General features: G+C 38.6%; 2 protein-coding genes across 5 annotated transcripts in view; both read right to left on the reverse strand.

Moving 5' to 3' along the window:
* Positions 1 to 2,627: 2,627 nt before the first annotated feature.
* On the reverse strand, positions 2,628 to 31,314 carry LOC143029723 (putative RNA-binding protein 18). 3 transcript variants are annotated; one of them, XM_076192589.1, is made up of 6 exons: positions 31,224 to 31,314; positions 30,378 to 30,498; positions 28,470 to 28,569; positions 27,019 to 27,230; positions 22,570 to 22,655; positions 2,628 to 12,329 (listed from the first exon to the last, which is right to left on the reverse strand). In XM_076192589.1, exons 4-6 carry the CDS (start codon positions 27,214 to 27,216, stop codon positions 12,083 to 12,085), a joined length of 531 nt encoding a protein of 176 aa, XP_076048704.1. In that variant the 5' UTR covers positions 27,217 to 27,230; positions 28,470 to 28,569; positions 30,378 to 30,498; positions 31,224 to 31,314; the 3' UTR covers positions 2,628 to 12,082. The 3 variants fall into 3 exon arrangements, with proteins under 3 accessions (XP_076048704.1, XP_076048703.1, XP_076048702.1); XM_076192588.1 differs by lacking the exon at positions 30,378 to 30,498 and having other exon boundaries at positions 31,224 to 31,305; XM_076192587.1 differs by lacking the exons at positions 30,378 to 30,498; positions 31,224 to 31,314 and adding an exon at positions 30,898 to 30,987.
* A 38,061-nt stretch (positions 31,315 to 69,375) lies between these two features.
* LOC143029724 (troponin C-like) overlaps positions 69,376 to 70,000 on the reverse strand; it is a 17,343-nt gene continuing 16,718 nt past the window's right edge. For both annotated transcript variants that reach the window (XM_076192592.1, XM_076192590.1), the window contains one exon: positions 69,376 to 69,831. In XM_076192592.1, coding sequence (XP_076048707.1) covers positions 69,806 to 69,831 — 26 coding nt within the window. In that variant the 3' untranslated portion in view covers positions 69,376 to 69,805. The remainder of the gene's footprint in view (positions 69,832 to 70,000) is intronic.

Below are 70,000 nucleotides of genomic sequence, written 5' to 3' on the forward strand. Positions count from 1 at the left end.
CAGCGACTGGCATCCAGACACATCAATACCCTTGCACAGGCGCATTAAAGAGTCAACTCCTCTCCCTCTTCCTCCTCCTCCTCCTCCTTTCTCCTCCGGCCTCGCTCTCCTTTCCACACCCTCTCTCCTCCTCTCTTCCTGCCGCCTCACCACCTTCCTCCTCTTCCGTACCTCATACGGTCAACAATTACCTTTTTTTCTCTAGAGAAACATTTTTTTTTTACACTAACTACATCCCCCGGGCCGTCTTTTCGATTGCTGTCAGGAAATAAGGACAAAGATAGTGGGGAGGAGGAAAAGGGGGAGGGGAACACCGAGGGTGGGGAGGGAGATTTAAGGAAGGAGATTTGGAGGAGAGAGGGTGGAGAGCTTGTCCAACTCACTGTACCCGGGTGTACATATCAATGTCGCCCTCACCACCCACCCTCCCACCCCCTCCCCCACTCCCTTTCTAGGTCCTTGACCCCCAGGCGTACTCCCAAGGATGAAATGGCCGAGGTCAAGAAATGTTCAAGAAAGCACCATTAAGAGGAATTTGAAAAGTGTGCAATATGTGGTTTTAGCGTGCAATGTACAATTTTGTCTACATATTTCGTCCGATTTCGTTAATTGAACCCCCTGACTGCAGCTGGTTTTACCTTCTGTTGAATAAAATCACCTGGCGACAGACATAATAAACTCGGATATCGACCATGACAAATAACAAGGTTTCATTTAGTAAATGTGACCATAGATGTTGAGCATTTGATTCAATTATATACACACACATTTCTTGCAATAAAGGGATTTCTATTTAATAAATTAATTTGGTTCAACATAGCAACATCTAGACGTTCTATTTTCTCAATAATCAATTCGTTGGATAAGAGAGGACTGTTTAGACTGGATCTCCATGCACATCATCTTACGCCTTATTAGCTATTTTCCGTTCATATTTTGTGCGAACTAAGCGACAATGCGCTGTCCTGACCTCGCTAACCGAAACAGGTGGCTTCATAATATGCAGGCACACACACTCACGTATATACGAGCGCATTAAAACATGTACACATTTTAAATTTCTAATGAGATGGTGTTCTAACGTTTGTATCCTCTGATAAATGAGATGAATAAAAACGCTTGGCGACAACCATAATAAAACGAAAGGCACCGTCCACACGGAAAGAAGGAACAAAACACGTAGGATTGATCATGCTTTCGGTTAGCACCTAGGATCAGATATACCGTTCATTATCATTATTTCCATGAACATGCATGAATTCAAATTTAAATGTGCCAGTGACGATTTTATGAGGCCGTACGGAACCACACTACTTCCGCACCGAAAAGTTGCCTACTTTTTTCTTTTAATCTGGCATTAGTCGATTCTACCGAGTTCCGTGGCGATTATATATATTATCATAAAAGCTTTCGGTGACGTCTACCGTTGGCATCCGTACTCTTCTACTTCAAGCAAACATAAATTATAAAGTATTTTTTCGTTAACATGCACACACACGAATTCAAAAATAGTTTAGATAAAATGAGATACGAAGACGGGACACACGAGCATAGCTCCCCTTCCCGTAAAATACAACTAGGTAAATACACACACACACACACACATATATATATATATATTTGTATAATATTATATATACACACACATTTTTCTATTAAATCTGCCATTAATTTTCAAGTATAGTTAATATAGTTAACTTCTACTTTCTACTGGTAGAAATCATTCACTAGAGCTGGCGAAAGATCTAGAAACATGTTTGACATCATTTTAACCTTTTGAGGCTTCCCTCAGCTGAATAAAATCTGGCAGCAGACACAGTACTTATGCCATCTGTGGTGAAATGAGGCTGTCTACACATGGCATAGTTGCATTGAAGTATGCCTTGTGTATGTATGTGGGAAATATATAGAAAAGGAACTACTAGGGTCCTGTCTTTTTTTTTCTCACCAAATTTTGCTTTACATTAATTTTTGGTGTTAGTTCAGACTACAGCATGTGTCCTTTTAAGTGACCCCGTGAATTAATGTTATATGTACAGTAAACCTTTATATTTTTCAAGCATGAAAGCTTTTCCAATTTGTTTCCATAACCTAGTGACTCCCTACAATCCAAAACAAAGATATTTTCTGTGTCGGTTTTAACCACTACATTTATTGACCTGAACACATGTCACCATCTTTCTTTTAATGGAGGCGGATCCTGAGTCTAAGCCCTCTCATATGGTTTATCTGTTAGGCTGAGGATCAATTAGGTTGTTTTTGTATTCTTTAAATCATACTTATATAATTCGTATTGTGCAAGTGTGTGACTATGTGTGCATGCATGTATTTACCTAATTGTATTGTCAGGAAGGGAGCAATGCTGGTTGGGTCTCATCTCATATTCTCCAATTTATCATACCAAGCCTCAAATCCATACACAGTTCCAACTTAATCTATATCCTTGAGTTCCAATATATGTTTAGATTTGAATTAATGTGTTGTTCAAGTTTGGGCTATATTACCTTCTAAATGTGCATTCATGTGTGTATTTACAATTAGCACATAACAACAACAGCATGTCATTATGTTCATTACCATCCCAATCACCTTTTTCTAATCAGGAAGAAGAAATAAAAAAAAGAACAAATCTTTAGTGATTATATTATCATTACATACGAAAGTGATGCACAGTGTTATACTCTATTACTACACTAAAGTACATAATGCATACACAAATATCTTCAACCTTTTCTGCATTGCACAAAAAAATAGTTCTTCTGAATACCTGTATATGTCACCATTAATTCTAAGTTAACCAGAACTATTAAGAAAATATATCTTTGTCCAAGATGCTCTCTTACAACATATTTCAAAGATGGAGCAACTACTCGCAAAGAGATTACCAAAACAAAAGGGTTTAGCTGACGAAAACAAAAAGGGGAAATATTATGGATACAAATGAGTCTACTGTTTTTAAATCACAAGTACAACTACTTATGATAGATAAGAGGATTGAAGGATGATTCTTGTAATTCTTCAACTGATGTGAAGATGGACTATCATGTATACATTCAGCTAAAGAAGAGACCTAAAGTATTGGTAGGGATACTCAATATCAACATGGCTATTACATGAAATGATACTTGGAATCTAATCTTAACATGAGGCCATTAGGATGAAGACTGGGTAATCACTTTCTACAACAAATTCAATATTGTGAGCTTTTGATATAATATGAAGCACTGTTTCAAATACAGTATTATAGTCACATTCTACATTTTTGTCTATTATTAGACCCACATGCTCACATACACAATAGAAACACACATACACACATACACACACACGCATACACTGGCTTGTGGTGTAGCGATGCAAACTAAGTCTGCTAACTCAACTGTTCTGAGTTTGGTCCCCACCCAGGGCTGAAAAACATCACAGCACCAAATGTCAGTCCCTGTTCCCTTGGGCAAGGAGTTTAGGGTGTGTGTCAGGTCACAGCATTACCCACAGATCAGGTCATATGAGCAATGGAACTTTCATCCAGGAGGATAACAGCTACTGATTATGAATCCAGCATGTGATCCAAACCATGGTGAATCACTCAATAACAGCTATTGATTATGAATCCAGCATGTGATCCAAACCATGGTGAATCACTCACACACAAGAGCCAGGAGCAAAATTTAGAAATGGGTAAAAATATGATGTGAGTGTCATGGGGTTATACAACTGCAAATGAAACCACTGCTAAATCAATTGTTGCCTTGTGTTTTGCTGACTGGAAACCTGCAGCCTTACACAAGCTGCCAATGGTGGTTTGGCCCTACCACAGTCTCTCTAGAAAGAAACCCTGGATAGATGTCTATATTGTATTATTGTGGGGCTATTTCTGTCACCAGCTGAAGTTATGGGAAGGGGATTCCACATATATAGCTCCTATCCTAAATGCTACAATTATATACATAGGTAACTAAACACACACAAACCACACTACACCAACCATGTCAAACACACATGTATACACAAATATACAGACAATGTGGACCAGCAACCAGTTGGCCTTAATGTCAAAATTACCATTTCCTGGACATGAACATGCATTTGCTCTTGCTATTGTTACAGGTATAGAATGGACTTTGGAGTATCTTACAAAGATGAATATTATTATCAGCTGAGTGGCCTTTCTCAATTATTTCTGACTCTCAAGAAGTATTACACTGCATAACATTGCTAATGAACAACTCGAAACATACTGAGAAAAATCCTCTACTAAAGTTCACAACCATATGGTTTTACAATCTATTCAATACAGCAAAATGTGTAATGAATATACACAATATATTACTACATGTATACATTCATGCATGTGTATGTTAATATGTGTTCATGCTTGGAAGTTCACATACACACATATCAAATTGTATATATATATATATATATATATATATTTATATACACACACACACACAAAGATGAACATATATATACACTTAAAATTGAGTAATAACTAGTGTATACAAGCAGTCCCATGCCTTTGTGATATTCTACTATGGTGAAGAATTAAACAAATATTCTACAGGGGCCACTTTCATACAATAATACTTCCTTTAATATTCTCAACAAATTTACATGGACACTTACTCCAGGGCAAGATATTTATAAAAAATAAATAAATAAATAAATAAATAAAGATAATAAAATTCATAAGAAATAAAAGTAATAAATAAACAAATAGCAATAAAATAAATAAAATATGATACAAGAAAAATGTATGAAATCTGTTTATCACCAAAACATGTTACTCAGAACTCAAAACCAAATTAAAAAATGAAACCCAAATATCTTTCAATAACTACCATTAGTTTCCATTCCTGAAATCACTTACTATTTAATTTTTGGTATGTTTCCTTAATTTCTGTGTTCTACTACAGTACTTACATACCTATTCCTGTGATACTGACATACCAGTGGTATGTTTTAAGAAATTTTGTACAGTTTATTGTATTGTACTGTATATCATTGCTGACAATTCACCAGTGCTTCAATCATTTAAGGATAATATCATACCAATATTGGAGATCCCATTAAAGCCATGGAGTCAGGTGGTTGGTGCGGGGCTATTAGCAGTGTCAGGTAAATTTGACAGACTGGTTTAGTGTCACTACTTGGGAGTGGAGGTCAGGAGCAGAGGAAGATCAAATCTACCAGGCAGCAAGTGAGTTCATAGCAAGGGCATACTACATCAAATTGCCTACCTCGAAAAAAAATCCTTCATTAGGAGGCACTGTCCGATTCCTCTCTGAGAGGGGGATCATGACATTAAAATGAATCATGATACCAAACTACACGAATGTTGGGGGTATTATGTTAGAGGGTGTGTATGGTGAGAGGGGTTACAGTCTGGAAAATATTCATCTCTTGTTGGTTCTCCTACAAGATGCAACATAATTGTTGTTTGCAAAGGGTGGTGAGAAGCATGACAGTTGTTGTGAGGGGTTGAGTTTGGCATTTAAGTAAAATGAGGGATATAATGGGAGGAAATCCACAATGGCAGACAGGGGGTTACCATTGGACATGAGAAAACCAGGAGGGGAAGGGAAGACAAGAATATTTTGTTCTTAAACATGTCAATGCTATTTCAGATCACCTGTTACACTGATGGGAAGAGGGTCATTGTTGTACTTTAGATGGGGAACAATTTCGATGAACACAACATGACACCATAAAAAAAGGGTCAACGCTTCATCCCAAGCTACTTTACCAGCTCATTCATTGCTGGGAATGCTGACATGAAATGGTACCGATCCAAAGAACAGTAATTTGAAGAGGGATATATCTGGATGAGCCATGACTGGCTTTTGTGGACCAGTGAGTAGCATGGATGGAGGGTAGAAATAGTTTCTCCAGCAATGTGCGAGTCATAGGTGATTAGAAAGGATATGGGAGGGGAGTTGAATATACAGTGTAAGGTAGCAAGTATAGCAGTTCAACAGTAAAAATTGAAGCAAAGGATCATGGGGTGATTCTGTCTGTCAGAGATACAACTGCATAACCTACAACCTACTCCACAGTCAGAGCAGGAACTACCTGTGTGGATATGGATGGTGAGAGGATGAGAGGACAAGTGAAAAAGAAATTTGCTGGATATCATATGGTCTTTGGTTTTGTTTTTCTGGGGGGAGGGGGGGGGGCTAACCTGGGGGCCCTCATAGATGTTGTGACTGAATGGGCATTGCCAGTTATTTCTATAGTATAGATAGCAAGTCTGCCATCCTCATGCTGAATGGACGGGCACAGTGTGGACGTCTGTTGTAACCTTTATGGATTGAGGTGTGTGTAAAATTGGGTGGTGGGGGACCTCTTGATGTGAAAGATATTTTTGTGATATCAACGATTGATGAATATCTTACTGGGTAACAACTTGTGTGTATAAATTCTTCACTGGGGTACTGCAGAAAACACCTGTGCCACGAGAATATATAGGACCTAGGTTTTGAAGGGCTATGGATGAGGCAGAGGAGAAAGCTTGTCATCTTTTATTAATTTTGCTTTGTATGAGGGTTTGGCAGAGATTTCACAAATCATCAGGCAGCTATCCAATTGGTGCAGGACAGCAATTTTTGGAAATCACAGGTTTGATGTTCTTGAGGGATGGACCAATGACAAGTATACTTGTGGTAGCTCTGCAAGATTGGTATTTTTCATCTCTCTGCTCCTCATTCTCAAAACCCTTCAACCACCTCATCTCCATCCCAAAATCCAGCTCCAAGGAACGGACACTTAAGTCTCCAGACCAGGCCCAATGCCAGCAACTGTGGGGCTGAAGGTTTCCAGTCAAGAAGACTCAAGGCAACAATATTAGTAGGTTAAGGACCCAAGTAACAGTTGAGGATCAGACCAAGAACTGGTGTCTGTCTTATGAGTGAGGAGATGGTGTCTGTCTTATGAGTGAGGAGAATGTTGCCTAGATGTATAGATGGCACATCTTTGTACTGACTGCTGCTGAAATACATAATTGATTATTCATAATAGTTTTTGCCTAAATTTGAAACCTGCAGCTCCACTATGGTTGGTACCAATCATCAGGTCATTCTATACATGTCACTGAGAAGCCTTGGACAATTATATGTGTTGAGTTAATGTATTTTACCTAATTGTATTCTACAGGAAAGAGAGCTATGCTCGTGGTGACCCGTCTTTGTATCTTGCAACATCTAGTTTGTTCTTGAATTCATGTATGGTGTTTGCACACACTATTTTTTCATGCAATTTGTTCCAGATATCCACTGTGTGTGGAAAGCTGCTTTTTTCAGATCTCTTCTATAACTGTCCTGTTTGAGTTTGTTTTCATGTCCCCTTGTTTTTCTTCTATCCCACTTTCATAAGTCTACTCTATCAAGGACTTCTATGTCTTTCATAATTCTGTAAATGGCCAACAGATCACATCCTTCCCTTCTTTATTCCAGGGTTGGTAGTTCCAGTTTAGACAATCTTTGCTCATATGTTAGTTTTGAAAGTGTTGGGGCCATCTTTGTCATTGCTCTTTGGATTCTATTTTCCTTATATTCTTTTTTGTACTGGGTGTCCATAGTGTTGCAGCATACTCCAATCTTGGTCTTATCAGTGTGACTAGTATTTTCTTTACCATTACCTCATCCAAGTAATTAAAAGCCACCTTTATTGATCTTAGTAAATTGTAGGTTTCTCCAACTATTTTGTTTATCTGCTTGTCTGGGGATATGTCTTTGGTGATGATTACTCCTAGGTCCTTTTCGGAACCAACTTTCTTTACTTCCTTTGCACTGATTTTATATTGTCCTGATATTCTTTTTTTACTTTTTCCAAATTCCATTATACTACATTTCTTAATGTTGAAGTCCACTTCCCACTTCTGACTCCATTCCCAGACCTTGTTCAGATATCTCTGTAGCAATTCACAATCTTTTTCCGTACTTACTTTCTTTTGTAGTTTTGCATCATCTGCAAATAAGTTCATGTAACATTCTACAACTTCATCCATGTCATTTACATATATAGCAAACATTATCAGAGCCAGTGCTGAACCCTGTGGTACTCTACTTATCATTTCTTCCCAAGTAGATTTTATATCTCTGAGCACCACTCTCATTTTCCTTCCATCCAAGAAATCTTCCATCCATGTGGGTCAGTTTCTGTGTCATCAACTTATAAGTGAACTGTAGGGGATGCAGCTCCCATCTGTCAGCTCTCCTAATGTGAAAAGGTAGAGGAAATACCAACTTCATGAAGGGAAATCTTGGGACTGGTCCAGAGATCAAAGCACCCCCTTGAGGTTGCACTTCAAAGATGAAGGTGGGAGTGCTGAAACATTTTGAAGACAGGATTCATGGAGATCATTATGACATTGACCTTGCAAAACTACTAATGACCCTTGATCACTGATTTTGAGTTGGAAAACCTAAACCTATGGATTAAAAGGGTTACAGAGGATATACCCCATTGGAGGTGGTTGATGTGGGCAGAATGAGTTCTGACACAGAATAATGCAGGATACACTATGTATAAACTGGCAGTACTTCCAGGGGGAATTTGTTTTGCTACATTATCAAAGGTGAGGGTAAAGAGGACACTCGGAACACTTCCTTGGGGGCCTCCTTCCAGTTGACACATCTTGAAGCAATTAGGAAAGTAACCTACACCTGTATTGAACAGGTTCAGTATAAAGAATATTGCAGCTGAGTGTGATTATTAATATATGAACATAAAGAGAGAGACTGCAAGAGACCATAAGACCTACACTAGGCAGTTCTACGTCCGTTACCACCTATCATCCCCAGCCAAGTTGTCTGTCTTAAAACAACTGATAGTTTCAGCACTCACTACATGGTTACTACGGCTATTCCATTCTATGACCTTTCTATCGGTAAAACAGTTTTTGCCTATTTCCTTCTTGAATCTAAATTTGTCCAATTTAAATCCATTACTGTGAGTCCCGCCCTGTTGCCTTAATCTGATGACCTCGTCTGCATCCCCCTTGATTCACTCAAACACCTCTATTAGATTACCCTGCACTCTGTGTCTTTCTGGAGAATGTAGATTATGGTGCCTAAGCCTGACCTCATAAGGTATATTCTTGAATCCAAGTATCATTTTAGTCATTCTCTTCTGTGCTGATTCTAGTGTATTTATATCAATTCTATAGGATGGAGACCAAAACTGTATTGAATAGTCAAAGATGGGTCTAACACCAGACAGAGTTTGATAACTACCTCTGCACTTTTATTTGTAACTATCCTAGCAATGAGACCTAATACTCTGCTCTATTCCTGGTGGTAATGCACCACTTCCTGAATTGAAGGTCAGAGCTCACTAGTACTCCCAAGTCTTTCTTGCCCTTAGTTTTTTCTAAAAAGGTGTTACTTAAGCTACATCTGCTTTCTGGGTTGTGTAAACCTATATTCAATACACTGCACTCTGAGATATTTTTAAGTCCATTTGCCATTTCTCCAACCACGTGAGCAAATTTATGATCTTCCGGGTCTCTTCTCTTGACCTGATTAGGTATCCTATTTTAGCGTTGTCTGCAAACTTACTAACATCACTACTAATCCCATTGTCTAAATTATTCTTTTCTCCTGTTGTGTCAAAGTTAGCTTTGACTTAGTCACTACCAATACAGTCCATCAATGGAATGTGATTTCTGTCTCCATTTTCTTTATAATCTTTACAAGCCAAGGCTACTGTAACTTTACAATACAAAGTACACAGTATATATTACTAATAACAATAAAATAGTGCTAATTACTAATATCTTTAAGAAATAAACATTCTATTGTTCATTCACAAGCTACCTGACCATTCCTATAAATTCTGTTGTAGTTTATATTTTTCTCATTTTATGAGCTTTGTATTTCAGGAGGGAGTGAAGAAGATGAAGAAGGTGGATGAGGTTGAGCAAATGGAGGAAGAGGAAGAGGAGGAGGTAGAGGTGGAGGAGGAGGAGCAGTCCTGTAACGTGTGCTGACAAAATCAGACATATTTCAATGCAACATACCTTTATCAATGTTGCATGGAAAAATGTTACATCAATGTACCTGGGTTCTTGCCAACAATGCTGGTGCCAGCTTCAGTTCAAGAAATTCCTAACAACATTTATGGTGGTATGGCTTCATCCTCAAGAATATGGGATAGATGAAGTGTCAACACCTTGGCTATACATGGCAGAGTATTAATGTGGTCCTACGGAACAGGCATCAGGGAAAAATGTCTCCCAGTCTTCCAATTTTCATTCCCATTTATATCCTTAACTCCATTTGGTAGTGCAGCTCTGTGGGACTAACATGTTTCCAGACCAGTTTAGGATCTCTCTCTTTATATACTTCCACTCTCTTCCTAATACTTTTTCAAATACTGGGGGGGGGGGTGTAACAACTGGCGAGCGCTCCCATCTTTCTCCTACAACAGTTAGTAGCAATAGTGGAAGAGTTGCTAGGTCACCTGACACACAATCAACCAACCACTTATTTACAGACTTCAACTCTGGTAGTCAGTATACAGGCATGACCACAAACTGGAATGGAGAATCTGGCTACTGCATGACAGGGTAACCTGTTTCCTCCATAACTGTCATAATCCAGTGATACTGTGAGCTAACCAACAATGAAAATCCCTGGTAACAACAAGAGTTCCACACTTGCACAACATACACACACAACAGTCAAGCACTTCTGATGAGATCAATGAAGAGACCCAAAAACTATTTCTGGTTACCATGGAGCCACAGTTTCTTACTCAGAGAAGCTCAAGGTTGCAACAACAGACTGATATGCAAGTTAGCATAAATGTGAGAGTGATATAGGAAATAGAATGAAAACAAGCAGGACATAAATTACCAGCTAACTATAATTAAAATTCACATAACTAAAATTCCCTGGAGACACATGGGGTGATGGATGGATTTAACAAGATACTTTTTCCCCTATAAATATATGAAATTCTTTTGGCCATAAAACAAATGCCAAATTGCCCTGACATGAAGTCAAAGATTAATGACAATTTTAATACAAAAATCCAACTAAAACAGTGAATCTATCAGTTTCCATTATGGACACAAAAGTTTATTCAAACTTCAATAATAATGCCTTACTGCATTGCTTTTACCCAGGTAATGTGATGAGGGGACATGAATGATCCTTCATCACAGAGATGCTGAGATGGGAAGGTTGGTGTATGAGGGTATGTGCTTTGATTTGGCAAAGAGGGGAAAGACCCTTCAGCATATGTATATGTGCACACATACACAGACATACATATATATATATATATATACCCCCCCCCAACTTTTTGCCATTACCCACTCTGACATGGCTGGGCATACTTCAGTATTTCCTATGAAAACCCTGATCCATTGTTTTAAATTAATCTTAATGGATAGATAAAAAATCATTGAAATTTAAATTTTGTGTTGTATATCTAATATTCCATTCTTCCATACAAATTATATACATATGACTTTCATGTAAAAGATTGGAATTGTAGTTATTCTGAAATAATATAAATCAAATAATGGCATTTACAAAACAGATCTTTTCATGTGGGAAAACAATACTAATGTAATATTTCTATTCCACAATAAATATTTTTTTTTCATTCAGGCAAAGCATGACTCAGCAACCACATAGTTATCTACATGAGATAGGGAAAAAAAATGTTGGAAAAGTATCAAATATCAATACTTCCATTTACTAAATATAAATATTACATATTTCATTATTCTAAGAGAACCCAGTATCACTGGATTTTTAATGCCCAATATGAAAAGGATAATTTCACATGGGAATAGTATTACGAAATATTCTAGTATTACTTCCTTCATGTGACCGTTAAGTGACAGTTTAGGAATGACTACAAAATCCATTGAATGGATCACACAAATTGCTTTCTATGGAGAAATGATTTTCATATTGGAGGAACACTATCTTTGAGTTTATTAACATTCGGAGGCATCATATATTGTGTTTCCTAATTTGATGTGTGTATTTCCTAAATCCCATTAAGCTTTGGTTAATGTGAGAAACAATCTACAAAAAATATGTTAACCCTCTAAGCTGGCAGGATGTTACCGCTTTCCTCTGTGTAATCGATCATATGGATGGCTGGATGTATGCTTAGGTTTAGCGTCTCTTGAACTTCCACTTGACCTTCCCTTTTCATTCTGATTTTTGGAGCTTTGCTGTACATATGTGTATGTGACAGATGTTGGTCTTGAGGACGAAACACCAATGTCTGGAGTCAGCCGGACCTCTGGAGAATTGTCATCAAGCATCTTCAGTTTGGCTTCAAGAGCTGCTATTTTACTCTCCTTGCTATATGAAGATACAAAGTTGTTATTTCCATGAGCAAAACTCAAGGATCAGTACACTTAAAATAATAATAATAATAATAATATGCCTATGCATTCTTGTTTTAAACCCAACCCAGTGGGATAACATATTATTTAATTTCATGTCATGTACCATCTAGTAGAGCTATGAAACTGCTAAAGCATTCACAAACAACCCAACCTTTCTTAACCCCTTTCCATACGGTGCCGCACACGTAGGCGTCATGGACTTAGATCTCGGTGGCAGCAGCCAATGCCAGCCGTACGACGTGTCGTAATAATACTCGCATCATAAAATATAGTCACCGCTTATATCGATCGTTCTCTCTTCACCCGTGAATTTTGATAACCATAGAAAATGCGATTACAAAGGAATTAGAAAGAATGTCATTATGGAGGGGCGACTACAATAAATATAATCAAGACACCGATATGGCAGCCTCGCGAATACACTCGCTCCCCATGACGCCTACGTGTGCGGCACCGTATGGAAGGGGTTAAAATTCTAGGCCTTACCTTTGACATTCATATGATCTTCAGCCAGCACATCAAAATCACATCAAAATCACATACAGTACATACATATACCAATGGCTTTTTCCCCCTTACAAGGGAGCTAGCCAAAAATCAAAGGCATAAAATCCACTCCCACCCATTCCATCCCCACACACTCCACTCCCAATCACCCCCTCCCCACTATCCTGGGTCGGAAGCAATGTAGCAAGACACAGCACATCCACAGCAAGGCTGCTTCATCTAATCAGTGACCCCCACCCCTCTCCATCTCTTCATGCAGAAAGAAGACAGAGAAATCCCTTTGGACTGTGTCAAAATACCATTCATGCTTACTCCCTTGCTCCCCCATCCCCTGCCCACATAAAAAATATGGCAGTAAAAATCAACAAGGAAATTAACCTAAAATCAACTGTGAGCACAGGCTTTGGACAATAGAAGTAAATTTTAATCAGAGTCTGCAAACATCTCATAAGAACCACACTTGACTATGCTTCCAAACAAAAAGGAAAACAAACACAAACTTTACAACTATATTAAAAAAAAAAAAAGCAGAGAATAACAGGATGCACCAAAACCATCCCCAACAGAACACATGCATTCAGAAACCAATATCCTCCCCATATGTTCTTTGCAATATCCCAGCTCCTCAACCCTTCTCATCCATCTTATTACATCACACAAGCACCTGGTGCATGTTACAACTCCCCCATTGAAAAAAATAATAATAATAATAAATGAAATAAAATAAAATAAATAGAATAAAAAAAATAATAGTAAAATAAATAAAAATAAAACAAAATAATAAAATACAATAAAATTGTCCCCTTAGAAAAATCCCTCCCAAGAGAACAGTAGCACACATAAATAGGCTTGATAAGAGAAATGAACTACCCTAGATGATAATAGAGAGCAGGAAGGGGAGAGAGAGAGAGCAGGAGGGAAAGGGAGAGAAAGAAGGAGAAAGGGGAAGATAGAAAGAGAAGTAATGAGTGAGAGAAGGAGAGAGCAGGAAAGAGTGAGTGAGTGAGTGAGTGTATGTGTATTTACCTAGTTGTATTTACCTAGTTGTATTTTACGGGAAGGGGAGCTATGCTCGTGAGGTCCCGTCTTCATATCTCATTTTATCTAAACTATTTTTAAATTCATGTATTGTTTTTGCACACACCACTTTCTCATCTAACTTGTTCCAACTGTCTATTGCTCTGTGAGGAAAGCTGTTCTTTTTCAAATCTCTTCTATAGTTGTCTTTTTTTATTTTCTTTCCGTGTCCTCTTGTATTTCTGTCATCCCATTTTATCAGATTCTCTCTATCAGTAATTTCTATGCCTTTCATGATTCTGTAAATAGCTATCAAATCTCCTCTCTCTCTTCTTTGCTCTAGTGTCTGTAGTTTAAGTTTTTGTAGTCTCTCTTCATATGATAGTTTTGAGAGTGTTGGTGCCAGTTTAGTAATTGCTCTTTGTATTCTTTCAAGTTTTTTTATACATTTTTTTGTACTTGGTGACCATATCGTTGCTGCATATTCCAATCTTGGTCTTATCAGGGTGACTAGGATTTTCCTCACCATTTCTTCATCCAGGTATGTAAATGCCACTTTGATTGTTCTTATTAAATTATAAGTTTCTCCAAAAATCTTATTTATATGTTTCTCAGGTGACATATTATTCATAACAATGACTCCCAGGTCCCTCTCATTTTCTACTCTTTTTATTCCTTCTTCTCCCAAATTATATGATCCTGTTATTCTGTTTTTGCTTTTTTCCAAATTCCATTATACTACACTTTTTTGTATTGAACTCCATCTCCCACTTCCTACTCCATTCTTGTACTTTATTTAGATCTCTCTGTAGTGATTCACAATCTTCTTCAGTTTTCACTCTTTTCAGTAATTTTGCATCATCTGCAAAGAAGCTCATATAGCTTTCAATTCCTTCATCCATATCATTAATATATATAGCAAACATTATTGGGGCCAGAACTGTTCCCTGCGGGACACCGCTTATTACTTCATTCCATTTTGAGTGCTGATCTCTTATCACTACTCTCATTTTTCTTTCTTGCAAAAAGTCTTCCATCCAATTTAGCAATTTACCTTGTATTCCTCCTTCATATTCTAATTTCTTAAGCAACTTCTTATGTGGTACTTTGTCAAAAGCTTTTTTTAGGTCTAGAAATGCACAATCAGCCCATCCATCTCTTTCTTGTATTATATCTATTAGCCTTGAATAGAAACATATTAAATTGGTGACGCATGATCGTCCTTGTCTGAATCCAAATTGCCTTGGATTTAGTACGTTGTTTTTTTCCAAGTATTTTACCCATCTACTTTTGATAATTCTTTCACATATTTTTGCTATTGTACTTGTTAGAGAGACTGGTCTATAGTTGGTAGGTTCTTCTTTATTTCCTCCTTTATATATAGGTACTATATTTGCTTTTTTCCAATCTTCTGGAACTTTTCCTTCTTTTAAGGAACTGCTTATTATGCTATGTATTTTGTCTGCCAGTTCATTCCTACATTCTTTCAGAATCCAGTTTGCTATTTCATCTGGCCCATGCGATTTTCTGACATCAAAATTACCCAAGTGTGTCAATATTTCATTCTTCGTTACTTCTATTTCTTCCATAGGGGGAACTTTTTCCTTCCACTCAATCTCTTCAGGTTGTATATTTTCCCTTGTAAACACTGATTTAAAATGTTTGTTCATAATTTCTGCCATTTCCATTTCCTCAGTGTATTCAACTCCCCCTTGTCTTAATTTCTCCAAGTCTTGTTTGTTTTTCAGTTTATTGTTTACAAATCTGTAGAATAGTTTTGGTTGATCTTTACACTTTTCTATAACATCTTTTTCATATTTTCTTTTTTCCTCTCTGCACTTTTGTACATATTCATTTCTATAACCAGTATATATTTTCCATTTTTCAGGTCTTCTGTCTTTTTTCCATCCGGTCCAGGCTTTGTCTCTTTTGTCTTTTAACTCCCTACAACTTTTGTTGTACCAGCATTTTACATATTCTTTTTCTTGTTTTTGTCTTGGGACATACTTTTCCACTCCTTCTTTGTAAATTTTTGTCAAAATATTCCATTTCTCTTCCACTGATGTTTCTTCTTTGTATATTTCTTCCCAGTTTTCTTGTTGGAAGAATTCTCTTATTTTATCAAAGTTTGTTTTTTCATACATCATTCTTCCTTTTCTATATTGTTCATTTCTTTTCATATATTTTTCTTCATTAAGTTCCAGTTCAATCAATATGTGGTCACTTTTACCTATTGGTGTTTTATATTCAATCTTGTCCACTATTCTAGGTTCAGATGTAATTATTAAGTCTAGCCTCGATGGTTCTTCTTCATTTCTATACCTAGTGTTCTCTTGTATCCATTGTGTCATTGAATGGTCAGTAATCATCTCAAGTAGAGCATTTCCCCATGAGTCATCACCACTCTTTACTGTCATTTCTTCCCAGCAGATTTCTTTGCAATTAAAGTCGCCCATCATAACTATTCTTCCTCCGTCTTCCATTATTTTAGTTAATGCTATCTTTGTGTCCTCTAACATACTTTTATGTTCACTCTCCTCCCATGAGGCTGTTTTCGGAGGCACATAATTGATCACAAATTTTCTGCTCTTCTTATCTCGGTCTTCCACTTCTATCATAATCATCTCTACTGTATTCTTTCCATATATGACACCTTTCACGTTTATATCCTTCTTTGTCAGGAACATAACTCCACCCCCTTGTTTTTTCTCTCTGTTTCTAATCCAATAATTGTATGTATCATGTCCTACACTGTTGGGTGGTAGTGGGCCTTTTAATTTTGTTTCTACAATTCCCATTATGTCCGGTTCTTTTTCTTTCAAATAATCATTCAGTTCATTCAATCCTGTTATCAATCCATCTATATTTGTGTAAGACACTCTTAGTTTTCTGCCACTTCCATTGTGTTCTCTGTTTCCCTTATGTTTTTCTTTAGTATGTCGAACTGCTTTATTTTCATGTTCACTACTCTCCAATAGAATCTCTCTTTCTCTGACTCCGTTCTTTCCTCGTTTTTTGCCTTAGCTTCAATTCTTTTCTGCTTTTCTGCCTCTCTTTCCTCCTTATTCATTTCTCTTTTTATCCATACCTTTTTATATTGATCATTTGTTGCTAGTTTCCCTGTCTTGGATAGAATTTTCTCTGCCGTTGTTTGTGACCTGAATTTAATCTTAATTGGTCTGGTCTTATCTGTACTATATTTTCCGAGTCTGAATTTTTCCTCAATTTCCTTTATAATTTCTGGTTCATCTTCCTGGACTAATTTTAATAAACTGCTTACCCTTTCATTTTCCTCCTTGATTCTTGCGGTTCTATCTGGGTTATGTTTCTCTTCCATTCCTAATATAATTATACATTTCTTTTTGTCAGCTAATTCTCTTACTATATTCTCCTTCTGTCTCATCACTTTAATAACTGAGTCTTCATTATGTTCTTTCAATTGCTGTTTGACTATGTCAGTGAATGAAACCTTATTCCCTTCTTGAGTTATTCTCCAATTTTTAGCTTCTGTAGCTATTTTCTCACTGTTTTCATTACTATTCTTCTTCAATTTCTCATTCTCCTCCTTTACATTTCCTAACTGTCTTTTTAGGTCCTCTACTTCTTCAGTTAAGTTTCTGTTAGCCTTCTCTAGTTGTTCCAATCTTTCAATTCTTTGTAGAATGGAGCCTACATTACCTAACTTACGTTCCAAGTCCTCGATCACCTTATCAACTCTCTCCTCTAGTCTTATCAGTCTGGGGGGGGTTGTGTCCCCCCCACCCTCTTTAAATCCCTGGAACATATTCTCGTCACTTTCTACTGTATTTCTCCTCTCTATACTTCTAATCTTTACATTTTTATTTGCCATCTCGTCATCCGGTGGTCGTTTCAAGGATAACTTCCGCCCGTCTGCCTGGGCCAAGTCCTCCACATCCTCATTATCTTCCATTTCCCCAGTAATCCCTCCCCCTCTCCTCTTTCCTTACTTTCCCACTACCTCACGAGCAATTCCCCCCCCCTACAAATACAAAAAGGCACTTCTCTTTGCGTTGGTATCCTCAATCTGCACTTTTCTTCAGAGCGTTCGTCAAGCCGTCCGTTCGTTGAAAGTGTGTGTGTGTGTGTGTGTGTGTGTGTATTTATCTAGTTGTATCTTACAAGAAGGGGAGCTACGCTCATGGTGTCCTACCTTTGTATCTTGCAGTGTCTAGTTTGCTCTTAAATTTGTGTATGGTTTTTGCACACACTATTGTTTCATCCAATTTGTTCTAAGTGTCCACCCTTTTGTGTGGAAAACTATTCTTCTTCAGATCTCTTCTCTAACTATCTTTTTTGAGTTTCTTTCCATGTCCTCTTGTGTTTCTCTTGTACTAATCCCAATTTAACAAGTCCTCTCTATCAAGTATTTCCATGCCCTTCATGATTCTATAGATGGTTAGTAGGTCATCTCTCTCTCTTCATTGCTCCAAAGTCGGTAACTCCAATTTAGCCAGTCTCTCTTCATATGACAAGTTTGAAAGTGCTGGAGCCATTTTTGTGGTTGCTCTCTGGATTCTTTCAATTTTCTTTATATTCTTTTAGGTACTGGGTGAACATAATGTCACTGCATATTCCAGTCTAGGCCTTATTAGTGTGACTAATATTTTTTTAATCATTTCTTCGTCCAAATAGGTAAATGCCCCTTTTATTGATCTTAGTAAGTTATAGGATTCTTCAACAATTTTGTTTCTTTGTTTATCCAAGTGCAAGTTGTTTGATATAATTACTCCCAGATCTTTTTCAGATCCTACTGTGGCTCCTTAGTTCCAATTTTATATTGTCCTGATATTTATTACTTATTTGTATTTTTTCCAAACTCCATTATATTATACTTCTTAATGTTGAAGTCCATTTCCCATTTCTGTACACCAGTAGCCCTGATAACATAAATAACATCCACCTAAAATTTTGTTTCTTTGTTTATCCAAGTGCAAGTTGTTTGATATAATTACTCCCAGATCTTTTTCAGATCCCACTGTGGCTCCTTAGTTCCAATTTTATATTGTCCTGATATTTATTACTTATTTGTATTTTTTCCGAACTCCATTATATTACACTTCTTAATGTTGAAGTCCATTTCCCATTTCTGACTACATTTCCAAACCTTGTTCAGGTCTCCCTATAGTGATTCGCAATCCATTTCAGTTTTTACTTTCCTCAACAATTTAGCATCGTCTGCAAAGAAGCTCATGTAACATTCCACATCATCATCCATGTCACTCACATAAATAGCAAACATTATTGGAGCCAATATAGATCCTTGCAGAACTCCACTAATCACCTTCCAACCTGAATATTTTTCTCTGAGTACTACTCTCCACTTTCTACCATTCAGGAAGTCTTCCATCCAGTTTAGTAGGTTGCCTTGTATCCCTCCTATGTTTTCCAATTTTTTGTGTGGTACTTTGTTGAAGGCTTTTTGTAAGAAAGTACAATCAGCTCATCCATCCCTTTCTTATATTATATCTATTAGTCTAGAGTAAAAACAGATTAAATTTGTGGTACATGATCTTCCCTGTCTGAACTCAAATTGTCTTGGGTTTATATTATTATTTTCTTCCAAGCGTTATACCCATCTTATTCTTGACAATTTTCTCATAAATTTTGGCTACAGTACTTGTTTGTGAAACCGGTCTGTAATTAGTTCATTCTTCCTTGTTTCCTCCTTTATATATTGGTACAATGTTGGCATTTTTCCAGTCTTTTGGTATTTTTCCTTCTTTAAGTGAGCAACTTATTATGTTATATATTTTGTCCATTAGTTCTTCTTTGCATTCTTTTAGTATCCAGTTTGCAATTCCGTCTGGGCCATGCAATTTCCTAACATCAAGGTTTGTTAATTGCTCCATTATTTCTTTTTGTGTTATTATTATTTCGCTCATGGAGGGGACATTGCACTTCACTTCCTTCATCCCAATACTGTACCTTCTCTCTAGTGAAAACAGACTTGAAGTGATTATTCATGACTTTGGCAATTTCTAGATCTTCTGTGTATTCTGTATTTCCTTGATGTAGTTTCACCATTTTCCGTTCATTTTTAAGTTTACCATTCACATATTTATAGAATAGTTTGGGTTGCTCTTTGCATTTTTTTACAATGTCATTTTCAGTTCCTTTTTTCCTCTCTTTGCACTTTTACATACTCATTTCTATAGTTTATATTTGACATTTTCTAGCTTTTTTATCTTTTCTCCATCTTTTCCAAGCTTTGTCTCTTCTATCTTCCCCTCATTGCATCTTCTGTTGAACCAGCATTTAATGTACACCCTCTCTTGTTTCTGTCTTGGTACACACCTATTCACTCCTTCATTACAGATATCCATCAAGGTCTCCCATTTCTCTTCCACTTTTGTCCCTTTCATGTAGAATTTTTCCCAATTAGAATTTCAAAAGAATTTCTTTAGTTTTCCAAAGTCCACTTCGTTATACATCAATCTTCCTTTTCTGTACTTTCCATTTCTCTCCATATACATTTCTTCTTTTAGTTCAGTTTCTATAAGTATATGGTCACTCTTTCCAAATGGTGTCTTGTATTCAATTTTATCAACATTTTCAGGTTCTGTTGTAAATATTAAATCCAGTCTCAACGGTTCTTCAATACTTCTGTTTCTGGTGTTTTCATTGACCCATTGTGTCATTGTATATTCCATGGTCATGTCCAGTAATACATTACCCCACAGATCTTCTCTGCCTTTCACTCTATCTACCTAGTTGTATTATACAGGAAGGGAGCTATGCTCGTAGTGGCCTGTCTTTGTATCTTTCAGCATCAAGTTTGTTCTTAACCCCTTCCATACGGTGCCGCACACGTAGGCGTCATGGACTTAGATCTCGGTGGCAGCAGCCAATGCCAGCCGTACGACGTGTCGTAATAATACTCGCATCATAAAATATAGTCACCGCTTATATCAATCGTTCTCTCTTCACCCGTGAATTTTGATAACCATAGAAAATGCGATTACAAAAGAATTAGAAAGAATGTCATTATGGAGGGGCGACTACAATAAATATAATCAAGACGCCGATATGGCAGCCTCGCGAATACACTCGCTCCCCATGACGCCTACGTGTGCGGCACCGTATGGAAGGGGTTAAATTCTTGAATAGTATTTGCACACTGTTGCCTTATCTAATTTATACCAGATATCCAACACTCTGTGTGGGGACCTATTCTTTTTCAGATCTCGTCTATAATTATTCTTTTTGAGTTTTTCATGTCCTTTTGTTTTTCTCTTGTCCCACTTTAATAAATCATCTCTATCTAGGACTTCCATTCCTTTCATGATTCTATAAATAGTAGATCTCCTCTTTCTCTTCTTTGTTCCAGAGTTGGTAGTTCCAATTTGGACAATCTTTGTTCATATGTCAATTTGGAGAGTGTTGGTGCCATCTTTGTCATTGCTCTTTGTATTCTTTCTAATTTCTTTATATTCTTTTTAGTACTGGGTGTCCATAGTGTCACAGCATACTCCAATTTTGGTCTTATCAGTGTAACTAATATTTTCTTGACCATTTCCTCATCCAAATAGTCAAAAGCCACTTTCATCGACCTTAGTAAGTTGAAGGTTTCTCTATCTTATTGATATGTTTGTCTGGTGACATGTCTTTGCTGATAATTACTCCTAGGTCCCTTTCCGAGCTCACTTTTTTGACTTCTTCACCAATTTTATAATTCCTCAATATTCTATTTTTACTTTTTCCAAACTCCATTATACTACATTTCTTGATGTTAAAGTTCACTTCCCACTTTTGACTCCATTTCCAGATTTTATCTAGGTTTTTTGTAGTGATTCACAATCTTCCTCTGTACTTTCTTTAGTATTTTTGCATCATCTGCAAAGAAGTTCACATAACATTCCACACCTTCATCCATGTTATTCATATAATATGGCAAACATGATCATAGCCAATACTGAACCTTGCAGGACATCACTTATCATTTCTTCCTAGGTCAAGTATTTGTCTCTAATTACTACCCTCATTTTTCTCCCAGTCAAGAAGTCTTCCATCCATTCCAATAATTTTCCTTTAATACCACCTATTGATTCCATTTTTCTTATTAGTTTTTTGTGTGGTACTTTATCAAATGCTTTTTGTAGATCTAGAAAAGCACAGTCCGCCCATCCATCCCTTTCTTGTATTATTTCTATTAGTCTCAAGTAGAAGCAAATCAAGTTTGTGGTACATGATCTTCCTTGTCTAAATCCAAATTGTTTTGGATTCAGTATATTTTTTTTCCCAGATGTTTAACCCATCTATTTTTGATAACTTTTTTCCTATATTTTTGCTATTATGCTTGTAAGGGAGACCGGTCTGTAGTTAGTTAGATTTTCCTTGTCCCCTCCTTTATATATTGGTACAATATTTGCATTTTTCCAGTCCTGTGGTACCTTTCCTTCCTTGAGTGAGTATTTAATTAATTATCTTGTACATTTTGTCTGTCAACTCATCTATGCATTCTTTTAATATCCAGTGTGAAATAGAGAGTAAGAGAGAGATGGAAAGAGAGGGGGAAATGTTAAGACAGGAAAAGAAAGGTAAACAGAGGGAATGGGAGACAGGGAGTGGGAATGGGAGAGGGAGAGGTGGAGGAGAGGTTAAAAAAACATGTAAATAAAAAAAATAAAAAAAATCATATACATGCTTACCTTACATTTTTAACAGTGGTGGTTTCACCTTTGCCCCCTGTCAGAATGGATGGCGCAGCCTTTTCCTTGGGTTTCTGGTATTTACTCTATATACAGGAAATTACAGGTCAGATGTTAAAATTGTGGAAAGATAAATATTCTATATTCTACTACTGTCTCATGTACTGTGATTTTGACAAATTCATTCTTATTTATACAGATGTTGTTGGTCTGTCCCTCACTGTCAATGAATTATGACACTGGACTTACGGAAAAAAACTGATATCCCTCTTAGGCTTTAGCTAGAGATCCTCCACACCAAATATGTTGTGATCACACCTGTGTAATACCAGAATTGAACTCTCTGTATATATGTGGAAGGCTGTTGATGTGGTCACCTGGCAGAGTGAATATGTGCCATTCACTGTATTATGTACTGCTGGTATGCCAAAATAAAATATAAATAAATCAATTAATCCACTGTCCCTGGTCTCTCTTGCAGAAGACCTGCAGCCTCTTAATGTAAATATCTGGGTGATGAGCAAGTCAATCTTAGGAGAATTGACAACACCACGATAAGAAGGAAATAAGTGATAAAATCTGTTGCCTTGGGTTTCACAAAAGGAAACTCACAGCCAAAAGCAGCTGGCAACAGTCTTCAAGCCCTTCCACAGATCTCTTTGATAAATGTTGGACTATAATCTGTGCTTAAATAATATTCAGACAAACAGTACAGGGCAGTAACAAGAGTAGGGAGACAGCATAACGGAGGGACAGTCAAGAGTATAATAAAATATCATAATTTCTCTATGAATAGAGATTTCCTCTACCACAGACAAAATGATGTGTGGCTCTGGTCCATAGGGGTGCCCCATATAGACCCTAAAGTATCAGCTGCATGCTACTTAGCAGCTTTTAACCCCACAATAGCATACAGCCAATACCCCAGATGGAGAAACACGGTTGATATATTTTCAGCCTAGACCAGGGACCAAATGTCATCCCCTTATGGCTGTACTTCTCGATGGAGAAAGACTGACAAGATTGAAGATGGCTGGTAGGAAGATGACTATCTTGTGACCATCTCACAAAACTGCCACCACCACTTTCATGGAAAGTGAATGCAGCCCTCAAATCCAACCTCCTTCCAATCATCACCACCACCAAAACACAAAGCACCCCAGTTGGCCACAGACACACATACACCAATTACAAGAGAGCAAACTAGGAAGCTTTTACTGAAGAGGCAGAACAACATTTTGAGACACAAAACAGTACACCAATCAAACATAAACACTGCTGTGCACACTTGTAATACAGTCATACAAAATGCAGACAAGAAATACATCCCTAGAGGCAACAAAAAATCACATAACCACAATTTTACATCAGAAATCCAAGACCTCATCAGATAACACAATACACTTAAACAAAGTACCCCCACACTTATCCCTTAGAACACAGAAGACCAAATACAAGCACTAACTACAGATATAAACAACAAAATATATGGAAAAAAAAAAAAAACAGAAAATTGGCAAAGTTTTGTCAACACACTTAATCATGAAACAAACACCAGTAAACTGTACAAAACACTCAACATTACACTATCCAACAATAACATGACATGCCACACAGCAATAACCACAACAACAGTCAATTTACCCTCAAACAGACATCAAGCAAACACACTCACAAATCTTTTTGTACAGACAAGCCATCTCACCCCTCACCCTGATGCCAGACACATCATACAATGTAAGAAAGACTCACACAAACCCAGACTATACACCTTTCATAGACAACCAGATGAAACATATAATCCATAACCTGAAGAACTCATCCACCTGTAGCCCTGATAACATAAATAACATCCACCTAAAACACACTGGACCACATGGCATACATGCACTCACCAACATTGCAAACTACAACTATTCACACAACACTATACCCTACATATGGAAGCATGAGAAAATCATCACCTTCCCCAAACCCAACAATTCCAACATCATGCTCCTCTGCACCCCCTCCAGTCATAGAATGCCTTATACAGCAACTCATCACACCACATATCCCCCTTGCTGAATCACAACATGGTTGGAGACCACTACACTCCACAAACATTCTTCTGATAAACCTCACACAGAGTTTTTGATGGCATCAACTTAGAGAGGCCCCATCACAGAACACTTCTCATACATACATATACCAAGGATTTTTCCCCCTTACAAGGGAGGTAGCCAAAAATGAAAAAGCATAAAATCATTCCCACCCATTCGATTCCTGAATACACTCCACACCCCTCCACCCTCCCTCTTATCTTAGCACCTCCTGGATGACGGGTCATCCCTGCACCTTGTCCACTGCCCTGGGTCAGAAGCAGTGTCGCAAGACACAGCACATCAACAGCAATGCCACTTCATTAAATCGGCGACCCCCCTCTCCGTCCCCCCATGCATAAAAGGAGAAGATGGGGAGAAATCCCTTCGGGCTGCGTCAAATTTTGCTCACACATACTACCTCACCCCTCATCCCCCCGCCCATTCCACCTCATACATCACAACATTATCCATAGACAACCATTCTCCATTCACCCGTCTTCTGTCCTCTCCCGTCCTTCCTCAACAGACATTCCCCTCTTCCCCAAAGCCCCCTTCACCCCATCCATCCACCTCATCCTAGGACGTCCCCTCATGTTCACTCCCTCCCCATCTGCCTTCTCATAACACTAGAAATTAGTAAAGCTTTTGATGCCATCCTCCGTCACAACCTTACAAACAAAATATATAACACACATACATACATACATATACCAAAGGATTTTTCCCCCTTACACGGGGGGTAGCCAAAAAGAAAAAGGCATAGAAACCACTCCCACCCATTCCATTCCCTACATATTCCACTCCCCTCCACCCTTCTCCCTCCCTCTTATCTTGGCACCTCCTGGAGGAAAAAAAAAACAAAAACACGAAAAAAAACCACATGCACAATAATACCAAAACATGGCTGACCAATTATCTGGCAGATAGAAATGTCTGTGTCTCATATCATGGCCAACCACTGCACACCAGACTCATCCAACACCTCAAAAATACAAACCTCTTCCTATGCAGACAACATAATAATTACATGCACACATCATAATGCAGGCAAAGCAGCAAAAATACTACAACCATACCTAAACACACTCAACACCTGGTTCACTGCAAAATAGATTTAAAATAACCCCAACCAAATCTAAAGACACACTTCTCACCAGCTGGACAACAGAACACAAATACATACCACACCTCTATATCAAAAACACTCTTACAACACACACACACACACACACAACCAAGATTCTTGGTGTAACATATGATACACCTGTATCATTCAAACAACACATTACAAACATAAAGACTATATGCACACGTAGACAATGCACTGAAATCAATTACATCTGGACAAAACAAAGAAACTTCTACTACAATATACAAATAATGCACTCAGTGATGAATTATGCAAGCCCCGCATGGTCCCCTAATCTCACTGAGACGTGCCTCCACACCCTTTAGACCATACAAAACAAAGCCCTACAGACAATTACAGGCTGTACAAATACAACACCAACAGACAATCAACACTATGAAACAAAAGTGCTTAAAGTCAAAGATAACTTTAACATGAGAGGCACACAAACACTTGCCACAGCCTCCACAAACACAGGACACCCACTTCACTACATAGCCGAACACCCACACACACCAAGAAACATCAAAACAACAACCAAATACCTATACCATACACATATACTCTCTTCTCTTCCTCCACAACCACCAGACACTAGCCTCCACAAACATAGCCACAATCATATCACTGGCTGCTCCATCAACAAACTGAAAGACACCACATTGCTGATATCCATACCTCTTAACCCCTCTCCCCTGTAAGGATAGAATCCACCTGGCCAGACTGCACTGTGGCCACCATCCAGCAATTCTAATCTACCAGAAGAGGCTGGATAACTGCATTGCAGATAACTGTCCAGGATGTAACACTTCACCCCACATTATACAACACATTATGGAAGACTGCATTATACACAATCATGCACGCAAACAACACAACATACACTCTATAAAGGATTTGTGGGAAAACCCAGTTTTGGCTGTGGCATTGCTTGGGGAGACGGGACTGCTCGGACAGACAGTCTAGGGAACGACAACAACAACACATTATGGAAAACTGCAATGTACACAATCACGCATGCCAACAACACAATATACTCGTACATTCTATATGGGATTTGTGGGAAAACCCCATTTTAGCCATGCCATTCCTTAGGGAAATAGGACTGCTCTGCCAGACAGTCTAGAGAATGACAACAACAACAACCACCATGGCAGGTACTCATCATTAGTCCCAAGAATTTATCATGTCATGATGATAACCCTGAGGTAACAGATGTAAAATTAAACCACTTACATCATCATGTGAGTGAGCCCATCTGACAACGACCCTTCTTCCAAGAATAGTGAAGCCGTCCATTGCATTCATAGCTGTCTTGGCATTTTGGGGGTTTTTGTAGGTTACAAAAGCATAGCCTCTTGGCTGGCCAGCTAGGGGGCCAGTCCGGTGAAATAGGAAGTCATATTCGGCCAGTTCCCCAAATTTTCGGACCATTTTCAAGAGTTGAAACCAATGAAAAGAAAATATTAAAGGATTAGGCAATGCAGAAATATAACAATATTATCAATAAAAATTGAATATGAGTATCTGGAGTAGATAATTCCTTCAACAACGGGGCACACTACTGTCTGTCCTGGTTAATGCTAAATCATTCTTTTTATCTAAGGGATATCTGGAACAAAACCAGATCTATTGTCCTCAGTCTCCCATTCAGCTGAATGAAATTGTCTGGCATTAATGTGGTACTAAGTTGGGAGGTGCAATAAATGGGTTTAATGGGTGTGTGGTGGTTATACACTTTCAATTTGCCACCCCTGCTTATAACAGGGAGAAGGTCCTTTGATATATATGCAAATATATGTACATTTATACTATATTATGAGCAAATTCCATGGATGGAATGCCAATCTGATTCAAGCCCAGCTGATCCTGTCCATGTCAGCCTGTGAGTTCCATAGATGGTACACCAATCTAGATGTAAGGTGGGTATCTACTTTGACTCAGCCACCTCTCTTCCATGGGGCTAAGGGTCTTTTGGTATATATATGTTTATGTAAGTATTATGTGCTAGTCATGACAAAACCTGTGGATTATGGTGACTGCAATGATGTAGTTTATTCCTCCAGCACAGCATGTCAAAGATTTTATGACTAACACCAAAGGATTTGGGCATAAAGCCCTAAACATAGGGATGTCTAGTTCATCAGATCCCTTACAGTATGGATCCCTCTTAACCCCTTCCATACGGTGCCGCACACGTAGGCGTCATGGGGAGCGAGTGTATTCGCGAGGCTGCCATATCGGCGTCTTGATTATATTTATTGTAGTCGCCCCTCCATATTGACATTCTTTCTAATTCTTTTGTAATCGCATTTTCTATGGTTATCAAAATTCACGGGTGAAGAGAGAACGATCGATATAAGCGGTGACTATATTTTATGATGCAAGTATTATTACGACACGTCGTACGGCTGGCATTGGCTGCTGCCACCGAGATCCAAGTCCATGACGCCTACGTGTGCGGCACCGTATGGAAGGGGTTAAATATCTACCAATCATTTGGCAGAAAACATATAAGAATTCTGAGTGTATGGCATTGCATTACAGGATGTAAAACATGGTACATCACTATTACTCTGACATCTACATGAACTTTTAAAAATCTTCCTATATAATGTTACAAATTTTAGCAACTATGTATATTCAATATATAATTTTTTCATTAGTTCAGAATAGTTCAAATAATTACTCGGTAAGTCTGGAGTCCAAATTGCCAATCCAGAGTCTATTAATAACAGGAATCACGATGTCATCTTTGGGAGGAGGTGGCACTGTCTCCCGTGCAGGCTGTTGATACAAAAATGAGCAAACAGCTATACATTATAATAATAATAGTACCTTATAATACAAAGATTATTCCATGTATAATGATTAATAGTTTGAAAGCCTAAGATAAATTTTGTTTCTTTGAGCCTTTGCACTGGTACCTTTGCATTAAATAAACCATTTCTACCATTTGCTGTATTTAATATCTTCAAGGGATATAAAATGAACATAAAATCAATATGCAATTTTTTTATCACAAAATCATTCTTTTAAAGATGTGTGTGTAAGAGGGTCCAATGTGTTTTGAACACTACGTTTAAGAACTTACTATGGTGTCCAATATCTTTAGAATATGAAATTGAATGATCACAATTACCTTTATGAAAACTATGTTAAGAAAACTGGTGAGAATACACAATAACACTGGGGTCTCACAATTCAACAGGGTTAGGGCAGTTTTTGATGTGTTGAAACGCAATTTGTCGAAACCCAAATCACTTCCATCTTAGTAGACAAACCAAGAAATTTGTGTTTTTCTGAGCAGTTTGAATGTCAAATTTGCATGTGTAGGTGTTGAATTAAGGTTTAAAGGTAGGAATTTATTGAAGTCGAATCTGCGAGTTGTTGAAACGAGGTCTGTCAAATTACAAGACCCCCAGTGTATTGTGATAAAATTTCAGTAAGAGGAAGTGCTTAAAAAAAATGCTTAGAAGAGGTAAGGATGATGATGAACAGCATTGCATCATATAATAAATCCCCAAAATTAGAAATGCATTATATGATCAAGGTGTTACACTTATTATCAAGAAGAAATAAAGTGGTTTCAGTCAAATTGCTAGAAACTACTAATAAGCAAATATAGGCAAGATGTACCCCCACAATAACAAGCTTTCTGAACAAGAGGCAAATAAAGAAAAATCAATAAAAGGCACACACAAGAATCTTTTTTTTTTTATAAATACATGACAAAGATTATCAAGTGTCCAATACATCAAGAAGAAATAGTAAAAATCTGGAAGAGAATGGACCATAGTTTCAATAAATTTTAAGTCATTTAACAATAGACTTAGAAATATTTCTACTGAAGAAGTGCTATTATCCCCTTGAATATGATGATGCCTATGTAGGTGTCATGAGGCACAAGTGAGTATATGAAGATGTCAGCATCGGTTTACTGAATATAATTATTTTGTAGTTGTAGCTCAGTGACTTTATTCTGTGAATGGGCTTGATCACTTTTTCCATGGTTACAAACATTCTGGGTGATAGAGAATGTGTATAACAGCTGTAACTTTATATTTTATGATGAGCGTATTGTGATGCATCATTGTACGTCACGCAGCAAATGTATGCATAAATATCTGACTCATATTGAAGAGGTTACTAATGAACTTAAACATAAGAATAAGAAATTTAATTTTCTTCTAAAAAAAATCTGAAAAGTTGGGAAATGTCTAACAAACACAAGAATCTGCCACAAAATATTGTCATGTCTGAGTGGTCTTTTTCTTCCATTGTTACATACAACACTCCAATGCTTAATGTATGAAGAAATTTAGGTTCTATTGCACTGTCACACAAATACATTTTCACTTCTTTCTTTTTGCATTTGAAAGATATATTTCCTTAATGGAATGGTTAACTTAGGTTAGGTTATAATACATTAGGAGCTACTGGACAATTTTAGTTTCATATTAAATATCCGTGTTTGCATCGATTCTGGAATATTACCAAAATTTGTACCTACCTTAAGGCACTAACACATAACAATGCAATAGTCTCAAAAGTTCAGAATCTACTTATCATTTGAAATGAAGGATGGGACTCACACATGACTTATTCACTGCCAGAAACAGTGGCTAGTATATTTCTTTAGGTCCAGCAAATTACAGCAATATTCTTAATTTATCATGTAATGAGCAGAGTGGACCACGTCCACACCTTCTAGTTCTAGAAAATAAAGATAAAGTTAAATTAATAATCAGGATGTAGAAACAAAATACTCTTATAGTTCTCCTGTCAAGCAACATGATTTGCTCCCTCATTCCTCCAGTGCTCAACAGAGTAAAATAAATTACCAAAGGAATTTGTTAAGTACAGGAGGGTTAAGGGCACAAATTGTATTGCCAGACACTAGTGACTATGCTCTAGGAGTGCCATAACATAAATGATAAAACACAAGAAAATTACTAGAATGTTAATCAGACTTAACTATGACATGTAATTGTCTAAAAACTGGTCCACTCTGTTCCTTATTTTTACTATTTTTCTTGATATACTGGAAACTAGATAACTTGTGATATGTCTGTCCTGTGTATGATTATCACTATGGGATGTGTGTCAGCTTACCCTTGAGTACCCTAATTTATAAGGTGGAAGGACCTTTTGGCATGTAAAATGTTGACTGAAAAAGTTTTGAAACATTTATACGGTAGAGGTGTTATTACTAACAATGTTGAAATTGTAAACATTACATAAAATTGCGAAATCGCAGAAATAAAAAAGTAAATAAATAGAAGGTCCTACTGATTCTAAGATGACACTTTAATCCTTGGAGTTTGGTGAAGAACGAAATATAAACAGAGGTTAAAGATAAAATTACCCACGAAAAATACTAAATTTACAATTAAACTATACAGTATCAACATCACTATTCTTATTATAATTACACTTACACTAGACATTTTGAAGAACCCAACAAACACTTGGACAACAAAATATAAACGTCTCACGCAACAATCAACATCGAGGAGGAATGTATACACTTTGAAAAACAAGTGTATAGAAATGCGCAGCAGATCTTTCCTATATTAAATCATCGTGGAATACCTCATTAAGGACAGTAAGAATTTCCAAATGCTGTTAAATCGTGTTTCAGTGAAAGAACAAGGAAAATGGGCAAGAAAATGTATATTTCGTTCTGTTAATGTATATTGACATTTGACACTCGAGTCTTCTTTATCAATCCGAAATTGTCTGTAATAATATGAATATCATATTGAATCAATATAACAAATGTGTCTTTGATGTCTAACACCCACCATTACTGGATAAAGATATTCGAGTATACAGGCATGTGACCCCTGCACCACTGATTTTTGCATGACATTTATCCATTTGAAAGTGAACACTTGCAAGGCCTTGGTCTCGTGAATCGAGGTCACAGCATGCCGCACAAATGTTGCAAGTCGCACTTGAAAATATTCTGAGAGGTAGAATACTACATATTTATACTTCCCTTACAGCGACCGATGGATATGATTTTCTTTTTCATGTCAATTTGTTTTTCTTGATCACGCTCGGAAAATGTAAAAAAGAAGGAAGTAGGCTACATGTGCTTTTGGATAATAACGGACAAAGCTGGAGGAGCTACATTAATTAGGGTGAGGGAAGGGAAGAGGAGGAAATAAAGAAGAGACGAGCATACGAAAGGTAAGAAGGGTGAAGAAAAGGAAAGAATTAAGGGAGGAGGAAAAGGAAGGGGAGGCAAAGGGGGAAAGGGAATAATAGAGGGAGGAGCAAGGGAGTCTTAAAAGAGGTACTAAACACAAGAAATGGATATTTTCTAAGTTTTGTTTTATAAAAAATGCACATTTATTCATCCGAACCAATTACTGGTTAGAACCCATTTAAATGGGAATTCACTTTTCAATTAAATATATTTTTATTTTTTGTACAATTTTTCTTCTTTATCAAGAAACAACTTTGAAGCTCCTGCCTCGACTTTCAAATATGAGTTATTATTCAGCTCCACAAGAATGCATACATACATACATATACCAAAGGCTTTTTCACCCTTACAAGGGAGGTAGCCAAAAAACAAAGGCATAAATCCACTCCCACCCATTCCATCTCCACATACTCCACTCCCATCTACCCTCCTCCCTCCCTCTTATCTTGGCCCCTCTTGGATGACAGGTCATCCCTGCATCTTGTCCACTGCCCTTGGTCAGAAGCAGTGTCGCAAGACACAGCTCATCCACAGCAAGGCCGCTTCATTAAATTGGGGACTTCACCTTTCCGTCCCCTCATGCCCTTCGGGCTGCGTCAAATTATTTCTTCACACATACTCCCTAACCCCCTATCCCCCACCCATTCCCTTTCATGCATCACAGCACCATCATTACACAACCATTCTCTATTCACCCCTGTCTTCTGTCCTCTCCCGTCCTTCCTCAACAGATATTCCCCTCTTTCCCAATGCCCCCTTTACCCCATCCATCTCATCCTTGGTCGCCTCCTTATGTTCAATCCTACCTCTACCTTCCACACCTCTTTTATTTATATTTCTTCATTCATTCTTTCCATGTGTCCAAACCATCACAATACTCTTTCATCAACCATATCTCCCAACTCTCTTTCTACCACCCCCCCCCGCTCTCCTCCTCACCTTATTTCTCACTCCATCCAGCCTAGTAACCCCTATTACTGTATACTTCTCAGACAGCTCATCTCAAACACATTCAAACTCCTCTCTTCCTCTCTTATGTTCCATGTTTCTGCCCCGTACAGTGCTGTCGGCACAATCACTCCTTCATAAAATCTCCTCTTAGTATCCATTCCCAAATGTCTATTTCTCACTACACTCTTTAATCCCCCAAGTCATTTGCTTGCTTCTCTCAATCTACATTCTATCTCCACCTCCATTCCTCTCTTTCCCGCCACATTCGCACTCAAGTATCTAAAACTATCCACTTCCTCCAGTCTCTCTCCCTTAATATTCACTTCTACTCTGCTGCCACTTTCTCACCTTGTACATCTCATCACCTAACTTTTACCCACATTTATCTTCAACTCCCTTCTTTCGCACACCTTCCCAAACTCTATCACTAGCTTCCATAATCCCTCCTCTGACCTGCCACAAGCGCATTGTCGTCAACAAACAACAACTGGCTTATCTCTCGTTTTTCTCCATTTTCTTTAACCATCTCCAATCCCTGACCCATTACCCTTGCGTTTACTTCTCGCACCACCCCATCCATGTATAAGTTAAACAGCCAAGGCGATATAACACATCCCTGACGAAATCTCACCTTTATCTCAAACCACTCACTCTCTCCCACAAGCTCTACTACTTTTGTAAAAACTCTTGACTGCTCTTAACAGCTTTCCTCCTATCCCATTATCCCATACATCTGCAATACCTCCCACAGTGCCTTCCTGTCTACCCTGTCATAAGCTTTTTCCAAATCCATAAAGGGGAAAAATAAAATCCTCACCTTTTCCTATAGCTTTCTCACATATCTGTCTTACCACAAAAATCTGATCCACGCAACCCCCTCCTTTCCTAAACCCACTCTAATCCTTACCAATTACTCCCTCTGTTCCTCTCCTAATCCTTTCAATCAAAACCTCCCATAAGCCTTCCCAACTACTACACTCGCACTTGCCTCCTTTTCCCTTGTAATATGGAACTATACAGGCACTCCTCTAGTCTTCCGGCACTCTACCATCTCTTAAACAAACATTAAATAACCTCACCAGCCAGTCCACCATGACTTTTTTTTTTTTTTTTTTACACTCTGCGTTTTTCTAATAACTCTTCTGGTTGGGTGGGTGTCCAGAAGAATAGATTAGACAAAAGAAACACACATACACACACACACGCACACACTCACACACACGCGCGCGCGCGCACTCGACGGCGCAGTAACAGTGTTCGTAACCGCTGCTACAGCGGTCCGGGTTCAAATCCTGTCCAGGGCTGAAATAATTTCAGTATCGGTGCGCTGCGAGTCGTGACTCCAACTCTCGTATGCTGGGAGTTAGGTGGAAAGTCACAGCATTACCCATAGATTGGTCATATATGAGCTCTGAGCTCTCATACGGGAGAAAAATAGCTGTCTATCACAAGTCCAACACGTGATCCAAGACTATGGCCATGGTGAATCACACACACACACACGCGAGCGCGACCCGTGGCGCAGTGGTTAGAGTTCCCGGCTGCCACTACGGTGGTAAGGGTTCGAATCCCGCCTAGGGCTAAAATAATTTCAGTATCGCTGCGCTGCGGGTCATTACTCCAACTTTCGTGGGCGGGGAGTTGGGAGTGTGTGTGTAAGGTCACAGCATTGCCCATGGATCGGTCATATACGAGCTCTGAGCTCTCTTCCGGGAGGGAAATAGCTGTCAATCATGAGTCCAACACGGGATCCAAGACCATGGTGGTGAATGGTGGTGGTGAATAACACACACACACACACACACACACACACACACACACACACACACACACACACACACACACACACACACACACACACACACACACTTCAACGAACGGACGGCATAGACGACGTTCTGAAGAAAAAGTGAAATTTCGTGGATGCCAAACCAAAGGAAGTACCTATTGTATTTACAGGGGGGGGGGGAATTGCTCGTGGTGTAGGGAAAGTAAGGAAAAAGGAGAAGGGGAGGGATTACTGAGGGAAATGGAAGGAAATGAGGAAGGTGAGGACTTGGCCCAGGCAGGCAGACGAAATCTAAACAAACGAGGTCCGGACCAATTTAGCGATGATGAAATGTCTAACAAAAATGTAAAGATTAGAAGTATAGATAAGAGCAATACAGTAGAAGATGATGAGAATATTTTCCAGGGATTTAAAGAGGGTGGGGGGACACAACCCCCCCCGATTAACAAGACTAGAAGAGAAACTCGATAAGATGATCGAGCACTGGGAATTTAAGTTCGGTCACGTTAACAACATTGTGCAGAGTTGAAAAATTGGAAGAACTAGAGAAGGCGAACAAAAACTTAACTAAGGAAATTGAAGAATTAAAAAAACAGTTAAAAGAAGTAAAAGAAGAGAATAAAGTCTTAAAGGAGAATAATAAGGAGAACAAGGAGGGTTGGAAAAAAAATCCAAGAAAATAGCAAAGTTGCATTCACTGACATAATCAGACAGCAAATGAATGAACAAACTGAAGACTCAGTTATTAAAGTGATGAGACAGAAGGAGAATATAGTAAGAGACTTAGCAGACAGAAAGAAATGTATAATTATATTAGGAATGGAAGAGAAACATAACCCAGATAGAACCACAAGAATCAAAGAGGAAAATGAAAAAGTAAGAAATTTACTAGAATTAGTTCAGGAAGATGAACCAGAAATAATGAAACAAATCGAAGAGAAATTCAGGCTAGGGAAATATAGTACAGACAAGACCAGACCAATTAAGATTAAATTCAGGTCACAAACTACGGCTGAGAATATCTTATCCAAAACAGGGAAACTAGCAACAAGTGAACAATATAAAAAGGTATGGATAAAAAGGGAAATGAATAAAGAGGAAAGAGAGGAAGAAAAACAGAAAAGACTTGAAGCTAAGGAAAAAAACGAGAAAAGAACGGAGTCAGAAAAAGAGAGATTCTATTGGAGAGTAGTGAATATGAAACTAAAGAAAGTCGACATACAAGAGAAAAACAAAAGGGAAACAGAGAACACAATGGAAGTGGCAGAAAACTAAGAGTGTCTTACACAAATATAGATGGATTAATAACAGGATTGAATGAGCTGAATGATTATTTGAAGGAAAAAGAACCAGACATAATGGGAATTGTAGAAACAAAAGTGATAGTTCCACTACCACCCAACAGTGTAGGACATGATGCATATAATTATTGGATTAGAAACAGAGTGAAAAAGGAAGGGGGTGGAGTTATGTTCCTGACTAAGAAGGATATAAACGTGAAGTGTGTCACATATGGAAAGAATACAGTAGAGATGATAATGATGGAAATAGAAGACAGAGATAAGAAGAGCAGAAAGTTTGTGATAAATTATGTGCCCCCGAAAACAGCCTCATGGGAAGAGAGTGAACATAAAAGTATGTTAGAGGACACAAAGATAGCATTAAACAAGATAATGGAAGAGGGAGGAAGAATAGTTATGATGGGCGACTTTAATTGCAAAGAAATCTGCTGGGAAGAAATGACAGTAAAGGGTGGAGACGGCTCATGGGGAAACGCTCTACTTGAGATGGTTACTGACCATACAATGACACAATGGATACAGGAGAACACTAGGTATAGAAATGAAGAAGAGCCATCGAGACTAGACCTAATAATTACATCTGAACCTAGAATAGTGGACAAGATTGAATATAAAACACCAATAAGTAAAAGTGACCACATATTGATTGAACTGGAACTTAATGAAGAAAAATATAGGAAAAGAAATGAACAATATAGAAAAGGAAGAATGATGTATGAAAAAACAAACTTTGATAAAATAAGAGAATTCTTTCAACAAGAAAACTGGGAAGAAATATACAAAGAAGAAACAACAGTAGAAGAGAAATGGAATATTTTGACAAAAATTTACAAAAAAAGGAGTGGAAAAGTATGTCCCAAGACAAAAACAAGAAAAAGAATATGTAAAATGCTGGTACAACAAAAGTTGTAGGGAGTTAAAAGACAAAAGAGACAAAGCCTGGACCAGATGGAAAAAAGACAGAAGACCTGAAAAATGGAAAATATATACCTGTTATAGAAATGAATATGTACACACGTGCAGAGTGGAAAAGAGAAAATATGAATATGATATCATAGAAAAGTGTAAAGATCAACCGAAACTATTCTATAGATTTTTAAACAATAAACTGAAAAACAACCAAGACTTGGAGAAATTCAGACAAGAGGGAGTTGAATACACTTAGGAAATGTAAATGGCGGAAATTATGAACAAACATTTTAAATCAGTGTTTACAAGGGAGAACATACAACCTAAAGAGAACGAATGGAAAGAGAAAGTCCCCCCTATGGAAGAAATAGAAGTAACAAAGAATGAAATATTAACACACTTGAGTAATCTTGATGTCAGAAAATTGCATGGACCAGATGAAATAGCAAACTGGATACTGAAAGAATGCAGGAATGAACTGGCAGACAAAATACATAGCATACTAAACAGTTCCTTGAAAGAAGGAAAAGTTCCAGAAGATTGGAAAAAAGCAAATATAGTACCTATATATAAAGGAGGAAATAAAGAAGAACCTACCAACTATAGACCAGTCTCTCTAACAAGTACAATAGCAAAAATTTGTGAAAGAATTATCAAAAGTAGATGGGTAAAATATTTAGAAAAAAACAAAGTGTTAAATCCAAGGCAATTTGGATTCAGACAAGGACGATCATGCGTGACCAATTTAATATGTTTCTATTCAAGGCTAATAGATATAATACAAGAAAGAGATGGATGGGCGGACTGTGCATTTCTAGACCTAAAGAAAGCTTTTGACAAAGTACCACATAAGAAGTTGATTAAGAAATTAGAAACTCAAGGAGGAATACAGGGAAAACTACTAAATTGGATGGAAGACTTTTTGCAAGAAAGAAAAATGAGAGTAGTGATAAGAAACCAGCACTCAAAATGGGATGAAGTAATAAGCGATGTTCCGCAGGGAACAGTTCTGGCCCCAATAATGTTTGCTATATATATTAATGATATGGATGAAGGAATTGAAAGCTATATGAGCTTCTTTGCAGATGATGCAAAACTACTGAAAAGAGTGAAAACTGAAGAAGATTGTGAATCACTACAGAGAGATCTAAATAAAGTACATGAATGGAGTAGGAAGTGGGAGATGGAGTTCAATACAAAAAAGTGTAGTATAATGGAATTTGGAAAAAGCAAAAACAGAATAACAGGAGCATATAAATTGGGAGAAGAAGGAATAAAAAAAGTAGAAAATGAGAAGGACCTGGGAGTCATTGTTATGAATAATATGTCACCTGAGAAACATATAAATAAGATTTTTGGAGAAACTTATAATTTAATAAGAACAATCAAAGTTGCATTTACATACCTGGATGAAGAAATGGTGAAGAAAATCCTAATCACCCTGATAAGACCAAGATTGGAATATGCAGCAACGATATGGTCACCAAGTACAAAAAAAAATGTATAAAAAAAACTTGAAAGAATACAAAGAGCAATTACAAAATTGGCACCAACACTCTCAAAACTATCATATGAAGAGAGACTAGCAAAACTTGAGCTACAGACACTAGAGCAAAGAAGAGAGAGAGGAGATTTGATAACTATTTACAGAATCATGAAAGGCATAGAAATTACTGATAGAGAGAATCTGATAAAATGGGATGACAGAAATACAAGAGGACACGGAAAGAAAATAAAAAAAAGACAGCTATAGAAGAGATTTGAAAAAGAACAGCTTTCCTCACAGAGTAATAGACAGTTGGAACAAGTTAGATGAGAAAGTGGTGTGTGCAAAAACAATACATGAATTTAAAAATAGTTTAGATAAAATGAGATATGAAGACGGGACCCTACGAGCATAGCTCCCCTTCCCGTAAAATACAACTAGGTAAATACAACTAGGTAAATACACACACACACACACACACACACACGTCGGTCGAAGTGACAACAAAGTTTGGGCTCCGGAAAAATCTACAAATTTCGTGGATCTCAACGACGAGGGAGTACCTGTGTTGTATTTATAGGGAAGGGGAAAGCTCGTGGTGTAGTGGGAAGGTGAAGAAAAAGGAGAAGGGGAGGGATTACTGGGGAAAATAGAAGGAAATGAGGAAGGGGACGAATGGGCCCAAGAAGTCAGACGGCATGTAGACAAGAGAGGAGCAGACGACAGTGGTGAAGTCGAAGAGATTAGTAAAAATGTAAAAATAAAATATATAGATAAGAGCAGCGCAATGGAAGGTGAAGATAATTATTTCCATGGATTTAATGAGGGAGGAAATGACAACCTCCTCCGACTAGTAAATCTAGAGGAGAAAAAAAAAATGAACGAAACATGGGAGGTTGGGTTTAACCAATTAACGCTAGTTACCCAAAGAGTTGATAAACTGGAAGAACTATAGAAGGAGAATCAAAACCTAACTAAAGAAATAGAAGAACTAAAAGACAGATAAGAGAAGTAAAGGATGAGAATGAGGAATTAAAGAGGAACAATAAAGAGAATAAATAGTCCATTGCAAAAAAGGTAAGTGGTTGGAAAAAACCACAAGAGAACAATAAAATTCAATTCAGAGGTATAGTGGAACAGCAGATGAAAGAGCAAACTAAGGACACAGCTATTAAAGTGATGAGGGAGAAGAAGAATATAGTAAGAGAATTAGTGGATAAAAAGAAATATGTAATTATATCAGCGATGGAAGAGAAATATAATCCAAATAGGACTACAAGAATTAAGGAGGAAAAGGAAAAAGTAAATAATGATATTAGAAGTAGTTCAAGAAGATGAACCAGAAACAGGGAAATAAATAGAAGAAATATATAGAATAGGGAAATACAATACAGATAAGACCAGGCCAATTAAGGTTAAATTCAGGTCACAAATGACAGCAGAGAATATCTTAGCAAAAACAAGGAAACTAGCAGACAGTGAACAGTATAAACAGGTATGGATAAAAAGAGAAAATAATAAAGAGAAAAGAGAGGATGAGAAAACAAAAAGATTAGAAGCTAAGGAAAAAACGAGAAAAGAACAGATTCAGAAAAAGAGAAATTCTATTGAAGAGTAGTGGATATGAAAGTGAGGAAATGGTTCATAGAAGAGAAAAACAGAAGGGAAACAGAAAACACAATGGAAGTAGCAGAAAATTTAAAGTGTCTTACACAAATATAGATGGCTTGATAACAGGATTGAACGAACTGACTGATTACCTGAAGGAAAAAGAACCGGACATAATGGGAATTGTAGAGACAAAATTGAAAGGTCCACTACCACCCAACAGTGTAGGACATGGTGCATATAATTATTGGATTAGAAACAAAGAGGTAAAACAAAGGGGTGGAGTTATGTTCCTGACTAAGAAGGATATAAATGTGAGGAATGTCACATATGGAAAGAATAGAGATGATTATGGTGGAAGTGGAGGACAAGGATGGGAAGAGCAGGAAGTTTGTAGTAAATTATGTGCCTCCTAAAACGGCTTCGTGGGAAGAGAAAGAACACAAAATATGTTAGAAGACACAAGGATAACACTAAATAAGATAATGGAAGATGGAGGAAGAATAGTTATAATGGGTGACTTTAATTGTAAAGAAATCTGCTGAGAAGAGATGACAGTGAAGGGTGGAGACGACCTATGGGGAAATGTACTACTTGATATGATTATAGAACATACAATGACGCAATGGATACAAGAGAATACTAGGTATAGAAATGAGGAAGAACCATCGAGACTGGACCTAATAATCACATCAGAACCCGAAATAGTGGACAAGATTGAATATAAGACACCAATAAGTAAAAGTGACCACATATTGGTTGAACTGGAACTAAATGAGGAAAATACATGAAAAAACGAACAATATAGAAAGGGAAGATTGATGTATGAAAAAACAAATTTTGATAAAATAAGAGAATTCTTTCAAAAAGCAGACTGGGAAAGAATACACAAGGAGGAAACAACAGTAGAAGAGAAATGGAATATTTTGACAAAAAAATTATAAAGGAGTGGAAAAGTATGTTCCAAGACAAAAGCAAGAAAAAGAATATGTAAAGTGTTGGTACAACAAAAGATGTAGGGAGTTAAAAGACAAAAGGGATAAAGCTTGGATAAAATGGAAGAAAGACAAAAGACCTAAAAAATGAAAAATATATACTAATTATAGAAATCGATATGTACAAGTGTGCAGAGAAGAAAAAAGAAACTACGAGAAAGATGTCATAGAAAAATGTAAAGATCAACCAAAACTATTTTACAGATTTGTAAACAACAAACTGAAAAGCAAACAAGAATCAGAGAAACTACGAAAAGGAGGAGTTGAATACACAGAGGAAATAGAAAATGCAGAAATTGTGAACACACATTTTAAATCGGTGTTTACGAGGGAGAACATACAACCCAGAGATATCGAGTGGGAGGAGAAAGTTCCCCCTATGAAAGAGATAGAAGTATCAAGGAATTAAATATTGAATCACTTGAGTTATCTCGATGCCAGAAAATCGCATGGTCCAGATGAAATGGCAAACTGGATTTTAAGAGAATGCAGGAATGAACTAACAGACAAAATACATAGTCTAATAAACAGTTCATTGAAAGAAGGAAAAGTCCCAGAAGATTGGAAAAGAGCAAATATAGTACCAATATATAAGGGGGGAAACAAGGAAGACTCTACTAACTATAGACCGGTCTCTTACAAGTACGATAGCTAAAATTTGTGAAAGAATTATCAAAAGTAGATGGGTAAGGCATTTGAAGAAAAAAAAACGTACTAAATCCAAGGCAATTTGGATTTAGACAAGGACGATCATGCGTCACAAACTTAATGTGTTTCTATTCAAGGCTAACAGATGTAATACAAGAAAGAGATGGATGGGCTGATTGTGCATTTCTAGACCTGAAAAAAACTTTTGATAAGGTGCCACATAAGAAGTTGCTAAAGAAATTAGAAACTGCAGGAGGAATACAGGGCAAACTGCTGAAGTGGATGGAAGACTTCTTGTATGAAAGAAAAATGAGAGTGCTGATAAGAGACAAACACTAATTGGGATGAAGTGATAAGTGGAGTTCCACAAGGAACAGTTCTGGCCCCAGTAATGTTTGCTATATATATTAATTATATGGATTAACGAATTGAAATTTATATGAGCTTCTTTACGGATGATGCAAAATTGTTGAAAAAGTGAACACTGAAGAAGATTGTGAGTCGCTACAGAGTGACCTCAATAAAGTATGGAAATGGAGTAGGAAGTGGGAGATGGAATTCAATATTAAGAAATGTAGTATAATGGAATTTGGAAGAAGCAAAAAAAGAATAGTGGGATCATATAAATTGGGAGAAGAAATTAAAAAAGTAGAAAATGAGAAGGACCTGGGAGTCATTATTATGAATAATATGTCACCTGAGAAACATATAAGCAAAATTTTTGGAGAAACTTATAACTTAATAAGAACAATCAAAGTGGCATTTACATACCTGGATGAAGAAATGGTGAAGAAAATACTATTCACTTTGAGAAGACAAAGATTGGAGTATGCAGCGACGATGTGGTCACCAAGTACAAAAAAATGTATAACAAAACTTGAAAGAACACAATGAGCAATTACGAAATTGGCATCAACACTCTCAGAACTATCATATGAAGAGAGACTAGCAAAACTTGAGGTACAGACATTGGAGCAAAGAAGAGAAAGAGGAAACTTGATAACTATTTATAGAATCATGAAAGGCATAGAAACTATTAATAGAGAGGAACTAATAAAATGGGATGATAGAAATACAAGAGGACACGGAAAGAAAATCAAGAAAGACAGTTATAGAAGAGACCTGAAAAAGAACAGCTTTTCCCACAGAGTAATAGACGTTTGGAACTAGTTAGATGAGAAAGTGGTGTGTGCAAAAACAATACACGAATTTAAAGAGTCTAGATAAAACGAGATATGAAGACGGGACACACGAGCATAGCTACCCTTCCCGTAAAATACAACTAGGTAAATACAACTAGGTAAATACACACACACACACACACACACACACACACACACACACACACACACACACACACACACACACACACACACATACACACCAAGCTCATTTATACACCTGGTATCTCTGAAAACGAATGTAATTTTCTGTCTAATGTACGGTATGTTCCTCATGCGACCTGACTCCGAAACGGTTCTTTGACATTATGTACCCGTGATGGTGGCAGGCACTGACACTCTTCAGGCGCCCACTTGAGTATTGGCAGCCGCTGACAACACTGATTCGATAGTCTGACAACTTGGCAACTTCGCCAGTCTCTGACACGCCCTTCTAACCATCTATATCACTCATTGTTTGTGTTCATTCTTGTGTAAAACCTCCTTCCCCAAAGTTTTCGTTTTCCTTACAGGTAGTGGGTCTATCTTCACGTGTATAAAGGTCTATAGTTACCTTCTTCGTCCACAAGGATAAAAGCGCTGGTAAACTAGGCCATAACAGTCATTGGACCTCCAACCGCAACTATGACTTCTCATGCCGATTCTTTTTCAGTAACACGCAAACATACTTTTCACTTTTTCTACTTTGCATTTGGAAGATAGATTCTATTCTGTGAGATTGTTACGTCAGGTAAGGTTAGCTTAGGTTAGGAGCTCTGTAATGCCCACATGTTTCATATTCCTTTACATTAGTCAAGATTACTGTATAGGATGTCCGGGAGAAATTTCAACACATACAGGCAACACATAAAAATACACTCCCACTCGAATGTACGAAACTCCCCTCTTCACTTTTCATACGTGACCCGTCTCCTACTCCCTTCGTAGCCCGTCTGACACGATGTGCCGCGACTTGAATTTATTAGACTTTGTCCAAAAACTCCGCATGTTTCACGATGCTCAGTAACCAGTATTTCGGAATCCTCTCCCCCTCCTGAATGTCCGACTTAGATGATAAATTCTTATTAGCTAAACATATGAAAAGGAAGACACAGCCACGGATTCGTAATCGGAGAATGTCAGGGTTCCCGTGCTGTGCAGAGTCGCTCGAAGGCGTCACTTCAAGCCAGACCCTGCTCTCCAACAGGTCAGTAACCCCTCCCGTATCCTAGTTCTCCCCAATCTTGAAATACCACCCCCTTTGGAAATATATCTATATATATATATATATATATATATATATATATATATATATATATATATATATATATATATATATATATATATATATATTGAAGTATGGCAGACAAATGAGTGGAAGGGCGGTGAGTTAAACACAGAGAACGGTTGGAGTTTTATTCACTGACGTTTCGCCCTTACCAGGACATCCTCAAAGTACTTTGAGAATATCCTGGTAAGGGCTAAACGTCAGTGAATAAAACTCCAACGGTTTTCTCTGTTTAGCTCACCGCCCTTCCACTCATATATATATATATATATATATACACATACATATATATATATATATATATATATATATATATATATATACTGATTGATTGATTGAAGTTCACAGCAGCCTCTGCGTTCACGACTTTTTTGCTGAGTTCTACATCTTTGATGATGGAACGGTGATGTAGAACTTCTCAGCAAAAAAGTCGTGAACGCAGAAGGTGCTGTGAACTTCAATCAAAATTGTCTACATGAGAACCTGCTACCGAAATACACCAATATATATATATATATATATATATATATATATATATATATATATATATATATATATATATATATATTTTTTTTTTTTTTTCTTTTTTTTTAAATAGCCAATATTGTTAGTTTTATAGACTTCAAACCAGACTCTGCACTCCAACTGGTCCGTAAATATTGTCCTATTCCTCTATTAAATTGAATCGCTATTCACTACACATACACTTACAAAAAAGACGACAATCTATTTCTTTAAGTGAAGTGTGTCATGTTTGGTGTAATGCATTTCCAAACCTCACCTAAGCCCGATACTATGACATAGCTAGGATATTGTAATCAGAAACTAAACCCGTAGGAGACACGGTGTGGCCACTAGCTGCTCACTGATGGACTGGTGATATCTTAATTTGAAGTGCATCTATATGTATTTTTTATGTATTTTTATTCGTATTGTCGGGAAAGGGAATGGATCGGTTGGTTAGAGTGAAATAAGACCAGACCTCCGAATTGATAGATCATTCCAGTTATGCTACATATTAAACTTAAGGATTTGATAATATATAGATATATATATATATATATATATATATATATATATATATATATTATATATATATATATATACTTCTTACTCTGCAGTCCCTTCACCGCTTTCACTATGCCTCTCCAGACCAATCTGTCCTCCGCTGTTTCCTTCCAATTTTGTAGGTCAGGGTTAATGTGGGCCACGTCATTCGCCACTCCATCGCTCCACCGGTACCTAGGTCTTCCCTGGGGGCGTCTACCCCTTATACTTCCCTCCATCACCATTTTTGGCCATCTTGTTGGCTCCATCCTGGCACAGTGACCGGCCCACCTTGCCCTTCTCCCACTTGCGACATTATGCAGCATTTGTTGTCCTGTCTGTTCTCTAATTTCCCTATTGTGCCTTCGTCTCCATTCTCCCGATTCCGCATCATACACTGGGCCCAGAATTCTTCTAATAATGGTATTTTTTGACTGTCACTACGACGGCTCGGATATATATATATATATATATATATATATATATATATATATATATATATGTATGTATGTATGTATATATATATATACGCATGAGAAATCACATAAACTCGTGATTCTAAATATGCGGAAAAACCACCAAGGAAAAAGGAAAACTGATGATGAAGTCATCAGTTTTTCTTTTTCCTTGGTGTTTTTTCCGCATATACGAGTATATATATATATGTGTGTGTGTGTGTGTGTGTGTGTGTGTGTGTGTGTGTGTGTGTGTGTGTGTGTGTGTGTGTGTGTGTGTGTGTGTGTGTGTGTGTGTGTGTGTGTATGTATATGTATATATATATATATATATATACAGTATATATGTATATGTATATATATATATGTGTGTGTGTGTGTGTGTGTGTGTGTGTGTGTGTGTGTGTGTGTGTGTGTGTGTGTGTGTGTGTGTGTGTGTGTGTGTGTGTGTGTGTGTGTGTTCACCTTGGTCGTTGGATCATGTGCTGGACTCGTGATTGACAGCTATTTCCCTACCGGAAGAGAGCTCAGAGCTCGTATGACCGATCTATGGGTAATGCTGTGACCTTACACGCAGACACACACCCAACTCCCCGCCCACGAGTGTTGAAGTAACGACTCGAAGCGCAGCGATACTGAAATTATTTCAGCCCTGTGCAGGATTCGAATTCGGACTGCCGTAGTGACAGTCGGGGACTCTACCAACCGTGCCACCGAGTCAAGAATGTGTCAGAAAATTTGAAACGTTAACGACGAACTTTGAACGGCCCCTCCCCCTTCTCTTTACCTCACTCTCAAATGATTACAAAGGCATGCCGACAGGAGACCTTTTGGTCCATAACTAGGTCGGATGCGAAAAAATTATAATGATAAATGAATAAATAAATATATAGAAATAATAATATAAACATTAGCAAATGAAATAAATAAAGTTAAATAATAAGCAAACAGGTAAATAGTAAATAATGATAAATGAACAGATAAGTAATAATAAACAATAATCAAATAAATAATGATAAACAGACAATAACAAACAAATATAAAATAAATGACAGGCATTACAACATCTTACTTAGGTGTTTATCAAAACGAATCTTAATTAAAATTTCGAACCATACTACATTGCAATGACTCTGTAGGAAGTTTATTCCATTCATTAACTACACGGTTGGCGAAGTTGTTTCTATCCACCTCCAAATTAAATATATTTCCTGATTTAAATGTATTTCCTGAATTAAATATATTTCTAAACTAGATAACAATATTTTTTGTGGGTTTTGAAGTGTTAAAATTACCTTGAAATTCTGCCTTTTTCTATATTCTACCATGTTACCATCACTCAAATTACCATAAAAAGGATAATTATCTTGCACCTGGCAGCAATGTCTGTGTATCGATACGAGGCGTTCTTCATTTGATAGAAAGCGGGTCAAAGACGTCAATTTAGGGAGTGAGTGAGAACTTTTTAGATTATTTTCGAATCATAAAGTAAGAAAGGAGTCAAAGAGGCCGTGCCTAACCGCCTTAGGCCGAATAATGATAGCGAACTGATAACACCAGTTGTAACATTATCTTTCTTATGATTCCATCTCAATTGGCCCCACTCCCTACAGTGGTCACCATCCGGTGAGGAGCCTACGCCAGGAGGCGCTGAGCAGCTGCGGCCCAATCCGTCGCCTTTCCCCGATGCTTTTCTTGGACTGTAGGAGGCAGACAACAGTCACTATTGGGAATTGGAGAGGAGTGCGGGATTCGAACCCACAACTAAGCGCAATTGAGACCAGCACGCCTCCGATTACGCTACCAGCCCCCTACTTTCAATTATTCATTCAGCGTGGTAACACGCATTACAGATATACAGACAGATAGACGGGTAAACAGACAGACAAAGTGGCAGGCAGACAAGGAGACAGACAAAAAGGCAGGGAGACTGACAGGTAGATAGACAGATAGACAGATAGGCAGGCAGGCAGAGAGAGAGGATAGACAGACAGCGAGAAAACCAACCAGCCAGCCAGATCGACAGAGAGGACAAACAGGCTGACAGAAAGAGGCTAGACGACAGAAACATCTCGCTCGACATGGGTCCATCGAAGTCGATCCTTGTCGATGTCGTCGATGATGCTGTCAAGGTCGTCCTTTGATTCGGCCACCCCCATATAAGGTGGAAAATCCACTCGGGTGTTGTCTAATCAGTCTTTACATACAATCGCCAAAAATATTTTCGATGTAGATTCACTGTTGATCATTCGAATTTGAAGTGTCGACTGTAGATTATAGTTTACTAAATATTTGAATTACTCCAAAACTATAGAAAGGTGTCACACTTGTTGAAACTGTTTAATTAACTGCATTTGTTTGTAAGGATGGTAATAACAGGTATATAAAACGGTGTCTCTTTGACAAGCGACTAAAATTTCAAGATAGCATTCGGGTTTGACGTGTTGATTGTAAATTACTGTTTTCTATATAGCTACTCCTAAATTATAGAATTTTTCACACTAATTTATATGAAATCAATTGCATTTCCCTATATGGATGACAGCTATAAATATATATAACGGTTCTTTTAATAATGACTAGATTTTCAAGAACTGTTGTTGTTGTTTGTCGCATCGCTTTATCCACTTGTTCCAGTAGGCATGACAGTCGCTCCCCGTCGCCTGTATGTCTGATGCTGCCTATTGATTAACCATTTCACTGCCAAATAGCTGCTTCACTCACCTGAATAAAATCGCCTGACGATGGTAGAAATTAAAAGTCAATGGTAGCAGTTAATAATAATAGTAATAACAATAATACTTATAATAACAATGATGATAATAATAATAATGATAATAATAATAATAATAATAATAATAATAATAATAATAATAATAATAATAATAATAATAATAATAATAATAATAATAATAATAATAATAATAATAATAATAATAATAATAATAATAATAATAATGATAATCATAATAATAGTAATAATAATAACAATAATAATAATAATAATAATAATAATAATAATAATAATAATAATAATGATAATAACAATAATAATAATAATAATAAGTAATAAATTATGATAATAATAATAATATTAATTATGATAATAATATAATAATATTATGATTATAACATAATAATATAATAACAATTATAATGACAATATAATAATAATGATAATTTGATAATATAATTATATAATAATGATAATGATAATCATAATAAAAACAACAATAATGATAATAGTAATAATAATGATAATAATGATAATAGCAATAATAATAATGATAATAATAATGATAATAATAATGATAATGATAATAATAATAATGATAATAAGATAATAATAATGATAATAATGATAATAGTAATAACTGTAATAATAATAATAATGATAATTATAATAACAATAGTAATGATAATAATAGTAATAATAATAATGATAGTAATAATAATAATAATAATAATAATAATAATAATAATAGTAATAATAATAATAATGATAATAATAATAATAATAATAATAATAATAATAATAATAATAATAATAATAATAATAATAATAATAATAATAATAATAATAATAATAATAATAATAATAGTAATAATAATAATAATAATAATAATAATAATAATAATAATAATAATAATAATAATAATAATAATAATAATAATAATAATAATAATAATAATAATAATAATAATAATAATAATAATGATAATAATAATAATAATAATAATAATAATAAAAATAATAATAATAATAATAATAATAATAATAATAATAATAATAATAATAATAATAATAATAATAATAATAATAATAATAATAATAATAATAATAATAATAATAACAATAATAATAATAATAATAATAATGATAATAGTAATAATGATAGTAATAATGATAATATTAATGATAATAATAATAGTAATAATAAGAGTAATAATAATAATAATCATAATAATAATACATACATACATACATACATATACCAAAGGCTTTTTTCCCTCTTATAAGTGAGATAGCCAAAAACAAAGGCATGAAAACCACTCCCACTCATTCCATCCCTATCATACTCCACCCCACTCCACCCTCTTCCTTCCCTCTTATCTTGGCACCTCCTGGATGACGGGTCATCCCTGCCTCTTGTCCACTGCCCTGGTTCAGAGACAGTGTCGCAAAACACAGCACATCCACAGCAAAGCCGCTTCATTAAATCGGCGACCCCCCTCTCCGTCCCCTCATGCAGAAAAGAAGACGGGGAGTAATCCCTTCGGGCTGTGTCAATTTTTTCTCACATATACTCCCTCACCCCCCACCCTCCACCCATTCCACTTCATGGATCACAACATCATCCATAAACAACCATTCTCTATTCCCCCCGTCTTCTGTCCTCTCCCGTCCTTCCTCAACAGACATTCCCATCTTCCCCAATGCCTTTTTTACTCTATCCATTCATCTCATCCTAGGTCGCCCCCTCATGTTCAATCCTTCCACATCTGCCTTCCGCACCTCTTTTACTAGTCTTTCTTCATTCATTCTTTCCATGTGTCCAAACCATCCCAATACTCTTTCATCCACCCTATCTCCCAACTCCCTTTCCACCCCTGTTCTCCTCCTCACCTCCTCATTTCTCACTCTATCTAGCCTAGTAACCCCTATCATACTTCTCAGACACCTCATCTCAAACACATTCAAACTCCTCTCTTCCTCTCTTATGTTCCATGTTTCTGCCTCATACAGTGCTGTTGGCACAATCACTCCTTCATATAATCTCCTCTTAGCATCCATTCCCAAATGTCTATTTCTCATTACACTTTTTAATCCACCAAGGTATTTACTCGCTTCTCTCAATCTACATTCCACGCCCACCTCCACTTCTCCCTTTCCTGCAACATTCGCACCCAAGTATCTACAACTATCCACTTCATCCAGTCTCTCTCCATTAATACTCACTTCCAGTCTGCTGCCACTTTCACCCCTTGTGCATCTCATCACCTTACTTTTACCCACATTTATCTTCAACTCCCTTCTTTCACACACTTTCCCAAACTCTGTCACTAACTTCCTCAACCCCTCCTCTGATCCTGCCACAAGCGCATTGTCGTCCGCAAACAATAGCTGGCTTAGCTCCCACTTTTCTCCATTTTCTTTAACCATCTCCAATCCCTGATCCACTACCCTTGCATTTACCTCTCGCGCCATCCCATCCATGTATAAGTTGAACAGCCAGGGCAACATAACACATCCTTTACGATGTACCACCTTTACCTAAAACCACTCACTCTCTCCATTTCTAATCCTGACACACGCTCTACTACTCTCGTAAAAACTCTTGACAGCTCCTAAAAGCTTTCCTCCTATCCCGTATATCTGCAATACCTCCCACAGTGCCTTCCTGTCTACCCTGTCATAAGCCTTTTCCAAATCCATAAAACCCCCCAAAACATCCTTACCTTTTCCTATAGCTTTCTCACATATCTGTCTTACCACAAAAATCTGATCCACGCAACCCCCCTCCTGTCCTAAATCCACACTGTTCCTCACCAATTACTCCCTCTGTTCCTCTCCTAATCCTCTCAATCAAGACCTTCCCATAAGCCTTCCCAACTACACTTAACAAGCTAATCCCTCTGAAACTACTACACTCACACTTGTCCCCTTTTCCTTTGTAAAGTGGAACTATACAGGCACTCCTCCAGTCCTCCGGCACTCTACCCTCTCTTAAACAAACATTAAATAACCTCACCAGCCAGTCCACTATCACTGTACCTCCTTTTTTCAGACATTCTGCATGACATCCATCCAGACCAGGTGCCTTACCTGCTCTCATCATCTTAACAACTGCCTTCACTTCGTCCTTCCTTATTTCTCCATTTTCCTCACTCATCGCGGTCATTTCCTTAGCACTTCTCACTGCAACTACCTTTCCCTCCCTATCCTCCTTCACATTTAGCAACTCCCTAAAATACTCTGCCCATCTTCCATTATCATCTATCAATCTGTACCGCTTACCTTTTCTTCTCTACTTGATTCACCTCCTCTTCCTCTCTTAATCTTTTTCCAAAACATCTTTTTATAATAATAATAATAATAATGATAATAATAATAATGATAATAATAATGATAATAATAATAATAATAATAATAGTAATAATAATAATAATAATAATAATAATAATAATAATAATAATAATAATAATAATAATAATAATAATAATAATAATAATAATAGTAATAATAATAATAATAATAATAATAATAATAATAATAATAATAATAATAATAATAATAATAATAATAATAATAATGATAATAATAATAATAATGATAATAATAATAATAATAATAATAATAATAATAATAATAATAATAATAATAATAATAATAATAATAATAATAATAATAATAATAATAATAATAATAATAATAATAATGATAATAATAATAATGATAATAGTAATAATAATGATAATAATAATAATAATAATAATGATAATAATAACAATAATAATAGTAATAATAATAATAGTAATGATAATGATAATTGTAATGAAAATTATAATTATAATGACAATTATAATATTAATAATAATAGATAATAATAACAATAATAATAATGATAATAATAATGATAATAATAATAATAATAATAAAAATAATAATAATGATAATAATAATAATAATAATAATAATAATAATAATAATAATAATAATAATAATAATAATAATAATAACAATAATGATAATGACATTAATGATAATAATAATAATAATGACAATAATTGATCAAATTAATGATAATGATAATGATAATAATGATAATAGTAGTGATAATGTAATAAAAATTTAATAATAATCATCATAACAATAATAATAGTGATAATGATAATAATAGTAATAATAATAATAATTGTAATGAAAATTATTATTATAATAACAATTATAATATTAACAATAATCATAATAATAACAATAATAATGATAATGATAATAATAATAATAATAATAATAATAATAATAATAATAATAATAATAATAATAATAATAATAATAATAATAATAATAATAATAATAATAATAATAATAATAATAATAATAATAATAATAATAATAATAATAATGATGATGATGATGATGATGATGATGATGATGATGATGATGATGATGATGGTGATGATGATGATGATGATGATGATGATGATGATGATGATGATGATGATGATGATGATGATGATGATGATGATGATGATGATGATGATGATGATGATGATGATGATGATGATGATGATGATGATGATGATGATGATGATAATAATAATAATAATAATAATAATAATAATAATAATAATAATAATAATAATGATAATAATAATAATAATAATAATAATAATAATAATAATAGTAATAATAATGTATGTGTGCATGTGTTTGTGTTTGTGTGTGTATGTACGTGTTTGTGTGTTTGTAGTATGTTTTTGCCTTTTTTGTGTATGTACATGTGTGTGTGTGTGTGTGTGTGTGTGTGTGTGTGTGTGTGTGTGTGTGTGTGTGTGTGTGTGTGTGTGTGTGTGTGTGTGTGTGTGTGTGTGTGTGTGTGTGTGTGTGTGTGTGTGTGTGTGTGTGTGTGTGTGTGTGCGTGATTCACCATGGTCTTGGATCACGTATTGGACTTGTGATCGACAGCTATTTCCCTCCCGGAAGAGAGCTCAGAGCTCGTATGTGTGTGTGTGTGTGTGTGTGTGTGTGTGTGTGTGTGTGTGTGTGTGTGTGTGTGTGTGTGTGTGTGTGTGTGTGTGTGTGTGTGTGTGTGTGTGTGTGTGTGTGTGTGTGTGTGTGTGTGTGTGTGTGTGTGTGTGTGTGTGTGAGTGTGTGTGTGTGCAGGAAATGGAGGTGGGGTGAGATAAGTTAGGGATTAGTTTGGTGAGGTGAGGTTAGGTTGGGTTAGATACACAGACAGACAGGCAAACAAACAGACAGACAGAGACAGACGGACAGACAGACAAACAGATAGAAAGACAGACAGGCATGTAACTAATTAGATAAACGGAGACAGATGAAGAGACAGACAGACAGACAGACAGGCAAGCAAACAATTAGACAGACGGAGAGAAATGAAGAGGCATACTTACAGACAGACAGACAAACATACAGACATGCAAACAGACAGACAGACAGACAGACAAGCTAGGCGGCCCTGGCAGCCACTATCTCCGATGACATCTGCCTCCCTCGGCATACCGGCCACTTCCCTCTAGAGTAGACATATCGTATTACATAATCACATGTCTATTTATATATTGCATACATATACCTTTATATACATATACTGCTGTGTATGTACTGCACATATTTATATACATATACTGCACATATACATATACTGTAAATATATATATATATATGCAGAAAGATCACTATTAACAACACGTGATCCACAAATTTTGCTGGTAACCACTAAGGAAATCGGAAGAAAACAGTATAGGGATATACTGTTTTCTTCCGATTTCCTTAGTGGTTACCAGCAAAATATATATATATATATATATATATATATATATATATATATATATATGTATATATATATATATATATGGCATATACCTTTATATACACATACTGCTAAATACTGCACATTTTTATATACATAAACTAGCACATATATATGTGCAAAGGGCATGTATGGGTATAACCTCTTTTCCTCTTCTAAGAAGGGTGGCCTAGTCAAAGTAGAACTTGGCTCTTTGTTGAAGTAAAAATACAAAGAGCGTGGTCCCTAGTCTCCTCTCTCTGTCCCATCCAGTCGCCTTTTACAGCGCACATGAGTAAATGGTGGCGGGATTCTTATCCTCCACCACAGGAGGATGAGAGATTAGAGAAGAAAGTTAAAAGGGGCTCAGCACTTCTTCATGAGTGGAGAATCGTCTCTAAACATAAAAAAAATAGTTCGTGGCTCTGGTCCGTAGTGGTCCCATGGGGTCGTGCATATGCACATGTACATCAACATACACATACTGTGTATTTCAAAAGACTGAGATACTATAAGACCGATATTGTGAAACACTGGGCATCAAATCTTCTATTGATACAATTATATGGACAAGGAGCCACTATATTGCAAATTTGGTTTAGATGAACACAGGAGGAAAGTCAGCGAGGCAGCGTTCATATGTGAATAACAATAAAGCAACCAACCGCAGCCCCACGAGAGCATAGAGCATTACACGGAGGCACTTTTAGTTAGAAAAGAAAAGGGGAAAATTAAAAACAAGTACCGTTGTGAACATATGCTCTTTCGAAAAAGGTCTCCAAATGGAGCATACACATAGGTATATATATATATATATATATATATATATATATATATATATATATATATATATATATATATATATATATATATATATATATATATATATATATAGGTTGTTTGACTACATTAGTTTGAAGGCGTTGAGATAAAGGCGTCGCTTGGGTTTTTCTCTTTATTGGTAAGTCTTGACAGTAGCGTAGTCAAGCCTAGTCTGGCTCTTGCCACTTAGGGAGCGACGAAGAGAATGAGTGTCGGTTGCCAACACGGTTATAATTCTATAAATATATTCCTTATGACTAAATTTATGTACAGTATAGAACTGAGTGTGAGCACCCAGTATAATATATAGATACATATATACAGGAAGAAAATACATATATACAGAAACATTATCCTATCGACGTAATGAATAATTTGTTGAAAAGTTATGATTTGGTAATATTCCAGGTCGTCTTCGTAAGGCGTCGCTTGATGTATGTGCCGTGAGGTCACCCTTTCAGACCGAGGGTCAGACCCCATAATAGGCAGCCGTTGAAAGCTTGCTGATACCAACAGATCTGACACCACGCTTGTATAGAATAAAGAATTGACACTCAATCTACAGGTATTTCTTGCAATATATATATATATATATATATATATATATATATGTATATATATATATATGTACATATATTTGTATATATATATATATATATATATATGTGTGTGTGTGTGTGTATATATATATATATGTACATATGTGTGTGTGTATATATATATATATACAGTATATATATATACATATATATATATATATATATATATACTACTTAATCTCTCTTACTCTGTTGGTTGTCAGGCCGGACGGCCCTTCACCGCTTTCACTATGCCTCTTCAGATGGTTCTATCCTCTGTCAATTATTTCCGGTCCTCTCTTGGTGCCACCCTCTCCACGTCCTTCCTCACTCCATCCATCCATCTGTACCTGAGTGTTCCTAATGGTCGTCTGCCCTCTACTCCTCTTTCCATCACCTTCCTTGGTAATCTGTCTACTTCCATTCGGACGCAGTGTCCAGCCCACCTTGCTCTTCTTCCCAGTACATCATCCTGAATGTACGGATGTCCGCTCTGATCTCTAATTTCCCTGTTATGTCTTCGTCTCCATTTCCCTTTTTCTTCATCATGTACTGGGCCGAGGATTTTTCTCAGGATATTATTTTCAAAATTTTCCTGTCTCTTCTCCCTTTCTTTTGCCAGTGTCCATGTCTCACATCTGTACAGGAATTTTGGTTTTATTACAATGTTATATGTTCTTATCTTAGTTCTTCTGATGGTGGTCCGACTCTTCATTACAGATGCCAGGGCATGGTAACATCTGTTTCCTACAGCTATTTATTCGTTTATTTCTATGTCCAATTCATTTCTCTCACTGACAATGGATCCCAGGTACTTGAACTTATCCACTTTCTACTTACTTTCATAATTTTAGTGTTCTGCTCATTGCATTTTAGGCCTATCTGTTCTGCTGTTTTCTGGAATATTGTAAAGATCTCGTTAATTTCCTCCACAGTCTCGGCCCCCACATCATCATCATCGGCGTAAGCGAGGTGGGTTATGTTACCATTGGATAACTTAGCTCCACCTGGATGGTTGGTAATCTGCCTGACTGCTTTCTCCAGTGCAAGATTAAATAGTAAAGGTGACAGAATACAAAATATGGAGAAATATTACGAATATGGTAAGACCCTATAACAGCTATTTGTAGATTTCAAACAAGCATATGATATATATATATATATATATATATATATATATATATATATATATATATATATATGTTTGTATACCGCGGGAGTAAATTTTCTCTTAGGCAGGCTTGGTTAAAAGCAACTGCAAATTCAGCACTGATCAATTTCTTCTTCAGAGTTTCCAACTTCCTGAAGGTATCCTTTATAGCAAGGGGTAAAGGAAAGAGAAGATTTCCTATTCCGGTCATTATTGACGTTTCGAATCTACCTGAGTCATTATCAAAATACAAAGATGGAACAAATGCAAGAGTTTATATATTACAAAGATACAGAAACACAGCGTGTGATTGGCTGGAAGGATGACCTTTTTTGGTCCCCTCATGGTTGAGAGGGCGGGACAGTTTCCCACGTACGCTCATTGGCTGGCTTGTCCGCTCTCTCGAGCCCCGCTACCCCGGGGGTGTAGTGTGATGTTTTCTGTCCTGCCTCGGGGCTTGCTTCTCCTAAATGGCTTAATACTAGGCAGTATAGTAGGGGCGTCTTGGTGGGAATTCAGAGACGGCCTACTATCCGCAATATATAAAGCTTCAAGGTAGGCAAGGCGGTTCTTGTCGGACTCTCTCTGAATGATGACAGTGTTCTGCCGAAGGACATCACCTGTGAGATGCTGGCCATGTTTCTCCAGGAAGTGACGTTTGGGACCTCCTTGAGTCAGATGATAGCTCAGGCGCCTGGAGAGTCTGGTAGACTACTACCAGACTCTCCAGGCGCCTGAGCTATCATCTGACTCAAGGAGGTCCCAAACGTCACTTCCTGGAGAAACATGGCCAGCATCTCACAGGTGATGTCCTTCGGCAGAACACTGTCATCATTCAGAGAGAGTCCGACAAGAACCGCCTTGCCTACCTTGAAGCTTTATATATTGCGGATAGTAGGCCGTCTCTGAATTCCCACCAAGACGCCCCTACTATACTGCCTAGTATTAAGCCATTTAGGAGAAGCAAGCCCCGAGGCAGGACAGAAAACATCACACTACATCCCGGGGTAGCGGGGCTCGAGAGAGCGGACAAGCCAGCCAATGAGCGTACGTGGGAAACTGTCCCGCCCTCTCAACCATGAGGGGACCAAAAAAGGTCATCCTTCCAGCCAATCACACGCTGTGTTTCTGTATCTTTGTAATATATAAACTCTTGCATTTGTTCCATCTTTGTATTTTGATAATGACTCAGGTAGAATCGAAACGTCAATAATGACCGGAATAGGAAATCTTCTCTTTCCTTTACCCCTTGCTATAAAGGATACCTTCAGGAAGTTGGAAACTCTGAAGAAGAAATTGATCAGTGCTGAATTTGCAGTTGCTTTTAACCAAGCCTGCCTAAGAGAAAATATATATATATGTATATATATATATACGTGTGTGTGTGTGTGTGTGTGTGTGTGTGTGTGTGTGTGTGTGTGTGTGTGTGTGTGTGTGTGTGTGTGTGTGTGTGTGTGTGTGTGTGTGTGTGTGTGTATTCACTTGGTCTTTGGTCTTTACTGGATCACGTGTTGGACTCGTGATCGACAGCTATTTCCCTCCTGGAAGAGAGCTCAGAGCTCGTAGGTCCGATCTATGGGTAATGCTATGACCTTGCACACACACACACACCCAACTCCCCGCCCACGAGAGTCAGAGTAACGACCCGAGGCACAGCGATACCGAAATAATTTCGGCCCTGGGCAGGATTCGAACTGGGTACTGGGAGCACTTCTACTTCCCAGTTCAGCGCTCTACCAACTGTGCCACCGAGTCGGTGGCACAGTGTGTGTGTGTGTGTGTGTGTGTGTGTGTGTGTGTGTGTGTGTGTGTGTGTGTGTGTGTGTGTGTGTGTGTGTGTGTGTGTGTGTGTGTGTGTATGTGTTTATGTATGTATATCTATATATATATATATATATATATATATATATATGTATACATATATATATATATATACATACTATATACATATATACATACATATATAAATATATATATGGAGGTGAGGTGGCAAAATGAAACGTTAAGGCTAGAGTATGGAGCTTTATTCAGAACCAGACGTTTCGACCTCTTGGGCCTTCCTCAGTGGACTCCACTGAGGAAGGCCCAAGAGGTCTAAACGTCTGGTTCTGAATAAAGCTCCATACTCTAGCCTTAACGTTTCATTTTGCCACCTCACCTCCATATTTGTCTGTCTTTAAATATATATATATGTATATATATATATATATATATACACATACATATATATATATATATATATATATATTGATATATGTACACACACACACACATATATATATATACATATATATATACAGTATTTATATATACATATATATTTATATTTATATATATACATATATATGTACATACATATATATATATATATATATATATATATATATATATACATATATATGTATATAATATATATATATATATAGATACACATAAACATGTATATATCACAATAAAGTAATGTCGTAGCACATATGTAAAATAATACTAATGACCCACTTTCGGAGAAGAATAGGCGAAAGTAAAAAGTTTCGTATATTTCGATCAGTAACTGTGATCCTCTTCAGCAAATATGATTACAGAGTGGAGAAAAGCATGTCTCTCAGTGACAATGGATCCCAGACACTTGAACTTATTCACTTTCTTACCTACTTTTGTATAAATACATGCTTTTCTCTACTCTGTAATCACATCTGCTGAAGAGGATCACATCTGCTGAAGAGGACCTCAATCGCGCGGCCGGCCAACCGGTGTCCGACGAATTGATGTACCGGCACAAGCAATTATTGCTATCTCACGTCAGGGCGTACCTAACGGCTCTCGACGCTACGGACATCACTGATTACTCGAAGAAGGCAGACAAGATTTTCAATGCGGTGACTCCTCAGGGCGTAGCGGCAGTGTGCGACACCACACGGACGGTGTCGAGTGACCTTTCTAATGCAAGTGATCGTTTGTGCAAGATGAGCAACAGTGCGAGTGATCTTGTGTGAAATGTGAACAACAGTGCCCCTAGTAACGTTAGCGCGTGCGACGGAACGCCTCGGACTTCATCGGCGGATGCGATGGACGCACGTCTAGTTCGCGTAGAGGCTCTTTTCGACCGGACGGTGTCTCGTGCCCTTTCTAGTACGAGTGATCGTTGGTGCAGTGTAAATACCAGTGTCCCTAGTAACGTTACCGCTCGGAACGGAACGCCTCGGGCTTCACCGGCGGACGCGATGGACGCATGTCTAGCGCGAGTAGAGACTCTTCTCGACCAGGTGTTGCAAGCAGGTGGCACGCGCCCCCTAACTCCTCCTCCACAAGGCAACGAATAGAAATGCAGAGGTAATTATCAAACTTTATCTAGCGATAGTTAAACCCATCCTTGACTATGCGGTACAGTTTTGGTCTCCGTCCTATAGAATGGACATCAATTCACTAGAATCAGTACAGAGAAGAATGACCAAAATGATACATGGACTCAGAAATTTGCCTTACGAAGAGAGGCTGAGGCACCTTAACTTACACTCTCTGGAAAGACGCAGAGTGCGGGGTGATCTAATTGAGGTGTTCAAGTGGATCAAAGGGTGATGCAAACAAGGTCATCATACTAAAACAACAGGGCAGGACTCGCAGTAATGGATCTAAACTGGACAAATTTAGATTTAAGAAGAAAATAGGTAAGAACTGGTTTACTAATAGGGTGGTCAACGAATAGAGTGGACTTAGTAACCATGTAGTGAGCGCTGAAACTATCAGTTGTTTTAAGAAACGGTTAGACAACTTTATGGATGGGGATGACAGGTGGTAATGGATATGGAGCTGCCTAGTGTAGGCCTTATGGTCTCTTGCAGTCTCCTTCATTCTTATGTTCTTATTTAACGCGTACTGTTTCTATCATTCCACGTTTGGACGCGCGGCTAGAAACTGCCGCCCCTCATGTACCTGACTCAAGCAACAGTTATGGACCCAGGGGCCGGGAAACGCATGGAGCGGGAGGCGATAGCGTCTCCCGCTTCTCTGTGTGTTATGCCGTCAGCTTTGCCCTCAGGACTATGACCTGATGCACCCCCGCCTGTCACGGTGCGACCCTCTCCTTGCCCCCACGGTCAACCTACACCGCATTCCAACCACCCTCGCTCGCCCCAGGCAGACAACCGCGCCCTGTTGCGCGTAAAGGATACGTTACTGTCGCTCAGTTTCTTATATGCCACAGGAGCCCTAGTCAGCATCATCCCGCCCGCCGCAAAAGACAGGACGCAATCACACACAGCCTACGATCTCTTAACTACCAATGGCATTCCTATTGTCACATACGGCACTAGGCATTGCCGTGTATCCTTTGCCCCCGAGTTATCCTTCCCATGGACGTTCGTGGTGGCGGACGTCGGCCAACCCATCTTGGGTCTAGACTTCTTGAGGGCGCATGACCTTCTTGTGGACGCACGGCGCCAACGTTTGGTCCACAGGCCTTCCCACGCCTACATCCACACCGTTCTGTGGGCGTCTCCTGTTCCGGTGCTTACATACGTCCAGGGACCTTCATCTTAAAACCACATCATTAAAGAATTTCCCTCTATTACGTCAAGTCAGCCCCGACCACGGAAACAGAGACACCCCGTTGAGCATACCATCCTCACGCACGGCCCACCTTGTTTCGCCCGACCACGTCGCCTCCCGCCGGAACGATTGCAAGCAGCGAAGCAAGAGTTTGAGCTTATGCTTCAGGAAGGCATTGCGAGCCCTTCGGCCAGCATCTGGGCGTCGCCCCTTCACTTAATTCCCAAAGCCCAGGATGGGGAGTGGCGTGCGTGTGGCGACTACAGAGCACTCAACGCGATGACGCAACCAGACAGGTATCCTATCCCGCACGTGATGGACTTCCACAATAGGCTGCACAGGAAGACTATTTTCTCAAAAATCGACTTGATGCGTGCGTTTCATCAAATTCCCGTGGCAGTGGAGGGCATCCCCAAAACGGTTTTCACCATCCTATTGAATTCCCGGTCATGAATTTCGGACTCCGGAACGCAGCACAAACCTTCCAGCGTTTCATGGACCAGATGGTGCAAGGGCTGGAATTCGCTGTAGTGTACATCGACGACATCCTCTTCGCGTCCGCATCCCACCAGCAGCACTGCCAACACCTTCGCTTTCTCTTCCAACGACTCCATGATCACGATTTGCGGATTCACCCTGCAAAGTACGTGTTCGGAGCAGAGTCGGTCGGTTTCCTCAACCACAGGGTTTCTGCGTTTGGAATTTCGCCTCCCCCACAAAAGGTGAAAACCATCAACGGCTTCCCGCAGCCGACCACGGTACGAAAGTTAAGGCAGTTCCTAGGACTGATCAACTATTACAACCGGTTCATCCCGGGGGTTGCGGGCCTCCTTGCGCCGCTGTACGATCTACTGAAAGGAGAGAGGAAGCACTCGCCGAAGCCGTTGCAATGGTCCGAGACAGCACGTCAGGCGTTTCGTACGATTAAGCACCGCCTTGCGAAGCTGTCCCTCCTTGCTTACCCAGTTTCGGGTGTGACAGCAGTGCTCACGACAGACGCGTCAGCGGAGGCGGTTGGTGCTGTCCTTCAGCAAGAGGTACAGGGCGTTCTTACCCACGATGGCGTTCTTCAGTAAACGGTTAAACGACGCCCAACGTCACTACACTGCTTTTGATTGAGAACTTCTCGCCATCTATGAAGCGGTGCGTCATTTCAGCCACTTCCTGGAGGCCAGGTCGTATAAGGTGCTTGCGGATCACAAGACCCTTATTTACGTTATGAAGAGTTCAGGGACAAGCTAACTCCGAGGGCCAGACGCCACCTCGCCTATATATCTGAATTCACCACGGATAGCAGGCATATCCCGGGTACGGATAACGCCGCGGCTAACGCACTGTCTCGAGGCATCAACGAAATTACGTGCCCCACAATGCTTCACTATGTCGCCGTCGCGCATGCCCAGACGGAAGATGAGGAGTTACGAGAGCTGCAACGAGGAAACACGTCGCTTCGACTAGTGCCGCAGCAGACTAAAGTACTGGCGGCCTCGCTGTGGTATGACATCTCCACGGGTCACTTGCGTCCTTACAATCCTAAAGCGTTTCGCCAAACTGTGTTCCGCCATTTCTACGATATGGCCCACCCCGTAATTCTTGCAACACAGCGTTTAATTCAGAGACGGACTGTGTGGGCAGGGATGAAGAGAGACCTTAAATCATGGGCATGGAAATGCATTCCGTACCAGGCATTGAAAATCCATCGGCACACCAAGTTACCGCTACACACTATCCCCACACCGACCCAGAGGTTTCACTCCGTGCACCTCAATATTGTGGGACCCCTTACCCCCACCCCCCACCCCACCCGATACCGCTTCCTCCTTACCTGCGTCAGCAGGTCAACTAGGTGAATGGAGGCAATCCCCATGGTGGATAGTACTGTAGAGTTCACAGCGGCCCACCTCCTACATGGATGGGTCGCCAATCTGGGGGCCCCACACACATTTATCACGAATCAGGGCCCGCAGTGGGAATCGAAGGCGTGGACAGATCTTCTCCTATTCCTTGGCACAAGCAGGCAGCGTACCATGGCCTATCACCCCCAGTCGAACGGCATGGTGGAGCGCTTCCACAGGAGACTTAAGGAAGCTCTTCGCACCCAGCCTCACTCAGCGTCCTGGGCGGACGCACTCCCAATCATCCTCTTGAACATCCGTTCCACCGTGAAGGAAAACCTCCAGTACACGTCCGCGGAACTCGTATGCGGCGAGGAATTACGTCTACCCTCTCAGTACTCGTCCGCCCTTGAATCGCATTCAGAGCTATCATTCATGCCTGCCCTCCGCCAAACCATGATGGCTTTCACACCCAAGCCGCCTAAGCTTCCTGCAGCACGCAATGCATACCAGCCCCCCCACGCTCAAGTCGGCAGACAAGGTGTTTCTCCGTATCGACGCGCGTACTGGTTCCCTGGCGGCTAAGTACACTGGGCCACACCAGGTACTGGCACGCGCGGAGAAACATGTCACCATCAGCGTTGGCGACCGCCACTCCATCATGTCATGGGATAGAGTTAAGCCTGCGCAAGTGGGCTCCAGTTACCAACTCCTACAACCCCCTCTTACACCTTCCCCTCCTCCCCCTCCTCCTCCTCCTCCTTCTCCTCTTCCACCTCCTCATACAATCTTCGTGCTCCCTGTGCCCGAAGAGTTCGAACACTTACCCGTCGCTCCTCCGCGTCAGTCACCCCCTTCACTTCGTCCTTCCCCTCTCCTCCACCTCCTCCTCTTCCTCCACCTCCTCCTCCTCACACAATCTTCGTACCCCTTGTACCCGAAGAGTTCGAACACCTACCCGTCGCTCCTCCGCGTCAGTCACCCCCTTCACCTCGTCCTTCCCCTCTCCTCCACTACCTCCTCCTCCTCCTCCTCCTCCTCCTTCTACTCCTCTGACTCCCTACCATGACCACGCCGCGCTTCCACTCCCACAACCGCCGGAACTGCTCCTTGGGACTCCGGAGCATCCGGCACCGCCCGTTGAGAGTCTGCAAGCCCCGTCGTCTCGACAGGATATACAAGAATCTGGCGCATTCACCGCGGCGCGTCACCACCACCAAGAAGAGTTCCATACAGCCCCCGTGGGAAGCGATTTCAACCCGGAGGGCACGGCCTTGCAGTCGGGTCGGGTTGTGCGTAGACCCCAACGATACCAGGTCAATATGGTGTCACCTTCCCCGGCGGGGACGGGTACGTGGTACGGTATCACAGGCACCCTCTTCCTTCCAGTATACGCGCCGGCTCCGTTTTCTCTGTTTCCGAGCCCTTGCCCCTTCGGAGACGCTGACGTCTTCCCACGTTTCGCAGGTGAAGCAGGGTAATGTGGTGGACAGAGTCCCCCATAGAAATGTTATTAGACATATTAGAATTGTTGCGGGATGGGTAAACAGCCACTGATGATATGTAAGGAGTACTGGCCTTCAGGCTCAGAGCATTTATGTTTGGCCTGTGAGAAAGGCATTTGTATGCGAACAAAAGCACAATTCCGGGCTATACCCGGCAATTCTGTCCCAGCCAGAAGGATGCCAAATTTCATGGGGGATACTTAAGTCGGGCCGGCCAACACGCGCGTAGACCTGTTTTCACCAAAATAAAGAACATAAGCCAATCCGAGCTTCATCATTCTCTCCTTACGTCACCTTGCCCAAGTGACACATCCATATATTACAGTTACGACCGTATCAAAATGAAATCCATTCAACTTGCCTCTAAATCAGTAGCCAAGGAGGAGGAAGAGGAGGAGAGGAGGATGAAGAGAAGGAAGAGAAGGAAGAGGAGGAGAAAGAGGATGGAGAGAAGGAGGAGGAGGAGCAAGAAGATGATGATGATGAAGAGAAGGGGGAGGAAAAGGAGGAGGAGGAGGAAGAGGAGGAGGAAGAGAAGGAAGAAGAGGAGGAGGTGGAAGAGAGGGAAGAGGAGGAAGACATGAAGGAATGGGATGAAGAGGAAGATGATGATGGTGGTGGTGGTGGTGGTGGTGGTGGTGGTGGTGGTGGTGGTGGTGGTGGTGGTGGTGGAGGTGGTGGCGGTGGTGGTGGTGGTGGTGGTGGTGGTGGTGGTGGTGGTGGTGGTGGTGGTGGTGGTGGTGGTGGTGGTGGTGGTGGTGGTGGTGGTGGTGGTGGTGGTGGTGGTGGTGGTGGTGGTGGTGGTGATGATGATGGTGATGGTGACGATGATGATGGTAGTGATGATGATGACAATGATGATGATAATAATGATGATGATGGAGAGGATGAAGAAAAGGAGGAAGATAATGATGATGAAAAGGAGGTAGAGGAAGAGGAGGATGAGGAGGACCTGGCGAGAATATATGTGTACGGTGTCATGTTTGAGGAATGCGACTCGATCTTAGTGCAACGAACTTACCTCCAGCGGGCCACAGACGGGGACGCCAGCACCTGGCACGCTCGATGTCCGCAACTTTCTGGTTACAGAAAATGGTTCGACGTCGTCTCTCCTGGACATAGCGTCCGAATGACCTCCAAGGTCACATCTACCGTTTGGTTTTGTCTTAATGGGTTGGCTTAAGCTAGATTAAATCGATGGGATCATTTTTGTTTTCCCCCCAAAGGGGTTAACGAGGTTAGGTTAGCCTAACTAAACTTAACCAGAGACTGGAAAGATTAGGAAACGACGAAAGAAAAAAGTGTCGTCGGGAAGACAAAAATGACCCAATCATTGATATGATTTCTTTGGATGAAGATTAAAAAGTTCTGGGAAAAGCTGGGAATTAAGTAACTCTCGGAAGAGTAGACTTCTACTCGTGGTCACACCGAATCCGGGGCTCTTACAGGGCGATTAAGGCCTTGTTCACACTAGCGGTTCGAATCGCACAGAAACAGCAGCGGTACCGTATAGTAAAGGAAAAGCTAGGGTGAACAGGGCCTCAGGCACGCCAAAAGTGATCTGGACAAAGAGGTAATACCGACCTACTTTCAGTATCTACGTAACGTAACATCACGTAACGTAACGCAACGTAACGACTTCATTTAACTCAGGAAAATCCCTTGTCGGTTTATAGTCGAGATATATGGCATCCTGTGTATGTGTGCGAACGTGTAAGTATACATATGTGTGCGCCTGTGTGCACATACAGTAGGGGAGAGGGACACAACCACTATAATATTGTCGAGAGAGACTTGGCAGATAGACGTCCGTCACTGGTTGCGGATTGGTCACTTGTAGTGTCATTCCGTCTGCGTGTGTTCGTTCGTTGGTGTACACCTTTTATCGTCTTTCGTTTGGCGTTACGTCGCGCGGGGTGGTGCGTCTTATATGCGCGTTTGTGTGTTCCTATGTTGGAATGCGTCTTATTTGTGTGTTCGGATGTCATATTGTGACTTATATCCAGGATTAGATACTTAATCCGTATTGGTTTCTTGTTTCTGTTAGGGGGTTGTCTGTTTGTCTTAAGTAAGATAAGGGGATCACTTAATTTTCTCCCTACACCATTCTGTGTATTTGCTTAGATGTTTGTATTATATAACCTGATTGTATTGTGCAAGATTGTAACAATGCTCATGTATACTGAAATGTGTTTGATTGTACTCTTACCGAACAACTCTGTATGGGACACTGACTCCAGCATTCTTTTGTGTTGGGCAACTAATCTCCACTCAAAAAGGTCACTAAATGAGCCACTAACTATATAACACTAAAAATCAATAAAGACTACTAAAGACCACTAAATTGTCCTCTACAATCTCATCGAATCCACCTTTTTGGATCGATATTGTCCCCAAGGATAAATGTTGGTTATTGTCCAAGAAATACTTCTGCACTTAGGTTTCAAGAGTAAACAGAATCATACATACATACATACATATACCAAGGCTTTTTCCCCCTTCCAAGGGAGGTAGCCAAAAAGGGAAAGGCATAAAAACACTCCCACCCATTTCATCCCTAAATACACTCCACACCCCTCCCACCCTCCCTCTCATCTGAGCACCTCCTGGATGACGGGTCATCCCTGCACCCTGCCCACCGCCCTGGGTCAGAAGCAGTGTCGCAAGACACAGCACATCCACAGCAAGGCCGCTTCATTTAATCGGCGACCCCCCCCTCTCCGTCCCCCCTTGCATATAAGGAGAGGACGGGGAGAAATCCCTTCGGGCTGCGTCAAAATTTACTCACACATACTACCCCACCCCCCACCCCCCCGCCCATTCCTCCTCATGAAACAGAATCACCATGAATTAATAAGTATTCATATATTTTTCCTTATCTAGATGAGTTAACACACTTTTATTCAAAGTACATTATATCAGTCAGATATGCTTTCTCAATTCTTTTGAGAGTAGGGAAGATTATGATATTTGCTGCTGAAAAGTTACTCAAATATACGGTAATAGAAAACAAAGTTAATTCAGATAACGTGTAAATTAGTATACCTATCCATAAATACTTAAGTCTTCTTCAGAACCATTTATTTTCCTTACGAAGCACAGACAACATAGTAATAGGACACTGCCAATTTTGGATGATGTTTTTTTTTTTTTTTTTTTTTTTTTTTTTACCACCAACCCGAGAGCTGACCTTAATGACTACAAGAACCACGTGAACAGCTATCATAGATAATATCAGTAGTGTACCAGGAAAAATAGTACATGGTAGGAATTATGTCGGGTACTGGAAAAAAAATCCCATAGAAAAAGCGAAATTCTAACACACTGTATTATCTCAATCATTTAGGAACTGAATTGACCAGTTCAGAACTGGGATGTATATGCTTCCATAGTCACCATATCTCCAATAGAAAAAAAAATAACCTTTATGTATAGTAAAGTCTTACCAATAACACTCAAAGTGCTAACTCTGTCCATGAGGGTAATTCGTCAACGATATCATGGTACGTAAACAATGATGGTGGACTTTATCAGTTATCATTTTCGAAATTAATTACCTGTCGCGATTCGAATTGTTACCCCACCTCCGATGCTAAATACGACAAAATAAATTACTATCACCACCACTAATGCTCCAAAATACTTAAAAAATAACGTAAATTGAGTAATAGAATATCGTTATCATGTCCTGAGTGACGGAGTGGCCTGAGTGACGGAGAAGCATTTCAGACCTGTATTAGTCTTATACAATATGAAGATCAACTTTCATAAACTGAACTCCCTATTTATAATTTCTATTTCCATCCTTCCCCACTACCTTCCCCTCCCTGTTTACATTGTTTGATGTTCTTCTCCAGGTCCACAAACCCTCTTCTCCCCTCTCCCCTACCCCTCCTCACCCTGAATTGCCTGCTAGGATAGTTCCAAACCCACCCGACTTCTAGGTTGGAATCCAATCTCTGCTCAGAGATAAATGCTGATCACTTTCAGATTCTACTCTCCCTAACATGTACTGCCATCCCTCAATCTCTCACTTATTTTAATCCGAGAATAGAAACGCTGGTTATCGCTACGAAAATCATTAAAACGTTATAGATTGGACCACAAAAGACTAAAGAACGATGGGGGATCCTTGTTGCGTCATTTGCAGAGAGAATTCTAGAAAGTTTAGTGTAGTACCCTACTCTCCCTCTCTCCTTGCTTACACTCAGATACTCTCCCCTTATCATCACCAGCCACTTTCATTTTCTCACTACACTTCCCCCCCCAATTCCGTTTCTATCACCCCACATATCTCCTTAACACCCACCCACCCACCCGCCCTCCGCTCTTTCTTCTAATTTTTGTCAGTTTTCACAAATTTTTCGTCCCATTCTCACGTTTCTGTTCCACCATCTTCCTTTTCAGTTCTCTCTCCCTCCTCCTCACTTCTACTCCCTGTTAGCCTCACTCTTGGCTCCAAGACTGCACACGCAGACACACACACACAGACACACACACACCACGCACACACACACGCACACACACACACACACACACACACATCACGCACTCACACACACACACAAACACACACACGTTAAACTCTTTGCTGAGCATATGTAGCCACTACACTATCAAGGATACATAAACAACTTTTTTATTTTAATGTACAAAATTCATTGACGAAGATATTACATATAACTATCGCGGCCAAAGGTGTTGGCACACTCAATGATTTTTATTTTTCATTAAATCCCGAAGTTTTAAAACATTGTTGTATTAATACAATTTCTCTTGCAAAAATAACTTTTATTTTATCATTATTTTACAGTAATAAGAATTAACTGTACATAAACATATAACAAAAATCTCAGTGCAATGTTTTTATCAAACATAAAAGAAAAAGGACAAACTTTTGCCCACGATAGTTCAAAAAGAAGGAAGGAGAAGAGAAGGAGGAGGAGGAGATGGCAGAGGAGGAGGGAGAAGAAGAGGAAAAGGAGGAGGAAGAGGAGAGGGAGGAGGAGGAGAAGGAGAAGGAGATTGAGTGCCGAAAGGATGTAGGAAGTGATGGAGAAGTAGTGATGGTGATTGTGTCGTCGATCTGCGGCATCGGCGGAGGGTGGCGGAGGAAGGCAGGGAAGACATGGAGGGCTGGGAATGGAGGGAGATGGTGGGAGGTGGAGGAGGAACATCCTGAAGAAGTGTGACCCGTGGTCTACCCAGTCATCATCTCCATAAACTCTGTAAAAAAAAGAAAAATAACAAATAATATAAAATAGAAGTTTATCATGACAGGCTCCCGCGCTGTGGGCGGAGGGGACTTCCCTGAGTTGAATAGAGTCGATTGGCAGCAACGAATAAACAGTCGTTTAACTCTTGAGGTCATAAAGTTCTTACAATGAGTTATGAG

The sequence above is a fragment of the Oratosquilla oratoria genome, chromosome 11 (genome assembly GCF_046742065.1).
Source record: "Oratosquilla oratoria isolate Oo_2021 chromosome 11, ASM4674206v1, whole genome shotgun sequence".
In the NCBI taxonomy this organism is placed as follows: Eukaryota; Metazoa; Arthropoda; class Malacostraca; order Stomatopoda; family Squillidae; genus Oratosquilla; species Oratosquilla oratoria.

Excerpts from the sequence above, each read along its gene's own strand:
- LOC143029723 (XM_076192587.1), bottom strand. The coding sequence starts at position 30,972 with ATGTTTCAAAACTTTTTCAGTCAACATTTTACATGCCAAAAGGTCCTT. Across the intron at positions 28,570-30,897 it reads ATAAATTAGGGTACTCAAGG|CCTGCACGGGAGACAGTGCC; the intron begins GTAAGCTGACAC and ends TTGTATCAACAG. Across the intron at positions 22,656-27,018 it reads GGGCTCACTCACATGATGAT|AGTAAATACCAGAAACCCAA; the intron begins GTAAGTGGTTTA and ends TCCTGTATATAG.